Source organism: Helianthus annuus, chromosome 9 (assembly GCF_002127325.2).
Source record: "Helianthus annuus cultivar XRQ/B chromosome 9, HanXRQr2.0-SUNRISE, whole genome shotgun sequence".
Taxonomy (NCBI): domain Eukaryota; kingdom Viridiplantae; phylum Streptophyta; class Magnoliopsida; order Asterales; family Asteraceae; genus Helianthus; species Helianthus annuus.
In genome coordinates this window covers 158,754,863-158,826,951 of record NC_035441.2, presented here as the reverse complement: position 1 = coordinate 158,826,951, position 72,089 = coordinate 158,754,863, and the positions used below count along the sequence as shown (strand labels likewise).

Below are 72,089 nucleotides of genomic sequence, written 5' to 3'. Positions count from 1 at the left end.
TTAAACATGGTTATGATTAGTCTCATTTTGTCAGATAGTTTTTTTGTCATATAGTTTTTTAAAGGTCATTGTCATCCGTCGGCGATTACTAACAAATTACCGATGATGAAGGTGAAATACTGCTAGAAATGATACATTTTTTTTATATATTTTCATTAGTTACATCGCTAATTGTTGAGATATTACTAGCAAGTTATGATACGTTACAATACGTATGACACAAAATATGTCATATTAGGTCAAACATTGCCAAATTTAGTCAAAAATGGTTATCCATTATAGTGAAGCGATCACCATTAGCATAGTCAATGTAGGGCAATCTTAGTGTGAGTCTAGGAGAATTAGATAGATTGGTTGTCACTATGACCATCATTATCCTTTTATGTATTTATTGTTATTTTGAATGAAGAGCATAATAGTTCTTTTAGATTGAAATTTTTAACGTATGCTAGTTTAGAACAAACGTGTTATAATTTGAATTGTCACCGTGTTATAATTTGAATTGTCAAATGTTATGGAACAAATTAGCGTGCAATTTCTACAGAAAAGTTAAACCCAACGGGATGATATACGCTTATTTTTTTCATGGAAAGTTGAAGAAACACTGATCTAATTAGGGAGTTAATTAGATTTGGTTTATGTTCCTTTCATAATGGTTAATCTTCTTATGGATATTTGAGCTCCGACTTGGTAACCTGATCCTGCAAAACAGAACACCGTTACTCGTTAAGAGGGGAATGTGGGGGTTTCCCTCTTAACCAGGCTCCGGCGTGAGAATAAGCGACTGCTTTGAGAGTAATTAAGAGCTAAGAGTGAGAGTAGAGGGAATAGAATCTTTAACCTGTGGAATGAGGTCTCTATTTATAGCCGGAGAGGTGTAAGGGGTTATGGGCTGATGGGCCTTGGGCCGGAAGCGGACAACAAAACGGATATGCTCTTTGTCTCACTGGCGTCGACCGCTTAGTGGCTTCTAGACGTTCCTCGGTGCTGGCGCACCTTGATTGGAGCCACGTGTTACTGCTGTCGGCCTTGTTGTCCTTCTGTCATCAGCAGACAAGTGGAGATCGTGGGACAGTTGTCTCCGTCCTCTGATTGGTGCCACGTAGGCGTCCTTGTGTACTTCTCGTCAGACGATCGTGGCGCACGATTGACCAGAGCCTGCTGGACGCTCATTGGCTCCTTTTACTGCCACTTGTACCTTGTGTACCACTGTAGGTAGCCGTGCGCTTCCTTACTGTGTGGTTCTTGTTGGACAGCAAACTAACCCACGCGGGGTTAGTATGCTCATTTGTTCCAACGTTTCATGCTAAGTGCTGATATACGAGCCTCTTGAGGGCCGAGCCTCGCGCGGGGTAGATCAGAACGCGGATTGTGGCGCGCGAGGACCTTATTAATAAGTTTACTGAAATAAGGAGTATGGTCTCACGCGCAACCTGAGAGGAGGTTTGCGCGGCTTTTTGGGACCATACCCCTTCAAGTCCCCCCAGTCCAGTGCTGCACCATGCGCAACGCAAGTGGTTGGAGCTCTGGACTTAATGAAAACAAGAGTAAGGAGAAAATGTGCTTTTGATCTTGGTTAGTGTGGCGCATGTGGAAATTGTTGTTTCCAATTGCGCAGCTACCAAGGCAGGTTTTGAGGGATTTATTGTTTGTCCGATCAGGCGCGCAAGGTAATTGAAGGTGGCGTTTAGCTTGCGCGGCTCATGTAGCTTTTGCCTAAAGTTACTTGTAATTTTTATGGCGGGAAAATTCGAAATTTGAACTCTGACAAGTTGGTGGGATAAGTCGCTGAGTGCGACGTTTGAGTTGACCTCTGGCACGGGTGTCATCATGCCGTCTGCGGCGGTTGCACTTCGTGTCAGGAGAGTGAGGCCCACGCGCGCGTGGTAACCGTCACCCCTGGTTTTCCGCTTGACGTGGCAGCCTCTCGTTGGTTAGCCTAGCGACGAAAGCGGCACGGTTACCCATCGCATTAAATGCGATGGGTATATATAATCGAAGAGAGGTGAGAGGTTCTCACTTCTCTTCGTTGTTGTCTCTCAAACCTCTTTGCATCTTCAAGGTAGTTCTTCAGTTCTTCAAAATATCTTCAAATCTTCAAGTTTTTCCAGAAGTTTTTCCCGATATGAGTGAAGAACATCAAGAAATTGCTGCTGCTGAGTGTCACACCCCGATTTCCACGTGTCTCACCGGTGGGCCCGGTGGGGGATTACCGTGACGATGTTGGCAACAATATAGTCAAACCACACAATTATATAATGCACAGCGGAAGCATAAGATAAATATATAAATTTCAACCTCTGATTGTAATATCAAAATGTATTACAGGGTTGAATATATCCACAGGGGATCGTAAATAAATATAAAGTATTGTTCCATCAGATACTGCAATCAAGCTTGCGAGACTTATCCCGACGCTAGGGAGCTAATACCAGCCAATTACGTTTAGGTACCTGCACTTAATCTTTTTGGGGAAAATACGTCAGTTTACACTGGTAAATACATTCAACTGACACATTTGAAAATGTTTATTAAAATTGATTTGAATGCACAAGGCACAAACTCTTTTATAACTTGGGAAAATTCATAATGATCTTGTGAACGTTTTACATGTTCTTTTATGCGTTCAGTAGCCCGGGTCGTGCCGGGTTAAAGATTTATAGACACACCACGTTTGCGTAAAACCGTAGTATGAAAACCAACGGCTACGTCTTTTAATTTTAATGTCGACACTTTATACCGGGTGTACGCCTACACCGGGATGTCGATGGTCGTGGCCATTTCGTAAAATGATGCCGAGGATATCCGGGACAACGGTCATTAAACCCCCCAAAGGCTTATAAGCAACATAACTGTTTAAATGAGCCGATCATATTTAATCAATTAACCACCTAAGCGATGGAATTATATAATGCTCAATCAAGCGGTATTAATATACCGTAACCCAAGCCCATATAGGGGAAATAAGTTAAAGTATTTACCTTTGCAAGTATATTCCTTAATTTAGATCAAGTCACCGATAGCTTTTACTGGGGCTCCTAATCTAGAACGAAGGTTTTAATTAACCTCTTAGAATCCTAACGGTCCTTATATTAGCCGTAGCTTAAACCGGTTGATTTCGATACATAGATATGGTTAATTCGCACGAAAAGGCGAAAACCGAGAATGGAGTATGATTTGGACCCAACAAGTTCAGTGACTTGTTTTATATGGGTTTATAGTTCATACTCTGGATTTTGGGGTTCAAATAATATAATTTGACCCATATCGGCTATTGCACGAAAACTAGTTCCATGGGCCGTACCGTGTGCGCAAATAGGCGAAACGGTTAACCATAAGTGTCCTACGCTTATTTCCTAAGTCAATATGCCTTAAAAGGGTTGTGGTATCAGTAGGATACCTTCCGTGACGCCCGTAACGAGTTTAAGTTAGTATTATGCCCCGTAGGGGCTTTTCGGTCATTTTAAAGACTTTAAAATGGCTTTTCGAGTTCTACAGGAAATCTGAGTTTCCCGAACAGCTTATATAGCTAAAAATACTTTATTTATTATTTAAAATCAGTAGCAACTGGAATCGGGTCAAAAGACCTTGTAGAACTCCCGTTTTGGCCAAAAAGGGTATATTCGGTATTTACCGAACCGTAGCCATAACCGCAGGTTATGAGCAAGGTAAAAATTATTAAAAATCTTTAAAATTCCCAAAATATTATTTTACCACAGTGGGTAAAAGTTTTGGTGACGAAAACTTGGGTTAGATGGGCGTTATGCTAATTGCGCCGTTAATTACAAAACTTTCTTAAAAGTGCGCCTTTTAGCATAACTCTCATTCTAGGCCTCGGATTGACGTGAAACTTTAAGGACATGCTTATAATTTAACAAGCAAGGTTTTGGTCCGTTCACGTGTCCGAAATACTCGTTTTAATTTTAAAAGGCCGTTACGGTCAACTTTTAGGCGAATGACGGAAATACGTAAAAGACTCGGATAACTCATGAACCGACCACAGAGGCGTATACCAACATGTGACCTGGTCCTAAGAGAGTCCTAAGGTATATTTATACCTCACTAAAACGGGTCAGAACTGAAGTCAAAGCAAAAGTCAAACTTATGCGACTTTCGGCTCCGAACCGGTTCAATATAGTAAATGATCGATTCAAACGAGCGCAAACAGGTTTATTTACTTATTATCATGTTTTATGATTGTCAAAACAGGTTCCATAACATATACATTACAGGTTATGCATAAATCGCTAAAATAGCTTTCTGTTGACTTTTTAACCGCACGTTTGACTCGACATTTGACATAGTTAGAGTGGTGATCAGGGGGAACCATTTTAGAGGTTTATTACCCACGTAAATACCAACTCATAACCACTTTTGATTCGTCATAAGACTGAACCATTACTGATTTATTGTAAAGTCAAACCGTAGTTACGACGGTTTGGTTTTTAGCTAAATATTAAGCAAATGTGGAACCACAAAGGTTGAATTACGTACAGAAGCTTAAGAGAAGACTTAAGAACACAGAGGAATGCTTTAGAGCTCTTGGAATGATCAGATGGGTGAGTTTTGAGTGTGATGAACTTATGTTCACAACCTTGCTATTTATAGCCAATGTTAAGGTCCAAGATCATCACAACTCAGCCTATACTGATCATGGATGATGGGCATATGTCCCCTAAGGTGTATGGGTCAAATGTAGGGTGCCCATGCCTCATTTATTGGCTCATGATCGTTCAAAAGCTCCAAAAGCCAAGTAGTTACAACAATTCTGCATCTGGGCACTTTACGCGGCCCGCATGGGAGTTCCCATGCAATATAACGCGGGTCGCCTGAGTTTAATAAATCAGATGCGTAATTGAGGTGGCTCGCGGCCCGCCTCAACTTACCCCTAACCTTCACGCGGGTCGCGAGAGGTTATAATTTCAGAAACTTTAAATCTTTTGTTATGATTACAGAATCTGGCCATTAATAACGAAATCTTTCGTAATGATTTACCTGACCTTTCGGGTTTGAAGGGGTAACTTTGCGGTTTGGCCCTCGGTTATTTACCGATAGGGGCCTCGTGTTATTTACCCGCATTATTAAGTCCCCGGTTAGTTTATTAATTATTCAGAAAGCCTTAACTTTCATTATTGACGCTTTTAACCCTTCTCATACGAATTTGAGTATAACTCTTTCGTTTTAAAACGGAACTTCGCGGAAGTTATACAGTATATTCTAGTGAGCGTATAATACTGTTACGAAGTCTTGGGAACGTTAAAGGGTCACTCAGAGGTAATATTAAACATGTTGACACAGTTAACCCCTGTAGCTCGTAATCTCTCACTTTCTTCCGCGTTTCGCTTCCGTACGATCTATGATACATTCGTTTGAAGGTTCAAGCATTTATTTAGGGTTACTATACAGTATATTTACCCTTGTTGACATTTATAACCCTCGAATTTATATACTTTCAAGGTTTGTCACAATTAGTCCTTTATTTATTATGGATGCCACGTGTAATCAAATGACACGTGTTAACACATCATTGGACACAAAAATTCGAGGTGTTACATCCTCACCCCCTTAAAATAAATCTCGACCCGAGATTTACTCAAATAAATAGGGGTACTTTTCTTTCATTGTAGCTTCGACTTCCCACGTATATTCAGGACCTCTACGAGCATCCCATTTGACTTTTACAATTGGTACGTGCTTTCTGCGAAGCTTCTTCACCTGTCGATCTTCAATCGACAAAGGTTTTTCTATGAACTTTAAGCTCTCATCTATATGCACATCTGTGTGTGGAATCACCAACGATTCGTCGGCGAAGCACTTTTTGAGATTGCAGATGTGGAACACATTGTGAATTCCATTGAGCTCTTCAGGCAAGTTCAGTTTATAGGCAACTGATCCGACTCGTTCAATGACCTCAAAAGGTCCTATGTATCTCGGACTCAGTTTGCCTTTCTTGCCGAAACGCATCACCCCCTTCCAGGGTGACACCTTAAGTAATACCTTTTCACCCACTTCGAAGTGAAAGTCCTTACGCTTTGGATCAGCGTAGCTTTTCTGCCTATCGCGGGCAGCCTTGAGACGTTCCCGGATCTGGACAATCTTGTCCGTTGTCTGGAAAACAATCTCTGGTCCTGATAGTTGGACCTCCCCTACTTCCGCCCAACAAACTGGCGATCTGCATTTCCTACCATATAATGCCTCAAAAAGGCGCAGCCTTTATGCTGGTGTGGTAGCTATTATTGTAGGAGAATTCGATCAGGGGTAGGTTTTTATCCCAGTTACCACCTAAATCGATCGCACATGCACGAAGCATGTCTTCTAGCGTTTGGATAGTACGCTCACTTTGACCGTCCGTCTGTGGATGGTAAGCCGTACTAAAGTTTATACGCGTGCCCAAAGATTGCTGGAAACTCTTCCAGAAATGAGACGTGTACCTGGTATCCCTGTCCGAGATAATAGTCACAGGTATGTCGTGTAAGGCTACACTCTTATCAACATAAAGTTGGGCTAACATATCGGAGCTATACGTCTCCTTGATGGGTAGAAAATGAGCTGATTTAGTCAGTCTATCGACTATAACCCATATTTTGTCATTTCCTTTCCTCATCCTGGTTAGCATGGCAATAAAATCCATAGTTACCATCTCTTACTTCCACTTGGGAAGTTCAAGTTGTTGTAGCATGCCAGACGGCTTTTGATGCTCAGCTATGACTTGCGCACAAGTCAAGCATTTGGCTACATAAGCGGCTACAGACTTTTTCAAGCCTATCCACCAACAAATTGCCTTTAGATCCTGGGCATCTTATGGCAATTCTCAGTTGTTGCTTAATTAGGGTTGCGGTCACTAATATATAAGCAATATGAACCGTCTTTCTTATTTAATAACATAAAACTTTCGGAATATTGAGTCAGGCTATATGAGCCTATATCTTAACCCTACTTAATCAAGGTTTCGATTGTTCTATAAGCAATATGGAGTTTTCGTAATACTCCAGTCCACAGCGGGATGTTAAAATTAATTCTACCTGCCTTCCAGGAGGTAAGCAGGGAAAACTTATGAGAAGATAATCTAGATACAGGGAGACTACCGAGATTTTTCATATCTCAGGCTCCAGTTCATTCATTATTGTTTGTGCCAAACAAGTGACACATATAAGTCCACGAATTTCTAATTAGGGAACATTTACTTGGGCAATTCTATTCTGGATATCTTCTTTGAATACTACTAGTCGACTTTAGTACAATATGACCATTGGGATATCTCATGGGTTCCATGTATTAAACCTCCATACTGATCAGGCATGGAAATAATCTATGGGACACATTAGGATACGCCAATCCTCATATGGTACTTTTATCAAACATAGTTTGGCATTCGCAGGCGATAGAAAAACAATGAAAGAAGAAAATAATTAAAATAACATATGTTGTTGTACTCTATGCGAAGGGAGAGTACTTTTAGATTTTTCGGAAGGATTTCTTGCCGATACGAAAAAAAATCGGTTACTAATGTTCCCTTGGTAAATTATACTTTGCGGATAATATAAAAGTTTGCTAAGCTTATGGTTTATGAAGATTTATGATTGCCTGTATTAAATCAGTACACTTAGCAGAATTTATTAATGGTAAAAGATGATGAACATACTTGATGACATCGTAGACTGCCTTTTGGCGTTCATTAGGTGAGTTCAGGCATTTCTTCTTTTAGCCCTTTCCAGGCTTAGCTGCACCTTCTTGGCAGCTTTATGGTATCTATCTCTAATACGGTCTTACTCATCACAGTCATGATAGAATGTATTCTCCAGGTCCCTACATTCCGAGGAAATGATGACCTGTTCCTTAGCAGATGTCACACTGCCTGGGTTTTGGTTTTATTCGACACTGCCCCTAATGTCTTTGCTAGCAATTCTTACATACAGGCTCTTACCGAACCTTCGTTGCTTTTTATTAAGTCTGTATTCGCTCTCTTTCTTAGATTTATGGGAGTTATCTTCCTCCTTTGGTTCGTCCTTCATATACGAAGTGTGAACCAAACTCTTTTCATGAGCAATTGGACATGGTTTTGAATGAAATTCAGAGCGAGGAGCATTCGGCCCTTGGATTGTTTCATGAACTTTCCATGGTCCTTTCAACTGCTGCGTCAACCATATCCAGGAGATTAACTCCATTAATATTGAGGTTTATGTTTGTAGTTTTTATTAACTTTCGTCGCATTAATAGTATTGCAACTGTTGTCTACCTCATCCGAGTCTTCCATACTCGAAACTTGGTACTAATCACTAAGATTTAACAATTATTAGTCATCATTCTGATGACCTGACTTAGATTAGCCACGGCATTCATAAGCCGTATGGGTCATTTTGTTCTGAACATTCTTAGTGAATGTTGTTTGAATGCATACCTATTATATTTAACTTAGGTCATAAAGGACTTATTAATAGCACTCCAGGTTTGGAGCGTGTCCAATACCTGCTTAACAGGGGACCCTAACATCACAACTGTCTTTGCCACAAGGACGATCATAAATAGCTCAAAGGCTATCCTTACATGGCCTTGGCTATATATAGGTATATACATAAATGGCACAGAAAACTGTCGTGAGGGACGTAGAAGGATATGGCAATAAGCCCAGTCTTGAAGAATATAGGTAATCATATGGCACGAAGGCCTTGTCGTAATGACATTTAGGTGTGGCACAAATGGCCTTGTCTCTAGGATGTCTATAGGATATGGCACTAACACCTGTCACCAGTGATGTTAACATTTAATATGTTAACTTGTCACGAACGACGTATTAAAGCACGGGGGCTAGTTATAGGTGACTTGTAGTATAAATTGTGGGTTTGTCACAAGGACATCAATTCGTAGGTTGCAACTTCATTAGATCAAGAGTCTTAAGGCTTGAACACAGTTCTTCACCTTTTGGACAGGGAGTCATAGACTACCACCGTCATCGTCTAGACAGGCGATTTTCTTGACAGGAAGGCAATACCAATTAACATCACTCGTGGATGTCTATCTATATTACCGTATCTACCGATATTAATCATGATCATTTAGATCGCATGGACTATTAGTTTAGGTATCATTCTACCATTTTGAATAGGGGATCATAAGGATCACCCCTATTTTGTCTTATCGAAATAGAGTAAAGTATAGCCCGTAGGGATTTCATCACTAGGGATGTCAATATCATGAGTTTATGATCATCATATTGATGCTACTAGTCAGGATTGCAATGATAGTATAGAGTATAGGATTTGAGTCTAGCTCACTCCCTTGGGCAAAGAATCACAAAAGATTACGATTGCCTTGTCTCAATTGGATAATATAATATGGCCCTTTAGGCAAAACATCACTAATGGCTGTTTATAATTGGTTTATCCTATTAGATGATTTAAGGCATGATTGCGTTAATCATATTGACTATTTCTGGCTTGAGCATAGCTCACCACCTTAGACAAGGAATCATAAAGATAACAATGTCTATGTCCTAAATGGATAATATATTATAGCCCGTAGGCAAAACATTTCTAAGGATGTTAAATAATATTATCATCGTATTAGATGATATTAGTCATGATCGCATTGATCATATAGACTATTATGTTTGGACATAGTCCAATATCTTAGACAGGCGGTCAAAAACCATCACTGTCATTGTCTTATCGGGCAACAAGCTTAGCTCGCAGGCATTTCATCACTAACGATATGATCATCCCATATAAGCCATGATTTCTAAATCATTAGCCTAGATAAGGGAATTGGAAGAATCCAATATAAGGATGACTTTTGTGCTTTTCCCGAATCACATTTGTCAATAGTGTTAACACGTGCTTAGGTGTTAACAAGGATCTGAATCCCTTGAGTAGGTTTCACCATCTTGGCCGTGTAGGCTAGGTCTCACCTTCAAGATTCTTTTTAAACTGCATACTGGCAGGGAAAAGAGGGATGTTTATTTTATTCAGGATTTTTATCATAAATCCTAATTTAATAAAATATAATTATGGCACAAGAGACCAAGTCACAGGGACAACTTTATATTATCAACCTTGATTTTGTAGAATTAAGGTATTTAGGCCTGAACGTGTTCTTGCCTTTTCTTGACAGGGAGTTGTAAGTTACGACTGTCTTTATTAAAATTTCTGGCCTGGGGCCTATCAATTAACATCTCGTAAGATGTTAAGACATATAGTCATTGCACTGATGATACGTTCAGCGGTCACAGTAATGACATGACGACATGATCAGTGCCATTAATTTAATCAACTGTCGTTCAGTGGTCATAATAATGACATGACGGCAGGATTAGCACTTAATTTAATCAACTGACGTTCAGTGGTCATAATAATGACATGACGACAGGATTAGCACTTAATTTGATCAACTGTCGTTCAGTGGTCATAATAATGACATGACGACAGGATTAGCACTTAATTTGATCAACTGTCGTTCAGTGATCATAATAATGACATGACGACAGGATTAGTACTTTAATTTAAATCAATTGTCATTCAGTGGTCATAATAATGACATGACGACAGGATTATCGTCTAGAGGGCTTTGAGCATAGCTCATCCCCTTAGGATGGGGAATCTCAAAAGATCACAATTGTCGATGTCGCAATCGGACAGTGTATTATAGCCCGTGGCACTTCCTCCTTAAGGGATGATTATTTTAATAAGGAAGGTTTGGAATAACCCAATCTAGGGATGACTTACGTGATTTTATCGAACCACGTTTGCCAGGAGTGTTAACATTTTACGGATGTTAACAAGGATTTGAATCTCTTGAATAGGTCCTACTATCTTGGCCTCGTCATATAGGCTAGGTTTACCCTTGAGATTTCTTTTTTTAAAAATGCCTACTGGCAGGGAAGGAAGGATATTTATTTTATTTAGGATCTTATCATAAATCCTAATTTATAAGTTAATAATAGCACAATTGGCCTAGTCGCGTAGACAAGTTTAATTTATAAGCCATGATCGTCTGGGATCGAGGCATTTAGTAATAGCACAAAAGGCTTAGTCACGTGGACAAGTTTAATTTATAAGCTATGATTTCAGAGAATCACAGCATGAAGGTATTCTGGCACAATAGGCCTAGTCACTAGGACATTTATAATTTATAAGCTAGGATTTCAGAGAATCAAAGCCTTGAGGTTTGAACTTAGTTCATTACCTTTTTCTGACAGGGAGTCATCGACTACCACTGCCCTTTTTGTTTTATATGACAACTTGTATGGCCTGTAGGCTCTACACCACTAATGGATGTTTTAATAAGTTTGGCCCGTAGGCACCACATCACTAATGGATGTTTTAATAAGTTTGGCCCGTAGGCACTACATCACTAATGGATGTTTAATAAGTTTGGCCCGTAGGCACTACATCACTAATGGATGTTTTAATAATTCTGGCCCGTAGGCACTGCATCACTAATGGATGTTTAATAAGTTTGGCCCGTAGGCACTACATCACTAATGGATGTTTTAATAATTCTGGCCCGTAGGCACTGCATCACTAATGGATGTTTTAATAATTCTGGCCCGTAGGCACTGCATCACTAATGGATGTTTTAATAATACTGGCCCGTAGGCATTGCATCACTAATGGATGTCTTTATAATACTGGCCCGTAGGCATTGCATCACTAATGGATGTCTTTATAATATTGATCACCTTCATTGGTGATTTAACCCACGATTTATATATCATTTAGTTGGGTTTTGAAATCCTTAAAGGATTATTGTATAAGAATGACGTGCGTGATTTTAACGAATCACATCTGCCATGAATGTTAACATGCGTACAGAGGTTAACAGGGAATCAGAATCTTTTCAGTTAGGTCGTACCATCTTGACTAGATCTTAACAGACCCCAAGCTAGGTTTCACCCCCCTTAAGATTCTTTATTTAGGCAGATCAATAAAAAGGAATGGTTTTGATTTATTTAATATTTCTTATTCAGAATGAAAGTCTAACTTAATCATTCCATTATATAAAAGTGAAAGTATAAAGTTGCCCTAAGCGGGACTTGAAAGGAATAATGTTGTCCTCGTAAGGACTGAAAGATAATTATGTCCTTATAAGGACTAATAAGGAAACGATCTTCAGAAAAAAGGAGTTTCTTCTTTATTTTATTTCTGACTGCCTTCTCCTCGGATGTTCGTTTCATTCTAGCCGCGGTACGAAGCTCAGCATCTCAGACTCCGGTGTGGAGAACTCCTATTATGGCTTCTTCGCTTGGCGACGTATCCAATATAAAAATAATTGGAAGCAGTACTTTTCCAGATTGGGATTGAGATTATTCCTATGTTAAGTCTAGACTTGAATATGTGCAATTGTGTCATTGAGATTAAACACATAAGGATAGTGTTTAATTCACTCAATGTTGGCTCTGATACCAACCTGTCACACCCCGATTTCAACGTGTCTCACCGGTGGGCCCGGTGGGGGATTACCGTGACGATGTTGGCAACAATATAGTCAAACCACACAATTATATAATGCACAGCGGAAGCATAAGATAAATATATAAATTTCAACCTCTGATTGTAATATCAAAATGTATTACAGGGTTGAATATATCCACAGGGGATCGTAAATAAATATAAAGTATTGTTCCATCAGATACTGCAATCAAGCTTGTGAGACTTATCCCGACGCTAGGGAGCTAATACCAGCCAATTATGTTTAGGTACCTGCACTTAATCTTTTTGGGGAAAATACGTCAGTTTACACTGGTAAATACATTCAACTGACACATTTGAAAATGTTTATTAAAATTGATTTGAATGCACAAGGCACAAACTCTTTTATAACTTGGGAAAATTCATAATGATCTTGTGAACGTTTTACATGTTCTTTTATGCGTTCAGTAGCCCGGGTCGTGCCGGGTTAAAGATTTATAGACACACCACGTTTGCGTAAAACCGTAGTATGAAAACCAACGGCTACGTCTTTTAATTTTAATGTCGACACTTTATACCGGGTGTACGCCTACACCGGGATGTCGATGGTCGTGGCCATTTCGTAAAATGATGCCGAGGATATCCGGGACAACGGTCATTAAACCCCCCAAAGGCTTATAAGCAACATAACTGTTTAAATGAGCCGATCATATTTAATCAATTAACCACCTAAGCGATGGAATTATATAATGCTCAATCAAGCGGTATTAATATACCGTAACCCAAGCCCATATAGGGGAAATAAGTTAAAGTATTTACCTTTGCAAGTATATTCCTTAATTTAGATCAAGTCACCGATAGCTTTTACTGGGGCTCCTAATCTGGAACGAAGGTTTTAATTAACCTCTTAGAATCCTAACGGTCCTTATATTAGCCGTAGCTTAAACCGGTTGATTCCGATACATAGATATGGTTAATTCGCACGAAAAGGCAAAAACCGAGAATGGAGTATGATTTGGACCCAACAAGTTCAGTGACTTGTTTTATATGGGTTTATAGTTCATACTCTGGATTTTGGGGTTCAAATAATATAATTTGACCCATATCGGCTATTGCACGAAAACTAGTTCCATGGGCCGTACCGTGTGCGCAAATAGGCGAAACGGTTAACCATAAGTGTCCTACGCTTATTTCCTAAGTCAATATGCCTTAAAAGGGTTGTGGTATCAGTAGGATACCTTCCGTGACGCCCGTAACGAGTTTAAGTTAGTATTATGCCCCGTAGGGGCTTTTCGGTCATTTTAAAGACTTTAAAATGGCTTTTCGAGTTCTACAGGAAATCTGAGTTTCCCGAACAGCTTATATAGCTAAAAATACTTTATTTATTATTTAAAATCAGTAGCAACTGGAATCGGGTCAAAAGACCTTGTAGAACTCCCGTTTTGGCCAAAAAGGGCATATTCGGTATTTACCGAACCGTAGCCATAACCGCAGGTTATGAGCAAGGTAAAAATTATTAAAAATCTTTAAAATTCCCAAAATATTATTTTACCACAGTGGGTAAAAGTTTTGGTGACGAAAACTTGGGTTAGATGGGCGTTATGCTAATTGCGCCGTTAATTACAAAACTTTCTTAAAAGTGCGCCTTTTAGCATAACTCTCATTCTAGGCCTCGGATTGACGTGAAACTTTAAGGACATGCTTATAATTTAACAAGCAAGGTTTTGGTCCGTTCACGTGTCCGAAATACTCGTTTTAATTTTAAAAGGCCGTTACGATCAACTTTTAGGCGAATGACGGAAATACGTAAAAGACTCGGATAAGTCATGAACCGACCACAGAGGCGTATACCAACATGTGACCTGGTCCTAAGAGAGTCCTAAGGTATATTTATACCTCACTAAAACGGGTCAGAACTGAAGTCAAAGCAAAAGTCAAACTTATGCGACTTTCGGCTCCGAACCGGTTCAATATAGTAAATGATCGATTCAAACGAGCGCAAACAGGTTTATTTACTTATTATCATGTTTTATGATTGTCAAAACAGGTTCCATAACATATACATTACAGATTATGCATAAATCGCTAAAATAGCTTTCTGTTGACTTTTTAACCGCACGTTTGACTCGACATTTGCATAGTTAGAGTGGTGATCAGGGGGAACCATTTTAGAGGTTTATTACCCACGTAAATACCAACTCATAACCACTTTTGATTCGTCATAAGACTGAACCATTACTGATTTATTGTAAAGTCAAACCGTAGTTACGACGGTTTGGTTTTTAGCTAAATATTAAGCAAATGTGGAACCACAAAGGTTGAATTACGTACAGAAGCTTAAGAGAAGACTTAAGAACACAGAGGAATGCTTTAGAGCTCTTGGAATGATCAGATGGGTGAGTTTTGAGTGTGATGAACTTATGTTCACAACCTTGCTATTTATAGCCAATGTTAAGGTCCAAGATCATCACAACTCAGCCTATACTGATCATGGATGATGGGCATATGTCCCCTAAGGTGTATGGGTCAAATGTAGGGTGCCCATGCCTCATTTATTGGCTCATGATCGTTCAAAAGCTCCAAAAGCCAAGTAGTTACAACAATTCTGCATCTGGGCACTTTACGCGGCCCGCATGGGAGTTCCCATGCAATATAACGCGGGTCGCCTGAGTTTAATAAATCAGATGCGTAATTGAGGTGGCTCGCGGCCCGCCTCAACTTACCCCTAACCTTCACGCGGGTCGCGAGAGGTTATAATTTCAGAAACTTTAAATCTTTTGTTATGATTACAGAATCTGGCCATTAATAACGAAATCTTTCGTAATGATTTACCTGACCTTTCGGGTTTGAAGGGGTAACTTTGCGGTTTGGCCCTCGGTTATTTACCGATAGGGGCCTCGTGTTATTTACCCGCATTATTAAGTCCCCGGTTAGTTTATTAATTATTCAGAAAGCCTTAACTTTCATTATTGACGCTTTTAACCCTTCTCATACGAATTTGAGTATAACTCTTTCGTTTTAAAACGGAACTTCGCGGAAGTTATACAGTATATTCTAGTGAGCGTATAATACTGTTACGAAGTCTTGGGAACGTTAAAGGGTCACTCAGAGGTAATATTAAACATGTTGACACAGTTAACCCCTGTAGCTCGTAATCTCTCACTTTCTTCCGCGTTTCGCTTCCGTACGATCTATGATACATTCGTTTGAAGGTTCAAGCATTTATTTAGGGTTACTATACAGTATATTTACCCTTGTTGACATTTATAACCCTCGAATTTATATACTTTCAAGGTTTGTCACAATTAGTCCTTTATTTATTATGGATGCCACGTGTAATCAAATGACACGTGTTAACACATCATTGGACACAAAAATTCGAGGTGTTACACTGAGGAAGGTCCAGTGCCTGTCCTCAAATGGGATCTAGGTCTCTTCGAACAGATTGTTCGGAGTTTCCGATTCCCACCGGAGTGGGATGCCCGGTATCCGGCTCAGGGCCAGACCGCGGCTGATGCACCACCGGGTTATATTACCCTATATGAAGACTTTTTCCTTCAGGGTAACTTTAGGTTACCAGCTACAAACTTCCTGGGGCATATTCTTCATTACTACAACTTCCATCTGTCACAGATGAGCCCACCTGGGATGGTTAGGGTTCGTCATTTCGAATTCCTATGCCGATCTCATGGCATCGAACCATCGGTAGAGAAGTTTCGGGCCTTCTACCAGTAGTTGCAGAGGACGATGGGTTTTTTCTCGTTTGCGAGCCGTGGTGCGGCGAAGAAGATTCTGCTAAATCCCCCCAAGAGTTTCCATGACTGGAAACCCAAGCTTTTCTTCATCCGTGAAGAGGTGTTGCCGATTGCCATGCCCTTCCGGGATTGGACTGAGGCGATACCGAAGGAAGACCTTCCGATTCCTAAGAAGGCCCAGTGGTATCAACAGCTGACCCCAACCCCAAATCGGGTGTTTGGGGAAAACGTTTTGGTAGCGGCTAAGATGAGTGACCAGTGGTCACCCAACAGAAGGGAGGTTCCGGTGTTGAAGATCGGCGATCAAGGTCAGTTATCTCTTTTTTTCCTTTTTTCAAGTACTTTGCTTTAATTGTTACTTACTTACATTCATGTTTAGAGGCGCAACTGTATCAAGCTGCCTTCTCCACATTTGGTGGTTCCATGGGCGTGCGCCCATTGCGCGATGATGAAGAAAGCTGGTATGACCAGATTAAGGGCAACTTCATGTTTCCGGTTGAAGGTGCCTTTGCTTCGCCGCCAACCGCTACTGAAGGTGCGCAATATCCTAAACCTCGTCCTTTGCGCTCTGTGACTTCTGCTGGGAAAGAGATTCTCTATCTTTCCAGCGAGGAGTCAGTAGGGTCTTCCAACGGCGAGCTAAGTTCGTGGTCTAAAATCTTTGCAGGTGTGTTGCGTGACCTGGGGATTGACCCAGAGGAGAAGAAAAAGAAACCCCTAAAGAAGAAGAAGACCAAGGTCGATCCGGAAGTGACCAGCAAGGGTACTGGCCCGAGTCGCGCAACTACTGCTGCTGTCAAAGGTACTCTTCGCCTTCGTCAAAGTGACTTAGATGATTATGTGATAATCAGAGATTCATTTGAAGGCTTGTCGCGTACAGCTAAGGCAAAAACTGGTGCAGGTGGCTCGAAAAGCTCTGGGAGCGCGGGTTCTCGTAACCCTGATGCTGGCGCGACCCCTGAAGATGATGAGGCGGAAGAAGAAGATGCGGCTGCCCAACTGATTGGCAGGAAGAGAGGTAGGAGCGAAACCACGGCTGGTGTGACTTCCGCGCCTACTGCTGTTGTGCTTCCCGTGGTTGGGAAAACGAGCAACTTGCGCTCGTTGTATAAATTTTCTCCGGGTATGCTCTTTGCTTCTCTTCTTTATACTTCTCTTTGCTTAAATGTACTTGCATTATTTTTGCAGAGATCAAGAAGAAGACCCCTGAGAAGGGTGTCACGTTCAGTGAGGCTGGGTCGAAGAGGCCGAAGATTACCATCAAGTCCACTGGCACTGCTGCTCAGGATGCCGCGAAGGCTGCTGAGGCGCAGCGAAAGGCGGAGGAGGATCAGAAGAGAGAAGAAGAAAAGAAGAAGAAAATTGCAGAGGAGAAGAGGAGGAAGGATGAAGAAGAGAGAAAAAGGAAAGAGGAGGAGGAGAGAAAAAGGAAGGCGGAGGAGGAGAGGGTGGCCGAAGCGGCGAAGAAGAGGGCCTTGGAGAAGGAGTTAGAAAAGAAGGCTATGGATCAGCCTGTTAATGTTCAAGGGCCTGAGGTCACAAAACCTACCCACTCCGCGCATGTCGTTACTTCTAAGGGGTCAGGTCGTTTCACCTCTAGCGGCGCGAGCTCTGGTGGAGCTGGGGGTTATAATCCACATGTGATTGGGGCGAAGGACACCGTTGGTGATATCTATTATAAAACTTATAATGAAGAAGAACGCGGTGATGCTCCTCATCAAGCCCCCTGGAGCTTAAAACAGAAAGATACCTTCCATGAGTTCGGCCCTTGCCGCGAGTGGTTCTTGAACTCGTTTACTCCTGCAGAGGTCAATCGGCAAAGGGCGAAGTCCCATGAATTGTTATATCGCACCTTTATACTTGGAGAGGCCAACGCTCGTGCTGCCAATCACCAGATAGTTCGCGAATGGCGAACAATGGTTAGAGAGCGCGCCGACTGGGAGGGTTATCGTGAGCGCACGTTAAAACGCATTGCTGAGTTTGAAAAGTCCAAGGCTGCTTTTGGTGAGGAGAGAGCCAAATTTGAAGCTGATAAGAAGGCCGAAGAATGGGGCCGCGAGGGCCTGCAAAAGAAACTTCACAATGTTGAGGAGCAACTGGCCAAGGAGAAGGCCGAGTTCAAACGTATCTGCGCCCAGGACAACGAGCGCGCCTACGCGGCTCGACAGAAGATTGTTGATCTTGAGGCTAAAGTTGCTGATTTGACATCGAAGGTAGAGGAGGCGCATGGAGAGAAAGCTGCCAAGCAGCAGATGGAGGTTAGTTTATTTGTTTTTCATTTATTCTTGCTATGTTTTTAACAAACTGGCCTAAGTTGTTTTGTCGATTTCCAGGTTGAGTTAGCTGAGGCCAAGGTGCAGCTGTCCAGCAAGGACAGAGATCTCCATGCCAAGGACGCTGAGATTGCGGAGCTCAAACGTCGCTTGAACGAGCAAATCGACAGATGTGAGTCGTTGGAGATCGACCTGGAGGCCGAGGGGGTTAAGGCTGCTACAGCTGAGGAGGCGCGTGCTGTTAGCACTGCCGCGCTTAACGTGGCTCAGACCAACTACTCCGAGGCCCAAGGCATCGTTGATACGCTTGTCTCGGAGGCTGAGTGGATGCGCACTCGTGGAGTAGTGCTGGTAAGTTTGTACTTCTGTTTTTTATGTTTCCATCTTGCTAAGGGTTGTCCTTAATGCTTTTCTTTTGTTGAAGGTTGCCAACTCCATCTTAAATGCTGGCGAGCTAGATCGCGCCGTTGCTGCTCTCACGGATGCGGCGCGTGCGGTGGGTCATCGAGGAGGTTATTTGGAATGTGCCAGTCATGTTGAGCAGATGCTAGGGCAAGAATTTGATGTAAGCCATTGCTCGGTGACTGAACATGCTGATGCTGCGCTTTCACATGCTGAAAACTCGTATGACAACCTTACCTTGCCTATCATGGATCTGGTTGTGGAATCTTTGAAGAAAGACGACTGGTGTCAGCGTCTTAAAGCAGTCCTCGATCCACCAGTTACCGTCGAATTATCCGATGAAGAACCAGCTGGTGATGACGGTGGAGATGGTGATGATGATGGCAACGATGACGATGGTGAAGATGACGGAGATGATGATGGTGATCGACGCGATGAATAGAATAGGTTGTTGAATAGGTTGTTGATAGGCGTTTGAGCCTTGTAATTGTCTTTTGCAACTTGACTGTAAATGCTGCGCTGTTGCGCATGTATGACTGAATATGCTTTGTACTGATTGCGCTTTTGCGCTTTTGAAATATGATCTTTTTCATTTTGCCTTTCATTTTTCTAGTTACAATAGTTGCATTGTGGCTAGAAACTTTGGTTAAGTTAGCGCGAATGAACGGAAGTGTGATTCCTCTTGTTGGGTGTAAATGCCCGGTTTTGCGTTATATTTGCAAAGAACCTTGAAGGCATGCGTTATAGCTCACAATTTACTGAAGTGTTTTCGTGCTAATCAAAAGTTTGACATGCATTTGTAACTAGTTAACTCTAGAGAGTAAAAGGATTTAACATGTAAAGAATGCTTGTATTAGCAGTTTTTTAGGCCTGTGGCCCCTGTTTACAGCGGTAGTTGAATACATGTTTCTCTTGCGCACACCACCTGGTAACACTGACTGCTGTCTAGTGTGGTGGAATTTTAATTCTTCGCGGTGTTAAGCCACCTGCACGCTGACTGCCGTCAAGCGTGATGGTGTTCCGGTGTTTATTCTGGATAGGTGATGTGGCGAGACCAGCGATCACCCGTTTCTCTGGATCTTCTTGATGTCCTTGCGTACACTCTTCAGTAAGTGCTCCAGCTTACCACTCTTCAGGGCTTTCTCGATTTCTATGCGCAATTGGATGCAGTCGTTAGTCAGGTGGCCTGTATCCTTGTGAAACTCACAAAACAGGTTGGTGTCTTGGCCTTTCTTGCTACGCATTGGTAGTGGATCTTTGAGATCCAATTTCTCCGTGTTGAGAACTTCGAGGGGTGTCTTTGTTAGCTGAGTCCACTTTCTTTCTTGGTGGTCTTCTTTGTCTGACCTTGTGTATCGTGCTTTGTCGCTTGCTGTGCGTGTATCTTCCCAATGCCTGCTCCTGTCCTCACTTGATCTTGAACTCCAGTCGGAGTATCTCTTCCTTTTCTCGTGTCTGCTATAGTCGCGCGAGTAATCCCTTGAGTAATGATGAGATGAGTGGTGCTCTTTAGCATCATAACCAGATTTGTACCCACTTAGGGATTCTTCTGTTTGTGCGACGATTTTTGCAGCCTCCATTAGTTTGTCCCACTCCTTTGGCATTCCATCTTTGCCTGTGATAGTTCTGATGAGACTATCACATCGGATGGCTTTTTTGAAATGACAGCGCATGAGTTGCTCACTGACGCCGCCTATCTCCAAACATTCCTTGTTAAACCGGGTGATGAAGTCCTCCAATCCTTCACCATCTCTTCGCCAGATATCCTCGACTTCAGCTGTGTCGCGCTGGTAGCGACGTTGCTGGCTGAAGTAGCTCAAAAACTGCGTCTTGAAATCTACCCATGATTTAATCTTCCCAGGCGGGAGGCTATCGAACCAGGCGCGAGCCGCCCCGGTAAGAGTTTGAATAAACAAGTGACACCACATGGGCATGTTCCAACCTCCCATGCAACCTACACTTGTGAATGTTCTGACGTGATCGTCTGGATCAGTCAAGCCGTTGAACTTCCCGACAGTCGGAGGTAACTTTTCTCGTGAAAGCGGCGCGAGTGCGATTTTCGGGATGAACTTGGAGTGTTCCGCAGCTTCCGCTGGCCGGTATGCCAGGCGGAAATCTCTTTCAGCTTCTTCTGTGTAACCGATGTGGTGTCTCGGTTTGTAGTACTCATGGTTTTTTGGCAAGCGATTAAAGACTGACGATCCTTCGTCGTCTTCCCAGGTTGGATCATTCGGGTCTGTTTCTTCCCATTCGTTGTTCATGTTGCGCGGCGTGAGCCGGCTATGAACAGGGCCTCGTTGAAGGTTCGACGGATAGTCGTAGTAACTATCCGTTTCCCCTCTTGTATCGCGCGTGTCTTGTACGCTTAAACGTCTTGTAGGGGGAGGCCTGTTGATTCTTCCTTGTAGACTGACTGGCAGGGGCATTTGGAGCACCCCCTGACTCTGAGGGGTGACCAAGGACGGTTCTGCCGTCAAAACTGCTTGCTGCGCGATCAGCGATTGGTATGCTGCATTGATGGTGGCGATGTTCTTGGCATACCACGAGGCTGGGGTTTCGTCTTCTGGTAAGCCTAGTAATGCAGATACATTTTGAGGTGGCGCTGTGTTCGAAGGTCCTTCTCCGTTGTTCCCTGGGGTGACCACTTGGGTGATGCGGGTGAAGCTCCCGCGCGGACCCCCAGTATTGGTGATTTCAACTTCGCCGATTTCTTCGATTTGTTGGGCTTGGAGGTTTTGGATTCCTTCACCCAACGCCGTGTTAGAGTTGGTTCCGAAACCGAACTCTGGAATGATTCCTTGACCAGTCATAGTCGAAGGATGAAAAAGATGTCAAAGGCTCAAATAAAAGAAGATGAGGGTGGTTATATAGAAAAAATCGGTGGGCGCCAATGAAGAAACACTGATCTAATTAGGGAGTTAATTAGATTTGGTTTATGTTCCTTTCATAATGGTTAATCTTCTTATGGATATTTGAGCTCCGACTTGGTAACCTGATCCTGCAAAACAGAACACCGTTACTCGTTAAGAGGGGAATGTGGGGGTTTCCCTCTTAACCAGGCTCCGGCGTGAGAATAAGCGACTGCTTTGAGAGTAATTAAGAGCTAAGAGTGAGAGTAGAGGGAATAGAATCTTTAACCTGTGGAATGAGGTCTCTATTTATAGCCGGAGAGGTGTAAGGGGTTATGGGCTGATGGGCCTTGGGCCGGAAGCGGACAACAAAACGGATATGCTCTTTGTCTCACTGGCGTCGACCGCTTAGTGGCTTCTAGACGTTCCTCGGTGCTGGCGCACCTTGATTGGAGCCACGTGTCACTGCTGTCGGCCTTGTTGTCCTTCTGTCATCAGCAGACAAGTGGAGATCGTGGGACAGTTGTCTCCGTCCTCTGATTGGTGCCACGTAGGCGTCCTTGTGTACTTCTCGTCAGACGATCGTGGCGCACGATTGACCAGAGCCTGCTGGACGCTCATTGGCTCCTTTTACTGCCACTTGTACCTTGTGTACCACTGTAGGTAGCCGTGCGCTTCCTTACTGTGTGGTTCTTGTTGGACAGCAAACTAACCCGCGCGGGGTTAGTATGCTCATTTGTTCCAACGTTTCATGCTAAGTGCTGATATACGAGCCTCTTGAGGGCTGAGCCTCGCGTGGGGTAGATCAGAACGCGGATTGTGGCGCGCGAGGACCTTATTAATAAGTTTACTGAAATAAGGAGTATGGTATCACGCGCAACCTGAGAGGAGGTTTGCGCGGCTTTTTGGGACCATACCCCTTCAAAAGTTAAATTATATATTAAGTAATATCTATCATAACTTTTTAATAATGATGATACATATATAGAAAAGAAAAGCCACTTTAGCTACCAACTTCTTTATCAACGACCAACCATACCTAAAAGAACACATATCTTTTTATGTATGTTTATTACAAATTCACAACATTTCCATTTTAGCTACTTCCAAAAAACGACTTAAATTTAAATACTTGACAACCCAGACAAACAAAGAAACATACTCTAGACTACTTCTAGAACATGTAAAAACGTGTTATATTAGGGTTAATAGAAAGTCGTAAAAAAGTCAAAAAAGTATTTATTAGGGTTTTAATTGCAGAGTTCCAAAAAAACAAACCCACATTGAATGCAGAACGCGGTTTTAGAGACATGGTGATGATGACCATAATAGCACAACAAGTGAATAAAGGGTGGTGGGCTGACTTTATAAGTTTTAAGCTTCTGTTGCCCCCTGCGTATACTGCCCTAGCTGTACCAGCATGCATGAGCTTTGAGTAAATGCACTCTTTGGGTCTTCGCTGTCACCCCTACCCCACCCCCACCCCACTACCCCTTTTGACTCTTTTAAGTCATCTTCTCACTCAGCCATTGTTTCTTGCTTTCTTTGTATCCATAACCTTACCCCCTTGCTACTTGATTCTCACCCCTTTTCAGTTCCCAACAAAACACAGCACTTATACTTCAAAATTTTTATATATATAGGAAAAAGAGAGGTTTAAGATCATCAAGAAGTAATCCTTTTCAAGATTAGGTACACTAAAATGGGAAGGCCACCATGTTGTGATAAACTTGGTGTCAAGAAAGGTCCATGGACCCCTGAGGAAGATATCATGCTTGTTTCTTATGTTCAGCAACATGGCCCTGGTAACTGGCGTCAAGTCCCTACTAACACCGGTAAGTGTGTTGTATATTGTGTATAAATAGTTTAGACTTTCAATGTTTGGGTACCAAAAGTTCTTTAATATATGATTTATACTAAATTTTTTAAATCTCTTGTACTAATTTAATTAATTTGTGTATGTGTTGATTAAAGGACTGAGAAGATGTAGCAAGAGTTGTAGGTTAAGATGGACCAATTATTTGAGGCCTGGAATCAGAAGGGGAGATTTCACTGATGAGGAGGAGAAAATGATCATTCAGCTTCAAGCCCTTTTGGGTAACAAGTAAGTTTTAGAGAAACAATATATGTATTTAGTTGAAGCCTCAAAAGTTTGTTTAGCTAGGAGTCTTAGTGAGAGCAGTCTATCTATATATTGCGTTAGAGATAAGGTTTGCCTTAATCTCATCCTCCCTGGACGGTAAGACCATACTATATGGGTGTGATATTATTGAGTACGTATTTGTTTTGTTTAAAGCCGTAAAACCTATGTAAGTTGTGACAAAAATTACAAAAGGTTTTTGCCATGGGGAGGAGTTGTTTTAATTAGGGTTTGAATTAAAAAAATCAAGAATCATAGGGAGAATAAGTTTTGACTTATTATGTTTTTCTGTGATTGCAGATGGGCGGCTATTGCTTCATATCTTCCTGAAAGAACGGACAATGACATCAAGAATTACTGGAATACACATTTGAAAAAGAAGCTCAGAAAGCTCCAAATGGGATCTGATGAACACGATCTAATTCACAAGAAGAAAGATCGATTCGCGTCTTCAACAACTTCATCGTCTTCTTCACACTGTATCTCTAGAGGCCAGTGGGAGAAGAGGCTTCAAACAGATATTCATCTGGCGAAACAGGCTCTAAATGATGCTTTATCTGTTGATAAAAAGCCCATTATCACACCTCAACCTATAAAATCTCCCACACAAACACCTATTTACCCCTCTAGCACTGATAACATTGCCAAATTGCTTAAAGGGTTTATGAAAAACACATCCAACAATACCAAAACATGTTCAAATGCAAGTACTCGTGAGTTAAGTGATGAAGGGAATGCTCTGAGCAGCGAAAGCAAGACTTCTTCTGGAATCGATTTGTATGAAATGTTTCAATCCCTTTTCGGGTTTGATCGATCTTTTGGATCGTCAAATAGTTCTGAATTTTCACAATCAAACACATCACCGGAGGGAAGTGTATTCCAAGGGGATAGCAAGGATGATCTGCTGCGATTTACAATGTTTGAGAATTGGTTGCTTGATGAAACAGCTGTGGGTGTGGTTAATCAAGGAAAAGAAGATTTATCTAACTTTTCTTTTGATGAAAACACTGATTTTTTTGATAATTGATTTGTGTTTTGAAGGTTTTAGTTTGAAACTTCATCATAGGTTAAATTAATGCATCTTGTGTTCCTTTGTATTTTTTGGGGACTTAAATTTATTATTTGACCTGAGAGATGTAGAACTCAATATGTTTGATGTATTTGACTTGAGGGTGGTGACTTACTAACTTTTACATCGATGTAGAACTCAAAATGTTATATACTTTTCAAATGTTTACTCCAATTGTCAAAGAATCAATCAATTGTAGCTGAATACTTTTCTTAAAGAAACGTACACTTAATAAATACGCATCGCTTTCTGTGATCTTTAGTTAAGATTTTGTATTTGTTATTTGACCTTTCGGTACACGAAGTTTTGCTAATTGATCTTTGCCTCGTTTGAGATTAATGTATTTCCAATATACTTAGAATATGAGTTTTAATATTTTTTTTTCTATTACAATGTTATATATAAGTGTTTTAAGATTATTTAAAGGGAAAATAGTACACAATGTCGTAAAATTTTCGTAAGTCCCTGTGACAAGACTAGGTCAAGTATAATGGTCCTTTAGTAGTTTGGTCCTGATAGTGGTCGATTCTATAATTAGTCATTTTAAATTTTAGAGTATGATACACACCATATAATTCAAGACTTATATATGTATCAACCGGATAAAAGCAAATGCCTGCATGTTGATTCGTTTGACATTGTAAAGTCATAAGATATGGCTAAAAAACATCTTGCCGACCCAGGCATTTTGGTTGTATACATAGCATAACGTTAGTAGCACTAATCGTAAAAAAATGTGATACGGAGGTGGTCGACACTTTACAAGTGGTTCGTCTATTCTTAGGATAAAAACCAAAAACATGGGATAGAATGTTCGCCCAACTTAGCTAAGTGGCTTCAATAGTGCGTTCCACATCTCAATATGCGGCTCTCCTTATATATTTCAATTGTCTACAAGCACGCATGCACCGAGTCGTATTGTATATTTAGTTGACCTACTGTGAAAGATAGAATGCATATTTGCCAATGAATAGGTATAAGATAGGGTTGTTCACAAGCCAAGCTGATTAAATCTTTGCTCGTACTCGGTTTACTTATAAACCGAACCGAGTGTTTTTCAACCGAGCCAAATTCGAATGTGCGTCTTTTGATTCTAGCATTTTTAAGCAAACGTCGAGCGAGTATCGAGTGTCGCAGAATAAAAAAGAAACGTGACAATGGGGATTCGAGTATTGTACAATGTACTATTGGTATTGGATTTCATTTCTAATTACTTAAATAACCTCTATTTGGATCTTTAACCAAACATCACTAATGTGTGCCCGTAGTCTTTTATATATATAGGAGAAGGATCCGTCAGCAACCACCCTTTATTGCGAGAACCGCGAAAACCAATGTGATCACAAACAAAAATAGCTAAAAAAACACAATTTTTAAAAAAAAAAAAATCGCTACTTTTAGTAGCCAGAAAAAAAAATTTTTGCCTACTAAATGTAGCGATTTTAATGTAAAAAATATAAAAAAATTTTGTGTGTTTTTTTTATTTTGTTTAGATTATTTTTTTTATTTTTTTAGATTTTTTGGGAGTTTAGTTTTTAGCATTTTAGCTTCGGGGGGGGGGGGGTGGGGTTAGGTTTTTTTAGGTATTTTTGGTTGTATTCGCATTGGTTTTCGCGGTTCTCGCAATAAAGGTGGTTCTCGCATGAACCTTACCATATATATATATATATATATATATATACAGAAAAGTGTAAAATACATTACGGTTTAACTTGATGACGTACGACAACGTGCATGATTATGTGTATAACATGAGTGATTAATGTTTTCATCATGCGTGATTAATGTTTTCCAACATGCGTGATTTGGGTTTTTGAGTTTATAACGTGTGTGATTTTAAAATGAACGTGCGTAATTATCTGTCGTACCTGATGTACGTTAAGCCGTAATGTACGTTAACTGGCCTCTATATATATATAGGGTGGGGTTCTAGAGTGAACACTAGTGTATTTGTGAACGAGTGAACAAATCCTGGCCATTGATTTACATTAGTGTATACACTTATGTATTGATAATCAAGGGATAGGATTAGTTCACAACTGTTCACTATCAAGGGGGTTGTTCACTAATGAGCCTGAACCTATATATATATATATATATATAGGACAAAGATCCGTTAGGAACCACCCTTTATTGCGAGAACCGCGAGAACCAATGTGAACACAACCAAAAATGCCTAAAAATAGCTAAAAAAATCACTCAAAAATTTTTTTTTTAATATTTTTTATAAAAAAATCGCTACTTTTAGTAGCAAAAAAAAAATTTAACTTTTTTTTGCTACTAAAAGTAGCGATTTTAACACAAAAAATATTTTAAAAAAAATTAGATTTTTTTATATTTTTTAGATTTTTTAGGTTTTTTTGGGGTTTAGTTTTTAGCATTTTAGCTTCGGTGGGGGGGGGTTAGGTTTTTGGGGGGTGGGGGAGGGGGGTTTAGGTTTTTGTGGGGTGGGTGGGGTGGGGTGGGGGGTAGGTTTTTTTTAGGTTTTTTGAGGGTTTTAGTTTTACATAGTGTTATATGGTATTATATGGTGTTACATATTGTTATAGTGTTATATTTGTTATATAATGTTATATAGTTTTACATAGTGTTATATGGTATTATATGGTGTTACATATTGTTATAGGGCGTTTATATGGTGTTATATAGTATTATATATAGTGTTATAATACACTTCTCACACTTTAGGCCCTTTTTACACTATCCTTACCCTATATATATATATATATATATATATATATATATATATATATATATATATATATATATATATATATATATAGGTACGGGATCAGGAGAAAACACCCTAAAGTGTGATAACGGATTCTGGCCTAACACGTGGCACGCGACATAGTGAAGGGTGGAGAGGGTTTGTTGTCCTTTTATATACTTTTTTTAAACGTGTCTCACAACACCTCTCTATTTTTTCGCGTTTAACAAATACATGGCGTTTTTATTGTTTTTTTAGATCAGGAGCATAGTAAATATTTTTTGCGTTATATGTGCGCCCCCCAAATTGAATAAAATAATTTAGTAATTATAAATTATCGTCCTCCCTGGCGTTTCCCAAATTCATTAGACATTTTTGTAGATTTCAACAGTTTATATAGGTTATCAAGGTAAATTTCTTGGCGTTCATCCATACTAACTATGGCTATGATTGTTTTGACTTTCACCCTTCTCCTGTCAGAGAACTTAATGACGAAACGTCCTCAGTCCTCTAAATCTCCATGCGACATCATGTACCGTTTTTTTAAATTATATGACGTTTTAGACAAGATGTGGCGTTTTAGCGAATGTGTGGAGTGTGAAGCTTTTGTTTAGCTTTTGTACTTATATAATGAGCTTTTTTTTGGGCCAGGTAGATATTTGTTTTTGGCGGTAAAAAACATTAGTAATTTTCTTGATATATATTTTTTTATCAATTGTTGTGCCATGTAGGATGTAGGCCTACAATGTGACAGACAATTATAACGTTTTGAAAATATAAATAAATTCAATTTCCCATGTAGTGGCTTTTAATATAATAAATGTTTAGCAATAATGTTCCCGTGTCTTCATTTTAATGTTTGCAGTTACTGTTTCGTTCAGTTTCATCTGTCAATTGGTGTTGTTTTCTAATAATACATTGTTTGGCGTTTTATATAGCAACAACGTGCTTTGCTAGCATCCGTTCTCACAGTTTTCATACTATCAGACGTTTTGGTGTTTGTAGTTGTTGACGTTTATACTCAATTTTTTATTAATAGAGAATTAGATAATAAACAACAAAGAATTAGATAACAAACAATAGAAAATGAAAAAAAAAATTAAAAATGCTAATCTAATTTCTCATCCAAATCTTCACTGTCATCAGCCTCTTCTTCTTGAACATTTTTAGCGTTTTGAACCTTTTTGAATACCTTACCTAGATGCCAATTTTCCTACATAACGCTCGTCTTTAGAAGAAGCTTATTTTTAGTGGCATCCTGTATTTTGGTTTGATATATTCTTGTTTGGTGACATGTTGAAGATCAACGCCTGCTCGAATGCTATTATAATAATGTAGTCCAAAATAGCATTTTTTACACTGGTATTGATCCCTTCATGCCATCAATATATCCATCAAGGACAAAGTGACATGATGACATATCAGTGTAATCAGTCTCTTTTTCTTGAATATTTGTCCATCTCATTCAGCAAAAGCTTATAGAGATACACACCTCAGAGAAGAATCTATTTAGTGAAACTTCATTGAGAACAATACTCAATATAAAAGAAACGATGTTTCCCATATGTGGTTTTTTTAACTATTTTTTTGGCGTTTTTAAACTGAGTGGTTTCCAAGGAACATGGCGTTGTTTTTGTAGTGTGATCAATTGACAATGTAGAGACTTCTCTCTTATAGGATGTTTTTGGCGCGTAGTTTAGGCGGGATTTTTATTATAATAAATGATAGTAATAAAGTAACTGTCTTTTCAGTTACTATGTGTATTTTACTATTTTTGTTCAGCTTTTTATGAGTTTAGGGTGATAGACGTGCCATCTTCCAAGTTTGGCGTTTTTTTAATGGCGTTACGTAGTTTTTGGCGGGTTTTTTTTTTTTTTTTTGAGTTTTTAATGATACTTGTCGAAAGTAATTTTCTTATAGTTTGGGAGTTTTTGGCGTTTTATGGCATGATGGCGTTTCACAAGCATTTTGTTTGTGTGGCATTTTTATTAAAATCATATATTTGTTCTTAGCTGAAAAATACATAACAAACAACTGAAAAAGAAAACTAAAAAAATAAAAATAGAAACAATTCATCTTCCAAATCTTCACTATCATCAGTCTCTTTCTTCTTTGAAACATGTTCACTGGCGGTTTGATTTTGGTATGCTTCATTTTGTTTTTTTTTTGTTGTTGAAGTAGCCTTTATGTCCCCGTTTGGAAGCACAAATGACGTGAGTTTTTTGTTTGAAGATTATCTTTATCTTTATCTTCATTTTTATCTTCAACCCACTCATCAGCGTCATCCTTCTCTACATGCCATTCAAATATTCATCAAGAACAAAGCACAGAAAATGACATAAGTCTGACATCAGCATCTTTTTTTTGAAGATTTATCCATCTCATGCAGCAAAATGTTATTGTGTTATACCCCCTCAGCTAAGAATACATTCTGCGAAATTTCGCGTAGAACAAAATTGAATATACAAGAAACGATGTTTGCCATTTTTGGTGTTTTACTGAGAAAATAGTGTATCTAAAAGAAACCTCGATTGGAATCTTTGATTCTTGAGTGTTTCGTGTTTTCTAAGATGATTGATATATAGTAAAATATAACGTTTTGAGTTTGGTGTGTTTGTTGTTTTGGGTTTTTTGGCGTTTCTAAGATGAATGGTATATAGTAGTAAATATGGCGTTTACAGTTCGGGGTGTGTTTAATGAATGTCTGAGATGTTTGTTTATATAGGATGTGTTTTGGCCCGTAATGGCGTTTTATTCATGAGTTTGGTGTTTTGGGTAGAGAAGTCTAAAAACCCTTTTACCCTTAATGAAGCACGTCCACTTAATAGAATTGGTGTTATTTACGGAAACGCCACCACGCCAATCTAGGCCATGGATTGTTTTGATCTGACGATCTATAACTGTTCTCACTGTTCTCACACTTTTCACCGTTTTCTCTAGATCCTGCCCATATATATACATATATAGGAGAATGATCCGTTAGGAACCACCCTTTATTGCGATAACCAATGTGAACATAACCAAAAATACCTAAAAATAGCTAAAAGTAGCGATTTTAATGTAAAAAATATTAAAAAAAAATTTGGATACTAAAAGTAGCGATTTTAATGTAAAAATATTAAAAAAAAATTGTGTGTTTTTTTTAGATTTTTTAATTCTTTTAGGTTTTTTGAGGCTTTAGTTTTTAGCATTGGCCAGGGTCTAGAGAAAATGCCTAAAAGTGTGAAAACGGTAAGAACGATTTTGGTGTTGATGCTAACTTACCCTAAGGGTAATATTGTCAAAAGGCTCGTCCACATGCCACTCACATAACAAAGACCATGCACATACAAGTCACATGCATATTACACCATCTTTTTTAAACTCTCGTAATTTTTCTATACGTGATTATTTTTTTTTAAATTACACCATAAAATCAAGTGTTTTATTATCTTTACGAGTATACTATTCCTATACTTTAAATTAAAAAAATGACATGAACTGGGTGTTCAATAAAAACGCCATAAAAACACCAAGTTCAGAAAAATGCCATGAAAAATAACCCGTTGAAAACGCCATAAAACACCAAGTTCAGAAAAAGACCATGAAAAATACACAGTTGAAAGCGCCATAAAACACCCGGTTTAGAAAAACACTATGAAAAAATCAGTTGAAAACGCCATAAAAACACCCAGTTCAAAAAAGCACCATGAAAAACTTAGTTGAAAACGCCATAAAAACACCCGGTTTAGAAAAAGCCATAAAAAACCTAGTTTAAAACGCCATAAAAACACCTAGTTCAGAAAAATGGCATAAAACACCTAGTTCAGAAAAACCACATAAAACTAGGTGAAAACGCCATAAAAACACAAAGTTGAAAACGCCATAAATAAACTCAGTCATTTTTTTCGAAAAGTATATCAATAGTATACTCGTTAGAAAGATAAAAAAAACGCTGAGTTTTATGGTGTAATTTTTTTAGAAAAATAATCAAGTATAAAAATGTTATTGGCGTTTAAATATGATGGGGAAAATGGCATGTGATTAGCACGTGCACCCTTGTTTGAATCTTTCAATTTTACCCCTCCTGATGGTTCTAAGGTTCCCATTATTTACAAAAGTACCACTGCATCATCTTAAGCACAAATCACAAAGATCTTGTGGCTGAAAATCATTCTCACCGTTTTCACACTTTAAATCGTTTTCTCCTGATCTCACTTATATATATATACACACACAAACACACATATAATTAAGGCATTGGTTTCTCACACACGCTAGTTGGCTTTTTACACACGAATATACGCTGCGCTTTGTCCAAAGTGGGCGCTTAGATACAAGGTCAACATACAAGGTCTGTTTGTTTTTTGGTTGTAAAAGTGGGGTTTTGGGTGGAAAAGTGGGGTGTTGGTTTGTTGTTTGTTTGCATTTAGTTGTGTTTTTTTTTTTTTTTTTTGAAAAGTTGTAGATTTGAGTTATATTTTTATAAAACATATATAATTTAGAGTTGATTTATAGCAGTCGTTTAAATAATTCGGACTTGATTACAGCTTGATTCACACTAGGATTCACTTTAACTGTCTTGTATATTGATTTGAAAGCTTTACAGACCACTTGACACTTTGGCAGCACCTCTGCTCCGGAATCAACAACGTTACAAATGAAATGACCAAGACACATATATATAGGATTGCCACTTTGCATGAAACAGACATGTCCAGTTCGTACGAACTGGTCACTTCGCATGAACTTGCTGTTTCAGCTCAGTTTCCCGTTTCTTTCATACTACGTGTCCTGATCTATCAAACCTATTACAAAACTCGATACAAGATGAAGTCGACAGACATACGCACCAACAGACTCCCCCTTGGATGTTGACAAAGTCTTTGGTGTCGAGTATTCAGTATGACAAGTCTTCAGTCTTGATCAGTCTTCTCGCTCTCTCCAAAGTGTCTGACACTGTAAGTATCTTTCAATCTCTATCTTTCTCTCGCTCATCAGCCTCAGCAGCTTCTTATCTTGAACACAGTTCCAGGATCAGAAACTGGCTCTACTGTCTTCAAACACCCCTTTGCTAGCAGACTCCCCCTTAAGTTGTTCCGGGATCGCAATCTGACATAGCACTTGTTCTAGAATCAAAACCTGGCTCAAACTCTGCTCAGGCTTATACTCGGGGACCTGCACAAATCTCTACCCAAAACATAAGTTTTTCATATATAACAATTTTAATCTTTGCTTAACCACTTGTAATCGAAACATTCAAATTAGGTTTCAAATTAATGAACCATTTAATCTTTTCAAAATCAATTCTCATTTCAAACAAACTTTCCCAACCCTGTTGTTCATCATGTTTAGCACTCGGAATTTTGAAAATCAGCTCTCCAACATCAGTTGTCGAAAATAAGATGAAATAAAATCTTTTTGGATTTTACAAAATTATATGCTAAAACACACTAATGAAAATCTTTTGGGTTTTTGTTTTTTTTAATGACAAACAGTAAAGAAATATTTACAGACAATATTTTTTGTGAGTTTGTGTAAGAGGATCATATCAGTTTATGAGACAAATCACTAACACCGTTAAGCTTTAAACATTTTAAGTTCTAAATGATTCACTTAGATTGTCAGTATACTGATCCACTTAAATTTTCACACAAAGTTCAATTGTTTCGAGATACGAGATTAGTGTTTTAATTAACTTAAACTTATTCGTGTGTCCCACCTCAGAATATACTCCCGTATCCAGACTCCTATATTCAGTCTTACAGGTGAATGTACACTAATGATATCTGTAAACGGGTAATGCGAGACCATGAGAGCTCAGGCTAGAACTTCCGTTCAATCAGAGAGATGATGGCTCGTCTTTCGGTGTGTCCCGTTTGGGGATCTTATCTTTAACAGCACATTATTAGCATTTTTCAATGTTTCATCATTTTTTATGCTGAGGGTGGGCTTTATGATTAAAGCAGTGCAGAATATTATAAGAGGACTAGGCTATTGCTTCCGCAAAATCAGAAGTCCTGGTATAATACCCCAGATATCATCATGCACAAAGACCTAGTATGTCAGAAATAGAAAGCCCTTCAAACAAGATTTCAGGGGTTACCTATATATCCGAGAGATGTTCCCCACGAAATAAGTAAGCTTTGATATTTAGGTTTATATCTCGAAAACAATCTACTAAATGAGTAAAAACCTACTGACATATCATCAGTGAGACCGTTTATCACATTTGACTTTCCAATTATTTAGCATGCTGTGATAGTTTACTGATGTACTATTATTTCCTGTTTTTCACAACAAAACTCATTTTTGATTTTTCGATGTTTTTGGCTTTTAGATTTTATCATGTTTTTGGCTTTTTTCAAATTTTCAAAATTTCTAAATTTTTTACTCCCCCTAAAATCAAAAATATGTTCAATTTTTGATTTTCTGGGAAAATTTGAAAATAAATGCAGTAAACTGTACAAATAAAGTGACAAACTGATGTGAATTGCTTCAATTTGCCATCCACTTGGCTTAAACAATCAGAACTCCCCCTGACAACAAACTATTTTCTCAACTTCGACTATTTTCTCCACTTCAATTATTTTCTCCACCACCTTCTCAATCACATTCGGTGCTGTCTCAACTTCTATCATCACTTCACTTTCTACAACATCGACCTTTTGTGTCGATTTTTCTTCAACTTTTGCCTTATCAGCTTCCATCTGAACTTTATTACGTTCTTCAGCTACCCTTCTTGCTTCAAATTTTGCCTTTTCTTCAGCAATCCTTCTTGCTTCCAATTCTCTCTTCAGTCTAGCAGCCTTTTTTTCTTTCAAAATCTCGATTTTATCAGCAAAAAACAAATTAAAACTGTAAGAATCCAAATTTTTTCTAGCTTTATTAATATACTCTTCCTCATCATCAGTATCCTCATCACTTCCTGAAGACTTAAAGATCGATATTCTTCTAGGACGATTCTTAGATTTGACTGATTCTTCTCCTGAGGTTGAATCTTCAAGGATTCGAGCAACAAATGTTGTTTTTTCCCAAGTTCTGTTAGGATCATACTTATCCCAACTGAATCCTTCTGGAAGCCTTTCATCTTCTTGGTCTATCCAACCATGACAAGCTTTACCCTTTGATTCTTCAATAGTACGTGAATGTGAAGATTGTTGTTGATGTGGTAGTTGAGCAACCTGATGATAAATTGCCTTTCGATGATAATCGTTGTTTCCGAATGGATCTTGTCTTCCGGTTGCTTCTCTATTTGTACACTCCCGTTTAAAATGTCCTTTTTCTCGGCAATGAAAACAAGTAACCTTCGATTTGTCAAAACCTAGCTGAGATGTAGCAACATCATGAAGATCATCTCTACTAGTGATTTGTTTGAATTTTTCTGCTCTTCTCAAAACACTAGCTAAACACCACTTGATGTCCATCAACTCAAGTTCCTCAGAATCAATCTGATCATAATCCTCTATAGTGAGCATCGGATTTCCGATTCTTCCAGCAACTAAGCTTTCATACGACTCTAACACAGTAACAAGTGATGCCATGTGTTGCTTAGCAATACCTGGAGAGAAATTTTGACCATTTTGAATATTCAATGTAACATTACAGTGCAAATTTGTGGAACTCCGTTGTTGAGAACTTGGTTTTGAGAAATTTGGATCAAAACTTGAATACGACGAAGAATATCCACCACTCTGAGTTTTAGTGCTAACATTTGATCCAGAAGTACCATCGGCACTAAAAGCAGTCTGAATCTTCGGACTTGATGTAGTCGCAACACTGCTTCCTCTATATATACACTAACATCTTGTTGCGCACCCGAATTCTTCATGATAGCAGTTTTCTGAACATCCAATTAATGTTCTTCAAGCTTCTGAATGAACTTACACATATTCATATCTTCAGATTTTCGCATATGTTTTAAAATCAACAGATATGTTCCCCATTTATTCTGTGGTAATGCATCGGCTAACTTATCAACCCATTCATCATCTTCTTTCTTGATGTCCAATCTTTTCATCTCCTGGACAATATGACAATATCTCTCAATAGTCTTCCTAGTCGTCTCATCTTCAAAAGTTGTAAACATATCAAATGATTTCTTTAGTAATGCACGCTTATTTTTTATCATATCAGCACTTCCCTTAAACTTTTGAATCAATGCTAACCAAATTGATCTAGCAGTTCCCTCATGTTGAAGCAACACGAAAATATCTTCTTTTATAGCTTTTTGGAGAAGGCTAATCATCATCTTTTCACTGGTGTATCTTAATTTTTCATTCGGTGTAAATTTACTTAATGGTTTTTCATTTTCAAGATTATCTTTCGGTCTAACATGTTCTTTCTCTATCGAAACCAATGCATCAAACTTATTTCCATGCACCCAGTTTTCAAAACGATTTTGCCATCCTTTAAAATCCTTAATGTACATAAGCTTTGGAGGCTTTTGGAAAGTTCACGTTTCATTTTCGATTTCAACAGTTTCGGAAACTATAACTGGAGCAGTAGCAAAGGCGTTGTAAAACTCGTTATCCATGTTTAAGTATCGAAAGTTCAATAACTGATTGTTCAAAACTGTCTGGGTTCTCACACGATCTGGTTCAAACGAACTGGAGCAACGCACTCAAACAATCTGGTTAACTTTCAAACAAACAGATGACCTAAGTTCACTCCGTGCGAACTGATATAGTTTCAAACGACCTGGTTCAAGTTCAATCCGTTCGACTTTGACCTAACTCAAACCGTGTGAACTAGATAACTTCCAAACGATCTGAATGTTTTAAGCTCTCCTCGTACGAACTGATACAATTTACAAATGACCTGAGTCACTTCGTGTGACCTGAACCTCTAACGAATCAAACTTCAAATGAACTGCCCAAGTTTCAATCCGCACGACCTGAGTTCAAACCAAATGACCTGGACCACACATCGTACGAACTGAGATGGTAATTCAAACGAACTGGACCCTTTCAGGCACCTCGTGCGAACTGGTAACACTTTTCAAACAAACTGGAACCCACTTCATGTGAACTTATGAAACTTCAAGCGAACTGGGGTCACTTCAAACGAATTGATGAACCTTTTAAGCGAACTGGGGTCAATTTCATGCGAACTGATGAACAACTCGTGCGAGCTGATGCTGATGTCACACGATCGGGTATGTTTTTTACAAAATTGATCAAGATTTAGGTCGAATTAGGGTTTGATTCTTTCAAGGATTGTTTAAAACAGTGTTTTGCGTGTTATATCACACAATCAGTCCATTTTATCCGTAAAATCTTAGTTAATTTGATGAAAAAGTGTAAAAGAATGAGTAGAAGTCAGAATTTTCGGTGAAAACAAGCTGAAATGGTACGAACTCTTCCTCCTGAGCTTTGATACCACTTGTAGGATCATTGTTTGACCTAAACGAGTCGATCAGAAGAGTTCTAATCCAAACCAAAGGCGGAATTCAATGATTCGGACTTGATTACAGCTTGATTCACACTAGCATTCACTTTAACTGTCTTGTATATTGATTTGAAAGCTTTACAGACCACTTGACACTTCGGCAGCACCTCTGCTCCGGAATCAGCAACGTTACAAATGAAATGACCAAGACATATATATATAGGATTGCCACTTCGCATGAAACAGACATGTCCAGTTCGTACGAACTGGCCAGTTCGCATGAACTTGCTGTTTCAGCTCAGTTTCCTGTTTCTTTCATACCACATGTCCTGATCTATCAAACCTATTACAAGACTCGATACAAGACGAAGTCGACAGACATATGCACCAACAGAAATCTAACTGATGTTAGGGCAGGGGACCAAACGAGTTCATTTTTGACAAGTTTTGGTACCACGCGTGTAATTAGTAAACCACTGGGACCAAGTCTGCAATTTTTACAAACCACAGGGACCAACCAAGCATTTAACTCTAATTATAACATTAAGTGTATCCTTTATGGATGATACATTCATTCTTATCGTAAGATGTTTAACGCGTATTAAAATGCAAATAAATAGTGTTTGCCGCCCGCATTGCGGGAACGAGGTTTGTAAAACCGGACTAAGCAGTAAGCGAACGACAAGCAAAACCGGAAAAAAATCATAAAACAAAAACACGAATTTATAACGTCATGTGATGTAAAACTTAGGCGAAGACAAAGCGAATTTATTCCATGAGCTGGTATAAAATATAGACAAACTCAAAATATAGACTTAAGAAACGCAAAACTTTAAGGGCTAAGTGAACCATACAAACTTTTTTTTGAACGGCCAACGAATCCTCTAAATGGGCTACTGGCGAAATTCACCAAATCAGGATACACTCGCCTCCAAACTGGGGAAAACCCTCACCTAGGGTCGAAGCCCGTGAACACTCGCCCGAAGGCACGACAGTGCGTTGAGGTAAAACCCGCTCAGTTCAAGGATCGAACTAGCGATCTCCACCTATTCGCCTAGTCTCGCATCATCATCAGGTGCCGCAGAAAATAATGGGGAGGTCAGGAATCGAACTTGGGTCCCTTAGAAGACCAAGTCTCTTCCTTACCACTCCACCACCACCTCATTGGCTTAAACCATACAAACTTGAGGGGCTGAAAACGTAAACAACCTTTAAAACACTAAAAAAACAAAAATATAAAATATAAAATAAATAAAGAAAATCACTGTTCATAAAATCAACCAAAAACTTGTTATATACTAGATGTAAGCCTTACCGCGTTCGGCTAGGGGCTTACAAATTAAGCCAAAACGTATACAAAGTATAAACGCTATTTAATAACATTGATCCTATGAAAGGTAATGACAAAATCTATAATCAGTTTATGTAAAAGCTAGTATACATATTTTCACAACTTTACTTGCATAGTTTGTTAATACCCATACCCATGAATGTTTTTATCCTATTGAAATGGTTGTCCCCATATCTTCATTTCCGATTTATAACACTACCATAATGATTGTAGGTTGCATGAAACCATGTGCAACAGTCATAATAATGCAACATGTTAAGATACAGAACAATCTGAATGTCGTTTAAAATTATAAAAGCATTAACCATGATAAACCCAATACATGTTTATTAAACCTTATTAATGTTAAGGTGAGACGCCAATTAATATATCGAGCCCATTCAATGAGTTAACCACTACCAGCACCACCTGCAAGTACTCGATTTCTTGAAAATGCACGCACTCAAACACATACACGCCTTCATATAAACAACCATACTTGCATTAATATTTTTGCTTACCTGGTCAAACCTCTTAAAGATGGCTATGCACTTATGCACTTGACGATCAACAAACTTGCTTCTACCTAGAACCACAATTCATATCCATGGGGCATGGTGCTTCGCCTATTTGTGATAACTAGAAGAAAGTCCATTTCATATGAAAGAAGTGAATATTATATATATACCCACCTTTGCTCAATTGCGTGCAAAATTAATGACTTGTAAAGCTTGATTATAACAACAATCGAGCTCTTCTCCCCAAATTTATGTTATGCATGCACTAAACATTAGGGCACCACATCAATAGACACATTAAATCATATCATAAATTGGCACACAATAAAGAAATTGCAATATAGAGTTTCATACTGGAAAGTATGCGATTAGAAATCAATCACATAGTTTAAATTTAGGAGAAAACACCACAAATCAAATTGATTAATTGTAAAAGAAGCTCATTTGGATAAACCCTAACCTTGTATAGACACAGTTGCTTTACCTGAAAATAAGGTTGACTATGCAAACTGTTCTAATCATTTTTCAGACACGACTTCTGATTCAGACACACCTTATGATGGCAATTAAGTCCCGACATCTGAATTAAACGTGCCAATGCTAAAGCCAAACCATTTGCGAAAGTGAAACAAGCCGTGAAAGCCAATTGTGAAGGTGCGAAGCCAGCTGTAAAAGCTAAGTCGGCTGCGAAGATTGCGGCTAAAGTTCATCTTTCACCTGAAATTCAGCATGAAACTGGCCTATCATTGGTGATTCAACATATGAATCATTTAGACATATGAGATGAACTTACAAGTTGCCAAATCAAAGGCCTGAAAATTTGTACAATAATAGGCTGCATTAATCGCTGTAATGTTCGGATTAACATCATCTCCTCTGTCCCATATAGTTCTCAATCGAACCATCATAATTAACAAAGGTTCGTTAGATATCCGTATCCCTAAACCATGTCCCAATAAAAAACTCAACATTATATTAACTTCTACGTAAACAATATCAAACAAAAAACACAAAATACACTTAATCGGGCATCGTCACTGGTTATACAAATTAGAAGATAGACTGCTTCTATCTCTTTGGTACTTATTCCATAAACCAATCGATTATGATTATGCCTGAATACATAGATCAGAATACTTAAAATTAGCATAATTTTAGTACTTCTTCGATCGAAGTCGATGTTCTAAACGAATAAAAAAGTGGTAATCTGTATCATCCATACACATGATAACCACTTTAAATTCTCAACAAGTATTAACAAATTGAGTCATTTAACCCTAACTGGTGCATAATTTTATAAATCAACACAATTCAAACAAACCTTATTCAGAAAATTCTCCTAGATTATCAAAGTAATCCAATGAGAAAGGTCAAGGACTTAACCAATTTTATTTTTTCCTTAATAGAGTCTAGACCAAGAATTCATATCAGGAATTTATTTACATATGGAATCAACATTCTAAATTATTATAATTCACCATACGTTAAAAAACCCCAAATATGTCTCAAAAAACCCTAAAATTTCAATTACTCCTATTGTTACGGTTTGTGAGTAATTACATGTATCGACCATATCACCAGCAACTAATTCATATTAGTAACACAATACAATAAAATCTTAGTTTTTAAGATACATGCATACACCAAGATCATATAATCAGCATGTTGGACTTTTAAGGAATTATATTATAAGGTATTTTCACTTACCTTAGCATAAAATAAGCATCCAAACAAATATTAGAAACTCTCCTACCCCTCTTTTTTGTTGCGTCGATGGTACCCCAAGCCAACACACCACTGGATTTTCTTCTTGGCTTTTTTTTTCACTTACGCCGTTGCCGTTGGTAGCAGTTCTCCGTCCCCGCTATCGCCATTGTCGAAGTTCAGGCCTTGCTAAAAACCTATTCTCAGGTTGTCTACTCTTTTTTTCCAGCCGAATGGTTACACCGATTAAGACCGCCGGTGAAGCCGCTGGTTTCCTTCGGAAGCTTGAGTTTCTCTTTCTATCATTAGTGTTGGTGTAGGTAACGGGGAAAATGAAGCTAATTGAAGACAACTATTGAAGTGGGCAGTGCCACGTAAATTACACAGAAACGTGGCATAAATTGAGTGTCGCTTAGATGACATGTTTGGGTACTGTTCATAAGAACATACCCAAATTGTTTATATAGAGTAATGGTAAATGTGAGTTTTACTTTAGTTTATAAAATCAACCAAAATTATTATATATAGTAAATGAGAGTTTTACTTTTCTATAGGGCCTATTGAGAGGATTCCCTATGAGACATCTCTAACGGTAATTTTTTTTCTAATTATTGGTGTTCTTATAATTATATCTTGATAGTAGGAAATCAAATAACACATCATCATCCCACAATATTATTCTTAATTAGTTTGTACGACCAAGAAAACACATCACAAGTTTAATATTACAACTCAAGAAAATAGTCTCAATGCCATTCATTGAAATATAGAAGCGTTAAGTTCGTAAGTTAATATTACGACATGTACGTGTTATTTAATATAGTTTTTCTTAGTGAACTTAGAAACCAATATGGATCCACTTTCCTATCAAATCTTTTGTTCAGCTACCGAAAATTCGAATAACAATTCAACAGCGTTATCTACTAATGGTCGATATTCTATATTTCTATTAATTCAAGTATCTTCACTACTAATAAGCCGTCTATCGTGGGTAATACATCATCACTAACTAAGTTGTTATCGGGGAAGTGTAAACTCAAACACAAGCCACGTGAACTCCTATACGTATGGAAGAATTGAATTCTGGTGAAGAGGATGATTTTATACATAGTGTTCAAGATCCTTTTAAAGGAATTTCTATAAGTATCAAACTCAAATTATTATTTGTAAAATATTTTTAAAACTTTCATTAATCATTTGTTAGTGTAACACCTACCAATGGTTAAACCATTATGGTTTAATAGATTGTTTGGATCATGGTGACTAAAACTCTAACGTGTGGGATTTGTGATGCAAAGCTATGGACATTAGAAGGTGGTAAAGCTCGTATACAATGAATAAACTAAGTTATAGTTTATGTTGTGGATATGGGAAAGTTGAGCTTCCTTATTTTAAAATGTTCATCCGACCTATCAAAATACGTTTCGTTTCCTGGATCCTAAAAGCAAGTTTTGTTTTTCTTAAAGAACATCCAACATTATGATTCTATGTTCTCATTTACATCTATGGGTAGAAATCCTCATTCAAAAGTCAATAGGGGGAATGATCCATTCATATTTAGAATTAGTGGTCAAAATTTCCATTGTATGGGTAATCTTAGACCAGCTAATTGACAACAACGTAAGAATTTTCAGCTTTACATATACGATACTTAAAATGAAAAATCAAACAGACAAACTTTATTTGGTAAGTATATTCCTTGATTTACATATACATTAATTACCTTGTAATATCAGATTATTATGAAAGACCTCAATGATACTTTAGTTAGTATTTATTTTATTATAAATGATATAAGGAATCATTCAACATGCTCGGTGTTCAAATTATAAAATACCTGAGGGTTTTTTATATTCCCAAAATGAGTTGGTTAAGTCGTATATAATGGTCCGAGACCATTTTCATGAAAGTCCAGATGCTAACCTTAAGCTTCGACTTATTAACACAAGAGAGAAAGACGGTGGGACCTGTAATTTACCAACCACTTCTGAAGTTGTTGCTTTGTTAGTAGATGATATAAATGAAACTATTGACGATAGTGTTATTGTTGTAGAAACTCAGTCTAGGATGCTCAAGCATATTAGTGAATTACAACCTTTCTATCTTGCTCTTCAATATCCCATACTTTTCCCTTATGGTGATGGATATAGGATTGACATTCCACATATGAATTTAATATCCACCCAAAAGAAAATAAGACCAAAGTGCACAATTAGAGAATCTTTTGCTTACAGAATCCAACATATGAATTATGGTTGACCATCAACTTTAAATGCAAGGAGGTACTAACAACAGTTTTTTTGATGCTTATACAATGATTAAAAGTATAAGACTTTGCTACATACGTGGTAAACAAAAGAATCTTGGATCTGAATCATTTGAAAATCTACAAAAGTTTAAGCACACTAGAAAAAAGATTTATCTGACACCGGGAAATGTGGCATTTTACCTTCTTCATTCACTATAGGTGCTTGGTACATGCAACAAAACTACCTAGATGCTAAGGCGTTATGTAAGTGGTTCAGCTATGAGAATTTATTCATAAACATAACCAATCCGAAATGGCCAGAGGTAAAAAGAATTCTAAAAGATTTAACCATTCATCCATGTGACCGGTATATTGAGTCGTTTGTTTAAATTTAAGTGTGATTCGATAATCAAAGATCTAAATGATAATAAATTTTTCGGTGACATTAACGCTGGTATGATTTTTTTATTAGTTTTACCTGTTTTGCATATTTATTATTAGAACTACAAAATATTTTACGAATTTATATTTTCTATTTTTTTACTTGTTTATACCGTTGAATTTCAGAAGCGTGGTCTGCCTCATGCACATATATGCTTATTCTTGAAAATTGATAAAAACTTCCTAATGTAGATTATATAGATCCCTTTATTTCTGTTGTAATTCAAGAAAACGAAGATCCTCAGCTTTATTTACTCGTGACTGAATTTATGATTCGTGTGTCTTGTGGAAATGCTAATTTGAATTGTCCTTGCATGGTTGGTAAGAGGTGTTCCAAAAACTTTCCTAACAAATTTTCACCTTAGACAACTATTGATTCAAATGAGGAGAGATTTTTGTATATGGTTACGGTGGTAGAACATGAGGAGAGATTTTTGTATATGGTTATGGTGAAACATGTAAAACTTTTTTTATGGTACTTTTGCTTCGGCCATTCGATCTAATAGTAAGATAGTATTAAATGTGGCTTCCAGTGGTACTGCATGGTTATTACTATCTCGTGTACGATAACATACCCTAGATTTCATATTCTCATAAATCTTACAGAGGATTCCATGTGCCACACTAAACCAACAAGTGATGTTGCAAATCTACTCAAGGAGGCAAAGTTGATCATATGGGATGAAGCACCAATGGCTCACAAACATTTTTTCTTCTTAAAGAAGTATTTATTCTAAAATCCCATTTGGAGGAAAAGGTATTGTTTACGGTGGTGACTTTAGGCAAATTCTTCTTGTTACTCCTAATGGTAGTAGATACCAAATCATTAATGCTTTAATGCCTCTTTAAGCTCTTCATATATGGTCAAAATACAAACTATTAAAATTCACTAAAAACATGTGGTAGACCATTGGAGCTCAAATACACAAAGTTTAATTAACTTTTTTTTATTCTTCACTTATGAAACAGTTTAGAAACCCTAGATTCTTCTATGAAAATAGCACTTATAACACCAAAAAATGTAGTTCATGACATTAATGATCGTTTGCTATCATTATTTCATGGGAAGAGAAAGAGTATATGAGCTCTGATAGTATTTGTCAAATAGAGAGAAAGTTTTTGAACCTTAGTTTATACCACCTGGTTGTGTTTTAATCGTTGTCCCATTTTAATGGTCAATCAAAACGTGTACTTTGGGGGGAGTAGTGGGTGCCGATCTTCAAAACCATGAGCATATGATCAGAGAAGCGATAAGGGAAGAAGGATTACAAAAAGTTTTTAGATGAATTTTCTTTCCTTGAATATTAGAGGGGTTGGAAAGGGGGTAAAAACAAAGCGGGTTGGGTTAAAGAGTTAAGAAAAGAAAATGTGATTGATTTTATTGCTTTACAAGAAAGTCAGTTTTCTAATATTTTAGGTATTGAATTTGAGAAGTTCTGGGGAGCAGGCAAATTTGAGATGGACCATGTGCCAGCTGCTGGGAGATCTGGGGGAGTGGTGAGCTTATGAGATCCTAATATCTTCAAGGTAAATGATTCTATTAAACATCCTAATTTCCTTTTGTCTATGGGGGTTTTGAAAGGGAGCAATAAAGCTATTAATGTCATTAACGTGTACGCTCCCCAAAATGTGTCCCAAAAGAAATCTCTATGGGATGACATTGGGGGTCTGTTAGGTCACATCTCGGGATGGTGGGTGATTTTGGGGGATTTTAACGCTGTCTGCTGTGTGGAAGATAGGTTGAATTCTAAGTTTAACAAAACCTGTGGTTACAATTTTAATAATTTTATTAATGATAATGGATTGAGAGAATTTGAGATGAAAGGAAAGAAATTCACTTTTCATAATAATAATAATGGCAACAAACATAGCAACACCGATAGGGTTTTAGTGTGTCAGGAATTTTTTTTCTGAATGGCCTGTGGCCTGTCTGAGGACGTTACTTAGGGGGCCTAAGCCGTTTAGATTTTTTAATTCTTGGTTGGACCGAAAAGACTTTGATGAGGTTATAAAGAAGGCGAAGGATAACTTTATTGGTGTCAGAGAAGCGAATGTTCGGTTAACGGAAAATTTTAAAAGGATTAGGGAGGGTATTAAAATATGGAAAGAGGAGGTTTTATATAAGGAAGAGGGGAAGGAGAGGGCACTTAAGGAGGATCTAGAAAAAATGGTTGAGTGGTCGGAAGCTAGGGATCTGTCTGAACAGGAGGAGTGGATCAAAGAGGAATGTATAAAAGATTTAAAGGAGTTAGAAGATTTCAAAAATAAAGATCTCAAACAAAGAGCTAGAATTAAATGGGATGTTGATGGAGATGAGAATTCGGGTTTTTTTCATGGGTTCATAAACAGTAGACGAGCTTCTAACAATATTCCCGGCCTCATGATTGACGGAGACTGGACGAATAAACCTTCCTTAGTCAAAAAAAAAGATTATGGGTTTCTTCAAATCGGCTTTCAAGGAAAACAACAACAGGCCAAAACTCATTTGCCATGATATCAAGAGGCTATCAGAGGAGAACGCGACGTTTCTAACAGCTCCTTTTAAAAACAAGGAGATTAAGAAAGCTGTGTTCGAGTGTGGGGGCAACAAAGCTCCTGGGCCAGACGGTTTTAACTTCAATTTCATAAAAAGGTACTGGAATTTATTTGAGTTTGATTTTTATGACTTGTTGATTGAATTTTACAGCAAAGGTTCTATCACAAAAGGATGCAGCTCTTCATTCATAACTCTTATTCCGAACAACAAGGATCCTGTTGGGATGAGAGATTATTGTCCAATAAACCTTATTGGGGTGATTAGTAAAACTATTTCTATGGTTCTTGCTAACCGTCTCAAAAGGGTCATTGGTACTATCATCTCGGACAATCAAAAGGCGTTTCTTAAAGGCAGGTATATCCTTGATAGCCCATTAATGGTAAATAAACTTATATCTTGGATTAAAAAAGATTAAAGAAAGGCTTTCTTATTAAAAATTGTTTTTGAAAAGGCTTATAACAACGTTTGTTGGGATTTTTTTGTTGGATATTATGAGTCAGATGGGTTTTCCTTTACAGTGGTGTAAATGGGTGGAAGGGGTGTTAGCTTCGGCTAGTTCTGCTGTGCTAGTGAATGGGTCTCCTACTTTTGAATTTGGTTGTTCAAAAGGGATAAGACAGGGAGACTCTCCGTTTTTGTTCATTTTGGTTATGGAATCCTTGTCTAGCATTTTGTGCAAAGCAGGGCTCGAAGGGTTTTTCAAAGGTATTCAAACGCCTAATATGGGTCCGGTAATTTCTCATCTTTTTTACGCTGACGAAGGTCTTATATTGGGAAATTGGGATAGGGGTAACATGATAAATGTGGCTAGATGTCTCAGAATTTTTTATTTCTGTTCGGGCCTTAAAATTAACCTTACAAGTCAAACTTATATGGGTTGGGGATGGATAATTGTGACATCAAGGATATGGCAGAAGTGATTGGGTGTAAAACTGATAACATCCCGCTTTCTTACTTGGGTATTAAGCTGGGGGCCAATATGAATAGAATCAACAATTGGGATCCTGTTGTTGAGATTTTTGTTAAAATACTAACGGTTTGGAAAGCTAAAACCATGTCTATAGGCGGGAGACTAACTTTGATAAATTCTGTTCTGGAAAGCCTCCCTATATATTATTTTTCTCTATATAAAGCCCTGGTCGGTTTAGTTAAGACTCTTGAAGCCAAAATGAGAAAGTTTCTTTGGGCGGGATCTAGTGAAAATAACAAAATGAACTGGGTGGCTTGGATTGGGTTAGGTGGCCTAAGAAAAAAACGGGTTTGGGAATTAACAGGTTAAAAGAAGTTAATGAGGCGCTCCTGTTTAAATGGGGTTGGAGATACAGGGTACAAAACCAAAATTTATGGAGGAAAGTGGTGGAAGCTTGTTATAGTAAAAACAATAAAAAAAAGCTTCCTGCCGATAAATGGTAATTATGCGGATTGCTGGAATAATATTGTGAAAATGATCTCCAAAATGAAAATAGATGGGAAAAGTATAAATCGGGTGACTCTGGGTAAAGTGGGGAATGGGATGGATATTCGTTTTTGGATTGACACATGGGTGGGGGGATAGTCCTTTCATGGAAAGATGACCACATCTGTTTGTTCTAGATTCTTATAAATCTTGTAGGGTTTCAGAAAGAATAGGTTCGGGACAAGGAAATGGTGGATTGTCTTGGAATTAGGTAAGACAGCGCGAATCTGATACAGAGATTAAGGAATGGCATGAATGTCAAGACGTTATCAACATGGTGAGATTGTCAAATGATAAAGATTCATGGAAATGGAACACTAACAAACAGGACGGCTTTTCGGAGAGATCGGTAAAAAAGGCGATTATTTCTGATAGGGGAAGTAGCCAACTCCCTAAATTCGAATGGAGTAAATAGGTGCCAATAAAATGTAATATTATGGTTTGGAGAGGTAACTTGACTAGACTTGCTACTAAAGTCAATTTGAGAAGAAGGAACGTGGATATTTCTTCAGTTATGTGTCCTTTCTGCAACGAGTATGAGGAAACAGTGGATCATTTGTTTACGGCATGTTCGGTGGCTATTTGGGTGTGGGCGGCCATTAGTGCTTGGTGTAACTGATGTAGGCGACCCGGATACTACATCACCCGGATTGATCTGGAACCGAGATCAAAGCCAGCTGACATATTTGGATTTTATTATTTAAATAAACCTTTGTTTTATCCTTTGTTTTGAATTTTGTTTGGTTGTTTTTATCTTTTAAGTTGTTACCTAGTTTGTAGGAGTTGAACTATTTGATCGTTCTTGTTAGTTTCTGGAAAGGCAGTTAAGTATTCCTGAATAAAAACCGCAGCTTTAATCTTCCAAAATATTGAATTCTAGATCCAACTTGATTGCTAAGAAAAACTGCATCAGTTGGTATCAGAGCTTAGAGGAGATTTAATGGCAGAACGTGGAGGAGTTCTTTGACGCCAACCCCGTAGAGACGCCGGCCGAGGCAACGAGGATGACAGAAGAGACCCACGTGATATCGCAGAAATTGCGAGGTTGCGACAAAGGGTCCGGGACTTGGAGTTGCAACATGAGGAACGAGAAGAGGTGACTGAAACAGAAACCGTCATCTAGGGTGATGGGGAAGGCGAAGGTCGCCGTTAATGGTTTTGGTCGATGGGGTCGACACCAGAATCGTTATGAGTCTGATCCACTTCGACACATGGGAATGAAGGTCGAAGTTCCAGAGTTTGATGGTAAAGCGCAACCAAACGAGTTTATTAATTGGCTCAGCACGGTGGAACGCATCTTCGATCTTAAAGACATCTCTGACAACATCAAGGTAAAACTTGTTGTCATTAAACTCCGTAAATATGCTTCCTTATGGTGGGATCACGTAAAAAAGAAAAGGGTTCAAGAGGGCAAATCCAAAATTGAAACCTGGGAAAAAATGAAGAAATTGTTACGGGAAAATTTTTTCCGGCTAATTATCGTCAAGAGGCCTTTTAAGAATATCATAAATTCTCCCAACGAACCTCCACCATTGAGGAAGCAATTGCTGAATCTGACAGAGAGATGTGGGGCTGAAGAGGAGGAAGAGCAAGTGATTGCTTGGTTTCTGGGAGTATTACAACCCGACATCTCAAATATGGTTCAACTCCAACTATATTAACTATATTGGAGTTTCAATGATGTTTGTAAGTTAGCCCTCAAAGTGGAAAAACAACTTAAAGCTAAAACGAGGAGCACCCCTCCTAAATTTGGCCCAATCAAAGCCGAAAACTCTCGTGCTCCCTCGACGTTAACACCTGGGAACCGGCTCGGCCCAATCAAAGCTGAAGCCTCGGGTGGATCATCTAGTTCTACCGCTAGTTTACGCATAACTAAGTGCTTCAAGTGTGGCGGGTTAGGCCATTTCGCTCGGGACTGCGCAAACACACATCTAGTCACCCTCGTAGACGAGACTGAACCAGTTTATGACACCGAAAATGAAGAAGGACTAGAAGCAAATCAAGAAGTTGTTTACCTAGATAAAGGAGAATTATTGATTACCCAACGAGCACTTAACACACACCCAATCCCACTCGTAGACGATACGTTGTGGCTTTGGAACAATATTTTTCGAGCGAAGTGCATGTCGAAAGGGAAGGTTTGCACCATTATTATCGATGGGGGAAGCTGCGAAAACATGGTCGCAACATGCATGGTGGAAAAACAAGGTCTCAAGGTAGAACCCCACCTTGATCCGTATCAGTTAACATGGCGAAAAAAGGGAATTTTGTTAAAGTTAATCAAAGATGTTTGGTGCAATTCTCAATTGGAAACCGGTATTCGGATGAAATTTGGTGCAAGATAATTCCAATGGACGCTTGTCATGTGCTATTAGGAAGACCTTGGCAGTTTGATAGGCGAACGAAACATGATGCTTTTAAAAATACTTACATTTTCCGGAAAGATGGTGTTAACATAATACTTGCTCCGTTAGACACTCGGGAAATAGGAACGGAAGCAGTTATCCTTACCAAGTCAGCCTTCATCGATTTTACCAAACACACCAATCCTCCGCTTTTATATACTCTTTTCGTGGCTGAACAAAATGCACCCTCAGGAGATTCCCCACCCGAAGTACAGCCACTTCTTGACGAATTCAACGATGTGTTTCCAGATGAAATTCCTCCAGGTCTACCATTCATGCGTGAGGTACAACATTGTATTGACTTTGTTCTAGGTTCGGTCATTCCCAAGAAACCAGCTTATCGTATGAACCCAAAAGAGTTTAACGAGCTGCACCGATAAGTTACCGAACTACTAGATAAGGGATTTATTCGAGAAAGCATGAGTCCATGAGTCGTGACTGCTTTACTAGTACCAAAACCTGGCGGAGCTTATAGGATGTGTATTGACAGTCGGGTCGTCAATAAAATCACCATCAAATATCGATTCCCTATACCTCCTTTTGAAGATTTGCTTGATCAACTACGTGGGTCGTCGGTTTTCTCGAAGAGCGATTTACGTAGTGGGTACCATCAGATACATATGATACATATGAGGCCCAGGGATGAATAGAAAACGGCCTTTAAAACACGGGATGGATTTTAAGAATGGATAGTTATGCATTTTGGCCTCTCGAATGCACCGAGTACGTTTATGAGACTAATGAATCAGGTATTCAAAAACCTTAATGGTCCGTGTGTGGTTGTTTATTTTGATGACATTTTGGTGTTTAGTAAGGATGTCAATCAACATCTTCGTCACCTTCGGCAAGTTTTTTCGATTCTCCGAGAACAAAAGCTTTATGCCAATAGAGCTAAGTATCAATTTTTATCACAGGAAGTCCTTTTCTTGGGATATAAAATCTCCAAACAAGGAATTAGCATGGATAAAGCGAAAATTGAAGCAATCATAACATGGCCCACACCTACCTCAATTCACGAAGTCTGTAGCTTTCACGGTTTGGCGTCATTATATCGTCGTTTTATTCGGAATTTCAGCTCTATTGTTGCTCCTATTACTGATTGTCTCAAAAGTGGTGTTTTCGTGTGGACACCAGCAGCTTCAGTTGCATTTGAAGAACTTAATAAACGGGTCACCCAAGCTCCCGTGCTAGCACTCCCTAATTTTCATCTTGTTTTCCAGGTGAAATACGACGCTTCTAGGCTGGGTATCGGCGGGGTTCTCAGTCAAGAAAACCGGCCTATTGCTTTTTTAGTGAAAAATTAAGCGAAGTAAAACAGAAATTCAGCACCTATGATAAAGAGTTCTGTGCCATTATTAGAAGTTTGGAGTATTGGTGTCATTATTTATTACCAGGTGAGTTTGTATTGTATTCGGATCATCAGGCGTTACAGTTCATTAACGGACAAAACAAACTTAACCCTTGCCATGCTAAGTAGGTTTAATACCTACAAGACTTTTCATTTGTTATCAAACACAAAGCTGGGGTAACAACACTGTTGCTGACGCCCTAAGCCGGCGTTACACTCTTCTTACTTCCCTACAGGTACAGTTGAGGGTTTCGATGTGTTTCGGGGGATTTATCCGGATGATCCGGATTTTTCAGCGACATGGATTGACTGCCAAACAGCTCCGACAAAGGGGTATTCAGTACATGATGGGTTTCTATTCAAGGGTAGTCGATTATGTGTTCCTAAATGCTCCTTACGGGATGCGATTGTCTTAGAAAGTCATCAAGGAGGTTTAGCGGGTCACTTTGGCCGTGATAAGACCCTAAAATTAGTACATGAGAGGTTTTTTTTGGCCCAAGATGGGACAGGATGTAACACGTATTATTGAGCGATGTCGTGTATGCCATATCGCCAAGACCCACAATTCCAATGCCGCACCGTGGGAAGATGTTAGTCTTGACTTTGTCGTGGGTGTTCCCCGAACCCAGCGACAAAAGGACTCGATCATGGTAGTAGTTGACCGTTTCTCGAAAATGGCACACATTGTCCCGTGTGCTAAAACATACGATGCTAGACAGGTGGCTCGTCTTTACTTTGCTAAAATTGTTAAACTACATGGCGTTCCTAAGTCGTTAACCTCCGTCCGGGATGTCAAATTTGTCGGTCACTTTTGGAGAACATTGTGGAAGAAATTAGGTTCCCGACTACATTATAGCAGTGCACACCACCCTAAAAGCGACGGTCAGACGGAAGTGACTAACCGAAGCCTTAAGAATCTTCTTCATATTCTTGTTGGTAGCAACCCCCGATAGTGGGATACGGTCCTTCCCCAAGCAGAATTTGCATACAACCGCTGGACACATCGGTCGACGAGTATGAGTCCTTTTCTAGTTGTGTATGGTAGGAACCTGTTTACTCCCCTGGATCTTACACCATTACCACCATTACCAGCTATGGAACATTTTAGTGCTCAAGGAGATGAAAGGGCAACCCAAATCAAGGAGATTCACAAACAAGTACGTGAGCAAATTATGAATAACAACATTGTTTACAAGCAACGAGCTAATGTGCATCGGAAGCGAGTCATTTTCCAGGACGGCGATCTAGTGTGGATTCATTTGAGCAAGGATCGTTTCCCGGGAGGGTGCTTTGGTAAACTACAACCTCGTGCTGATGGCCCATTTAAAGTACTCAAACGCATTAATGACAACGCTTATAAAATCGACTTACCGGGCGACTACAATGTTTGTGCTACTTTTAATGTTGCAGATCTTTCCCCATTCGTTCCTGAAGATGATGACCCGTTTGACTCGAGGACGAGTCCTTTCGAAGAGGGGGAGAATGATGCAGGCGACCCGGATACTACATGACCCGGATTGACCCGGAACCGAGATCAAAGCTAGCTGACATATTTGGATTTTATTATTTAAAAAAACTATGTTTTGAATTTTGTTTGGTTGTTTTTATCTTTTAAGTTGTTGCCTAGTTTGTAGGAGTTGAACTATTTAATCGTTCTTGTTAGTTTCTGGAAAAGGCAGTTGAGTATTTCTGAATAAAAATCGCAGCTTTGATCTTCCAAAATATTGAATTCTAGATTCAACTTGATTGCTAAGAAAAACTGCATCAGTAACATTCCCCCGATTTTCGCTTTTGAATTCAAAGACTTATTGGATATTCACAATTCTAATCAGGGTGGGAATAAAATGAAGAAGATTATACGTGGATTGGTTATTATTTCGTGTTGGTGTATTTGGAAAGGTAAAAACGATTTGGTCTTCAATCAGACCAGGAGAAGTTTTCAAGAGATTTTGTTAGTGATTAAGTCGAGAGGTTATGGGTGGCTTAAAAATAGATCTTCATGTAAAAATATTAGTTGAGGGAGTGGTGTAAATATCCTTTGTATATATTGTAGTTTCCCCCTTTGCCTGTTTGGGTCGGGGTGTCGTTTTGTATTGGACTTTTGCCCGTTTGGGTCGGAGGTTTGTTTTAATAAAATTTAGTTTTCAAAAAAAAAAAAAAAAATCGAAACGTGTAGAACTTCCTTTAGAGTGCGTTGAAATTGGGAATTTGAAGAAATAAACTACGAAATATTACATAAAAGGGAAACTTTGATATCAGTGTAAAATAAAACATTATATGGTGTAAGTTAATCGAAATGGAAAAAAAAACACATGAAGCTGTTTAATATGCACGAGAAAGATAACAGGCATAAATGTAATAGTTAACTTTTGGGTTCCCACTTTTTTTCCTTTGTTTTTTATGTGGATTGAATATATTGGAACCAAATTTATGTAAATGGAAATGGAAATGGAAAATACATCGAGGGGCATGAAGAAATATGTGGGCATAAAAGAATGGAATTTAATGGCCTTCAAAATACTGCAACATCACTCTTTATTGCATACATGTGAAAATGTTTTCATACTTATAGCTATTTCAATAGAAATATGAGGTTTTATTGTAATTATTTAATTGCATACATGTGAATGTTTTCATACTTATAGCTATTTCAATATAAATATTAAGTTTTATTGTAATTATGTAAATAATTATTTCCTACCAAGTAAAATTTACTATATAGTATTTATATAGAGTTACACCCTCCTGACAAAAGTTCACTTGTGACTAATTTGGAAACACTTATAGCCATTTTATAAAAGAAAAACATACCGATATTTAACACAAGTATTTATATGAATGAATATATGACAATAGCATCGATACTATATCATACAATACTATTGGTTGCGTGTTTCATATATAATCAAACAATATTATACAGATTTCGCCTAAAACATATCTGATATGCATGAAATATGATAATTGTTTTGAAAATCTTTCCGGTTAGACTTAATTTAAGACTATCGTAGGGTTATGGAACCACATCACAAGCATAAAAAACTTTGTATTGACTACTGGTGTTTAATGCAAAGTCTTTCTTCAAATGGCATTTAGATCATATTCCACTTCAATTATATATTTATTTATAAGAATTAAGCTATAAAGTGACACATCTTATTCTAGTTCAGTAAAATATTTAATTTTAAGAATTAAGCTATAAAGTAACGGGTATTTTATAAAATGTATTAAAGTTTTTTCGAGTCAATTATTTATACAAATGTTTCAAGTTTTTTAAATGGGTATATAATGAGGTGAAAGGGTGCACTTTATTGAGTAACTGGGTCGGGTAAACGGGTTAGATCATCAAATACCAAATCCGTCCCAAACCAAAAGAAAAAAAAAACTAATCCCAAACTCGGTCCCATATCCGATTACCCGACCCCATACCTGTCCCAAATTTTTCGGGTTTACACATCGGGTTCGGGTTTGATTGTCATCCTTAGGTTTATTGAGTTATGGACAATGTTATATACACTTTTTTATAAATACATACTTTGAAACGCTTAAACATCCTATTTTCATCTTCTTTAGAGACATCTTTCCAATTTTTCCAAGGAAACGCTTAAACATCCTATTTTCCTATACATACTTTGGGACCACATAGCCGCCAAAGTTTCTCCCATAGTCCGGGTAGCTTTAACTTGATTACTAAACCTATAAAATGAAAACAATGCAACCCAATCAACATTCCTTGTATTACATAATTCAACTAATGCCATTGATATGAGTTATGTACTTACTCTCCATAGATAACACAAATTTGCTCACGATTTCTTGGTTCAGGTAAAGGCGTAGGGGCAACTGGTCCCCGTCGGCCAACAGTTGGCTCCTCAACATCACTACTCTCATGTTGAGACAATGTCTCATATGCATCCGAATGTAATCGTCCAATGGTACCACTACCTTGACCCGTGCCCCTACCACCTCATGCGGAACTACATGCCATGATGATATCTACACCAAAAGAATATAAAGATTTAAAATAATCATAATAAATAGAAACTAATAACAACGAAGAGTTATATACAAAAACCAATCACTAAAAGAACAACAAACTAACCATATATGTGTGTTTGTTTGTATATAAACAAATTAACTAATCCGAATCTTCGTCTTCAAATTCCATTTCGCTATCATCTGAATGAATGTCTTCAAACTCATCTTCTTCGTTACCATCATCATTTACATCGTCAACTTCATCTATTACATTTGTTTCTTCATGAATAATGGGGAACAAATCCTTATTAGCTACACATATTATCCTTTCATTCTCTTGTGGGAAATGTTCCACGTCTTCATTATCATTATCACCAACTATAGTGTCATCTTCAGCTAGTTCATAAACTCCCCTTGGTGTCATCTTGACAACAGCCCACCAGTCTTATAATCCTTTTTTCTTTTGAAGGATATGGTGTATAGTACACTTGGTGTGCTTGGGATGCCAGAATAAATGGGTCGTCAACACATCCTATTGCCTTGGAATTAACATCAACCATATTAGTCTTTGGGTTCACCCGTACATCGTTCACGGGATCAAACCATGTACATCTAAATAAATCGACTACACAACTTCCTAAGCTACTATGATATTCCAACTCTAGGATCTCATCTAGTAATCCATAGAAGTAACTTTCATGTTCATTACAAACAGCCCCGTTCATGCACACACCACTATTTTCTGTGACCCGCCCATGGTAGCCAGTTCGTGTATGGAACTTATAACCATTTATTAGATAGCCTTTGTGTGATCTAACATAAGTGAGAGGCCCATGTGCTATATCTCTCAAGTGTGCATTCTCTTGTCCATTTAAAACCTACATTCACAAAAGTGTGTTAGCAAGTTTGAAACGAAACCACATTAAATATGTTCTTCTAAGAATTATTCTTACTTAAACCCACAACCACTTAGCAAATTATCTTTCTTTTTATCAAGTGTTGGTTGGTCATAATTAGGAAATGAAGCTCTCATTTCTTCATTAAATAACCGAACAGAATAATGAAGCTCTTGACAGTTAAGCAATATATAAGTATGAGCCTTATGCTTATGTTTATATGTCAGAACTATAGTCTTTCCACCCTTATCATATAATCTTCGAGATGGATGTTTGAATATACTTAACCGAGAATCCGTACTCGAAGAACAAGGAATGTTAGGGGCAAAATTTCGAGGCTCGTGGTATAGGCATGTCTTTATTGTCGAGCCCAAATGCAAGGAGCAATAGTGAGAAAGTTCATCTACGAGATATGACTCTACTATGGATCCTTCAACCCTTGCTTTGTTTTTAATTGTTCTTTTCAATTGACCCAACTTCCTAAAATTTATGTTCGGCTCTTGACTCCAATTCCTACTCATTCAAATCCCGTTCCTCTGCTAACAGCTCCAAAGCTTCTAATTCAGCCAGTTTTGCAACGTACTCAACATCCCTCGACGCCTTAAAATTATTTACCCAGGTTTCCATTTTATGTTTCACCCACTTCACTTGTATTGCTAAGCATAGATCCGTCAGCCTATTAAAACAAAAAGGGAGCATAGTTGCTCCACATTTCCATACAATCCGGAATTTCAATCCATGAGTTAAAGATTCTACATGGTATAGGACAAAATTCGTCTATGTAGTTTTAAGGACAATTGGACAGTGGTCGAACACATAATTAGATAACGCAACCACACTTGCGAACGGCGCAACCACACTTGCGAACGGCCACCTGATCATGAAATTCCGACAAACCAAATACCTATCCAATTTGCTCATAGACAATCTGCTATCCCCATTGTACGTATATTTCCACCCAATGTTATACTCAACCAAAACACGTTTAGTGCAACGAAATCACAATTAAACCTTATGATCTCTAACATCGTTAAAATCCCCAAGAAAAACCCACAACCCTAATAACAACCATCTGAAAAAAAAATCCAGCCATGGTGTTCATCTTTCAATTACGGTCGTTTTGGGCATAGATATTAACTATATTAACAAGCTCCTCCGAATGTCTAGTGATCCCCGATATTACTAAGAACCGTTGTCGTTTAATGAAACTAACTCTAAATTAACCCCTTCACTAAATTTCGTTTCTTGAATCGCTAAAAAGTGTACGCCATGAGAAGTTTTTAAACCCCTAACCCAATCCACCTTTCTTTGGTCCTTGACCCCCTCAAATTAGGTGACAAAAATTTTATTGCAAGACATTGTCTACGCCTTCACTAGAAACAATTTCACTAACCTCGTTGTGGAAACCATTCAATTTGAAGCCCAGTTTCGTTCCTTCTTTTATTGTCGCATCCGCTTCCTTCAGAATCTGCACATCCGGATTTTTTAAACCCCGTGGATTCGTAAAACCCTCATTCACCTTTGGCACTGGATTTAGAGACATGTCTTCTGGCCAAGTCTCCAGGATTATCGATTCTTCTGAACTTTTAGTGGCTTGTTCATCAGCCCTAGTCATCTCGACATCTCTAACTCTAATACCAGTGTTGTGCGCCAAAGGTTTTTTAAGGTCAATGTTATATGGTTCACCCATTTCATAGTTATCCACCTCATCAAAAAGCCTATAAATTAGGCTAAATTTATTTGGGCCCCTGATACATCTGGCCTTTTCCTAGATGATAAACAAAATTTCCCAGGAGCCTATCTTGAAAGTCAATTGCATTAACCCTACATGGAGTTTCCACACGTTCACAAGTTATATAGCACGGGAACGGGTACGATACTGGGGTACGGGGACGATACGGCTACGGGGAACGATAAAACTCAAAAATCTAAAATACGGGTATGGCAAAAAAGATATAAAAAAATAAAAATATATTAAATAAAGCCCAAAATAGATATATATTAAATATAGTCCCAAATAGACATCGACCGACAACATTCTTTTTTTTTTCTTTTTCACTTTCACCATCCCTTTCAAATAAACTCATTTAAGAAATATAAGATTGATACTGGGCTCATATTTTAAAAGGTCCATTGTTAATTTAGTGAAAAAAAATCCCACGATTAATTTATGAAAAGGCCCAAATCTCCACTTAAATTAGGTTATCTTTTAGTTTCTTCTTATTCTTGTCTGATTCTGAAGAGCCACTCAACTTCCAGAGCCATTGTCGATAAAAGAAATCCGGCCATTTCATCTTCCTTGTTTTATCTCAACTATTCTCCTCCTCCATCGAACTATGTACCTATGGTTAAAACCCTAAATATAATAAGAAACGTCCCCGAAACATCAAAAGCCCGTCCCCACTTTCCCGAAATCGTTTCAATGATGTCCCCATTTTCTGGAAGCGTTTGGGGCACGTCCCCATGGCATCCCCGTCCCCAAACCGTCCACAAGACGGGAACTCAATGATCCAAGCCGTCCCTGTGCTTCATAGTTCATAAGCATCATCATTACTGCACCTCAAGCCCACATCCTTTTCAACTCCAACCGTCGCCTCACAGTGGATAGTAAACCCTTCCCCCATGCACTTTGCGTGCTTATCCACCATTTCGTCTATCATTACCGACTCTTCACTTTTCTGATCCCCATCTTCGTCGGCAACCGGATTATGATCACGATTTTGACCTTCCTCTTCTTCGTCCATATTACCAGCGTCTGACCCGACCGACCTTGCGGCGAAGAAAATTTGCACATCGACAACTCCTCCAAAATCGGCTTAAGCCGATCGTTCTGGTCCTTCTGTCAAGAACACGATATCTAAAATAAACAATCTCTTACAATTCCTTAAGAAAGCATAGAGGTCTTGAACAAGAACAAATAACAAAAAAAGGGCAAGAAACACCGTTACACTCTTAATCTCAAACAATCGCAGATCATCAATAAGATGATCTACATCAATCGATGTCCAGAACTCTTATGAATGAGATGCCGATGATCAGGGATAGCGATGAACAAGATCAGCGACAATCAACACAGCTGCGACAATCTAACACAGCGACGATCAGACAATCTCGAACAAAACACAGGAACCAACCGGTCTGAATGTTCTAGAGAGAGGATAGGATGCATGTGCAGAAAGATGAGATTAATATGAAGGCTGTTTATTCCCCTTTTTATAAAAGCAGAACCCTAAACAAAAACTTAAGCCCCACGCCTTTTCAACAGCCCAAATAAATAGAAGCCCAAACTTGCAAAAAAGAAAGAACAAGCCCATAAGACAAAAAAACAAATATTGAATTGATACTAAGAGATTATATATATTTTAACAACCCCCCACCCTCAATTCAATATTGAAAAAGAGTCAAACATATATGAAGAAGATGACAAACCTTTTCATGAAGACCAATAGGCAACCTTTTTGTAAATATATCAGCAGCATGATCCTCGGAATTAATACCCACAGTTTGAATAATGCCATTAGAAATCTTCTCTTGTAAGAAGAAAAGGTCTACTTCAAAATGTTTCGTATGTTCGTGAAACACAGGATTGGTTGCAATAGAAATAGCAGCCGTGCTATCACAAAAAAGTTGAACTGGAAGAGCAACATCAACCTTCAACTCCTTTAACAAGTTTGAAATCCAAATAACTTCACATGTTGCAGCACACATTGACCGGTATTCTGCCTCAGCAAAAGACCTTGAAATAGTTGACTGTTTTTACTTTTCCATGGCACAAGACTATTACTTAAAAAAACACAAAAACCAGTAATAGATTTTCGAGACCCTAAACATTTAGCCCAGTCCGAATCAAAAAAAAAAAAAACTTTTATGTCCAAAGAGTCTCCTTTTAAAAAAAAATCCCCTTTCCAGGAGCACCTTTTAAATACCTTAAAAGTCTTAATGCAATTTTAAAATGAGCTTGAGTAGGCGAATGCATAAACCGAATAAGATAATGCACAGCATATGCAATATCTGGCCGAGTGTGAGAAAGATAAATCAACTTACCGACAAGTTTTTGATAAATAATTACATTGATTAAAGGTTGATTATCTTTTTCACAAAGATGAGACAAAACATGATTTGCCTTAATAGGACAACTGACTGGTTTACAACCAGTTATACCAAATTCAGCAAGTAAATCTAAACAATATTTCCTTTGTGTTAAACACAAACTAGTAGAATTCCTTATAACCTCAATACCCAAAAAATATTACAACTTTCCCAAATCCTTTATTAAAAACTTAGACTTGAGTAAAAGTTTAATTTCATCAACTCTTTTTGAACAACTACCAGTTATAATAATATCATCAACATAGACAAGAAGAACAATAAAAGTAGAATCTTTTGTCAAAAGAAACATGGAATGATCACACTTACTTTGTTCAAAACCAAGATCAACAAGAACTGACACAAGTTTCTTATTCCACACCCTAGGAGCTTGTTTCAATCCATACAAAGATTTTTAATTTGCAAACTTTAGACCCATAAGAAGAATTATAACCATCAGGCAAGCACATATAAACTTCTTCATTAGGGTCACCATATAGAAAAGCATTGTTAATGTCAAGTTGATATATTTCCCAGTCAAAGTGAACAGCCATAGATAACACACATCTAACTGTAACCATTTTAACCACCTGAGAAAACGTTTCAAAGAAATCAATGCCTTCCTTTTGACTAAACCCCTTAGCAACAAGCCTAGCCTTATACCTTTCTATTTCACCAGTTGATTTATATTTAATTTTATAAACCCACTTACACCCAATTGCTTTCCTATTAGGTGGTAAGTCAACAATCTCCCAAGTTTTATTCCTATGTAAAGCTTCAAGTTTCAAATTCATAGCATCAACCCAATTAATATCATTCTTAGCTTCAAAATAATTCTTAGTTTCACAACTTTTATTTAATACAGAAGCAAAACAAAAACTTTCAGGAGACAAATTAGCATAGTTTAATACTTTTTCTAGGCCATATTTAAGTTTCCCATCAACCACATAATCATCAAGTTTAGAAGGAAATTTAATTTTCTAGAAGATCTCCTTAAAACTCTGCTAGTTTGTTCCCTAATATCTCCCTCAAAATTATTATTGTCTTCATGTTCAATGTCATGCTCAGCCCTGTCCGAATCTGATTCTACATTGCTAGGTTGCGGACTACCAGCCATACCTAAAGCAATTTCTGAATCAGTTCCAGACTGCTCAGACGCATGACCTGTTGAAGTACTAGTTTGTGCATTCTCATCATTGGGAGTTGGGTCAACTTGATGGCCTTGAGTAAAGTTTAAATCAGATAAATCAAAAAAATTAAGGGTGTTAACTTCAGATGGAGTATCAAGATCAAAATATGCTTTCTTTTCTTTAAAAGGGAACACAGTTTCGTAAAACCTAACATCCCTAGAAAAAAACATCATTCTTTGATCTAAACTCCAAAGTTTGTACCTCTTTTTTTTATTTGAATATCCAACAAAAACACATTTTCAGCATGTGTGGTAAACTTATCAGAGTTGTTTAACACAGTGCTGAAAAAAAGACACCCATAACCTTAAGTTGACCCAAAACAGGAGGAAAACAAAACACAAGTTCATACGGAGACTTCCCACGCAAAACAGATGAAAGCGTGATGTTAATTAAATAAGCAGCAGTTAGAATACACTCAGACCAAAACTTAAGTGGAAAACCACCTTGAAAGAGTAAAGCCCTAGCTACATTTAATAAATGCCTATGTTCTCTCTCAACTACTCCATTTTGTTGTGGTGTATGAACTCATGAAGTCTAATGTATAATCCCATTTTCATAACAAAAACCACTCATTTGTTTATTTATAAATTTAGTACCATTGTCACTCCTAAAATCTTAACTGATTTACTAAACTGAGTTTTAAGCAGATTATAAAACCCTTTAATATTGTAAAACACTTCATCCTTTGACTTCTTGAGGTATACCCACACAGCTCTAGTGTAATCATCAACGACAGTAAGAAAATATCTAAAACCATCCCTACTTTGAACTCTATAAGGACCCTAAACATCAAGATGAATAAGATCTCCTAATCTCTTAGTTTTCTAATCATTTAAGGGAAAAGGTTCTCTGTGCTGCTTAGCTCTATGACATGTTTCACAAGGATCTAGTTCAATACCAGTTTTAATATTTAAATCATTTTTAAGAACATGTAATACAGGTTCAGCAGGGTGACCTAACCTAGCATGGGAAGATTAATATCACAACTAGAATTACAAACCTTATTAGAAACAGAAGAACTATCACAGAAGTATAGACCATCAAACTGACTACCAGTCACCTGGACTTTCTTTGTTTGAGAATCCTGAGTATAACATTTATGTTCATCAAAAGAAACAATCAGTTTACAATCTCTAGCAAGTTTATGAACAGAAACCAAATTTACACAATAATCTGGCACGACAAACACATCATATAGAATAACCTTGTCACTTAATTTAATATCACCAATTTTAGTTACCAAGGAACTAGTGCCATTAGGATGTTTAACCTTAATATTAAATTCTGTTAATCCTTTTGGTTAATCAGACACTCATCAGTCATTACCATGTGTTGATTAGCACCAGAATCAACTATCCACCCTACATTTTTCCCATTATTAATAAAATTTGAAAAATAGTAAACAGGTTTAAAATCACAAGTAGGTTTGGATGACAAGTCCGCAAAACTATTTAGATAAACAAAATTAGCACACATACCAGCAAAACCACTACTCTGAGGATCACCCTTAGATTTATCATTCAAGAGACTAAGCAATTGGGCTATCTGGTCATTGGTTAGAGAACTCACAACATAAGAAGTATCAGTAGTATCAGCACTAACATTATTACTAACCCTGTTACCCTTGTTCCCACCAGGTTTTGACTTCATCCAAGAAGGATAGCCAACAAGTTCAAAACACTTTTCAATAGTATGACCAGTCTTATTACAATGAGAACATTTGAGATTAGGATTAGGAATTCTAACACCCTTTTTCTTTGATTCATTAATTTGATTAGTTTTAGTAGCAAAACCAACAACATTGTTTAGAGTTTTATCAGAGATATTTTTTGAATGAAGATGTAACTCTTCTCTAGAGATGACTGAAAAAGCATCATTCACAGAAGGAAGGGTTTCTCTGGATAACAAATTAGTTCTCACAGACTGGTACAAACTATCAAGACCCATTAAGAACTGCATAAGCTTAATAAGATGATTAAAGTCATTAAACTGTTTAGATGCATCACAAGAACAAGCAGGTAAAGCAAGTAACTGGTCTAATTGTTTCCACATACAATTCAACTTATGATAATACTCAGAAACAGGCATGCCATTTTGACTAAAGGAGTTAATCTTTTGATATAAATTTAACACAACAGACCCATCTATCTTATCATAAGTTTCCTTTAAATCTTTCCACACATCTAAGGCAATTTTAGAATAAACAAGACCAAGATATAGTTCCTCATACACAGAGTTAAGAATGCAAGTAAGCACAATAGAGTTGCACCTATCCCATTGTCTACCCAAAACTTCATCAGATGTAGACCTAAGACAAGTACCATCAACAAACCCTATTTTATTTTTAACCTGCAGTGCAAGATACATAGCATTGGACCAAATTCTATAATTCTCTGACCCTTTAAGTTTAACACTGACAATTATCAAATTTGCAGAATCACTAGGATGAAGAAACGATGGATCACCAGCATCAATCTTGCTAACCAAAGTAGCACTAGTATATGTCGTATTATCAGTAGTAATCACAGAATCTTCACCAGGCATAACAAACAGTCAAGAGTAGCACCAAATATTGTAAACAAACGTGCAGACTAGGTAACTAAGAATTTGCAAACAACACAAAATTAGTCAAGCAACAGATAAGACAGGTAGCACAAAACAGCTAAAAACAAAACCAAATAATCAGAACAAAATAGAAGACACACCGAATGCAACAGAGTGAACCCTATCTATGTCCCAATAATCAAACAGGTCTTACTAAACCCGGTATCAATATGCCTAGACTCACAGACACAGTAATGCAATAAAAATAAAAAAGCAAAGAGAGAAAGAACAATCTCACAATGAGTGCGTATAACTCCAGTAACCAGACTCGTAACCTTCACTTAGGGATACAAGCCTAATTGAAAGCTAAGAATGTCCAAAAAAAATTATGTTGGTTTGCCCTGTAACAGAGACCAACGAGAACTCCTTCAATAGTTACACGATTTTGAGGAAAAAATACCCCAAATACAGCTTCACGAACACCGAAGATACCACCACGAAAGCAGCAGCGGAAAACGAATCACCAAAGAGCCACTTATGGCTCTGATACCATGTCAAGAACACGATATCTAAAATAAACAATCTCTTATAAAATTCCTTAAGAAAGTATAGAGGTCTTGAACAAGAACAAATAACAAAAAAGACGGCAAGAAACACCATTACACTCTTAATCTCACAATCGCAGATCATCAATAAAAGTAGAATCCTAAAAAAAACTTAAGCTCCACGCCTTTTCAGCAGCCCAAATAAATAGAAGCCCAAACTCGCAAAAAAGAAAGAACAAGCCCATTAGACAAAAAACAGATATTGAACAAATATTGAATTGATACTAAGAGATTGTATATATTTTAACACCTTCGCTACCCAGATTTTTTAATGCTTCCCACCCCAGGCCACCATCGCATGCTTGTCAATACGCTTCCCAATCTCTATGAGTACCCAACAACTACTGCAAGAATTATCCGAATTCGTCCACGAAGAGTCCGAATTCCCTACCAGCTTCCCAAAGAGAGCCCCGATTCTTTTAAACAATTTGTTTTCATGGAGATGATCATACGACAGGTCTTGCCCCTTCTACAGTTCTACCGACGAGATTACTCTACTCCACGCCACGGCCTCCTTCTCCATACTGTAATGCCATTCATTTTTCCTTGAATATGATCATACATTTCAGACCACCCAAATAACAAACTGGGTTCTCCGTGTACCCACCCAGGTCCAGTGTGGTTCTCATCTCTTGGAGTGCACCCACATCCATAACTTTGACGATAACCGGGCTGATACAATGGTCCAGGTAAACCGCTATTCTTTAATCCACAGTAACCGTCTTATTGTTCTCTCTCCCACCTGCTACCAACCATATCAATGAACGTAACACCTTTTGAAACCCCCCATCAGGACATACTTTTGTGGAGCATGGTTTTGAAAATTACAAGTTATGAACTTTAGATTGAATATTTGAATGCTTGATTTAAAAGCACAAAACTGGTAGAGTAAAACTTTAGATACTTTAGATTTTCATTATGGTTTTGTAATGAGGTTTGATATATGTTTATTGATTATGTGAAATTTAATCTAATGTTATTATTTATATGACCCGACCCAAACTAGACCAAAAAAAGTTATTATATATGGATAGACAACGAACAACCTCTAAACGTTTCCACCCCACGAAAAAAAAATATGGGTCCGTTTGGTCATTTCAACATCCATGCTGAGTGAAGTCAATGTCCAAGTTAAAACTAGCCCAAACAATTATAATGCATACATATACATACAAAAGAAACATTAATTCAACAGTTCAACGATCTTATACATTAAGGTAGCGTTCGTTTCATGGAATGGAATGGAATGGAATTAGGAATTTTTTCTTTGTAAAATTGATCTTGGTTGGGGGAGGGAGGAATTTGAAATCCCATGAATTTCTTTAATCAATGAAATTTGTGACTATTTCAACATTCCTTAGAAATCCTTCACTCTAATGAAGGAATCGAATGGAATGTTGAAATAGTCACAAATTTCATTGATTAAAGAAATTCATGGGATTTCAAATTCCTCCCTCCCCCAACCAAGATCAATTTTACAAAGAAAAACTTCCTAATTCCATTCCATTCCATTCCATGAAACGAACGCTACCTAAAAGAAAAATCCCGAATTTCATATTGTTATTTAATTTCTCACATATTACACTAAATGAGAAAATATTTATTTGAGTTACTAATCAAGTCTTACGGTATTATAAATATTTGTCGAAGCTCCTTCAAGAAAAAATTAGAACATATTATTTTCACTTTTACTGGGCTATTCTCGACCCAACTGTGACCAGTCGCATAGCCCAGTTGCTAGCCTTTTCTCCACCAACACAAGGAACATTAGAAACCCTCCTTTTGAATATTTTCAAGCTACTACATGGGTAATAGCAACTTACTCCATTACACGTATTTAACATATTGCAAAAAAAAAAAAAAAAAAAAAAAAAAAAAAAAAAAAAAAAAAAACAATATGGGTTTAATCTAAATATAAATGTATGGTCACAGATGGAATTCATTGATTTCTTTTTTATAAGTGTTAACTGTTATGTCCAAGTAATTACAGAGGGGATATGATTTCTTTTGAGATGTAACATTTTACTAAGACATGAATGTACGTAGAGGGTCATCTAAATATTAAACTTTTTTTCATTACAACACCTCTTTTAATGTAACTATTACATTATTCAAGTATATTTTTGGAATATTTATACCAACTCTGTAGAAAGTATATGATTAAAGTATTTTTATCATTTGACAAGTATTAAGTAAAAGTGATGCAAAGAAGAAAAGAAGATAATGTATATAACTAGTAAGATTACCTGCGCTACGTTGCGGGGTTTCGGTCAATATCTATTTTGGTTCAGTATATCAACCGAAAGAATTATGCTCAAAATAATATCGACACATGTTTTACATCCACCGAAAACCATAAAAATAAATTTAAATTGGACAACGGGATTTTAAATTAATTGTAAATGGAAACGTAAATGTTATCTTAAAATATAGCTTTAATAAAAAGGAACCTAAAACTAAAACACCAAACATAAAGAAAACTAAAAAATAAAATAATAAAGTTCAGAAAAAAATCAAGAAAGAAATACAAAAGCCAATAGGATAAAAGCACTATCCACATAACTTGCTAATTGTAATTTGCATTAAAGCGTAGACCAACTGAAAAAATACATAAATATAAGCATGAAAACGAATTATATTTGACACATATTTCCGAAGAAAATTTACGTGATTCGTAAACCAACTTAAATTTATACCGATGCGTGCATAAAAATAAGCACGTAAGAAAACAGTTACGATGTGTTGTGGCGGTGTCAGAACGTAAAGTGACTCGAAATTATAGCGTTTAATGAAAATGTATTATATTTTACTCGACGTGCTTCCGAACAAAATTTACATCAAAACGTAGATCATTTGAACACGCGCATAAAAATAAGCATGAAAACGTATTCTATTTTACCCGAGTCATTTATAGAAAAAAACTACATCAAAACATAGAACAACAGAAAATGTACATAATAATAAGCATAAAGAATATGTTATATTTGACCCAACTTATTACAGGGAAAAATTTACGTCTAAACGTAAACCAATTTAAATTTATACAAGCACGTACATAAAAATAACCACGCAAAACTTGATTACAAAATTTTTAAAAAGTTAAGAGGTTGGAATTGTTAACACTGAAAGTTAAAAGGGTAAAAACTTAATGAAAAATAATTAAAACAAAAGAAGTAAAGGTAAAAAAACTAGTGTACATGTCCTTTGAAAGAATATGTTATATTTGACCCAACTTATTACAGGGATAAATAAATATATTAATTACTGCATAAACCGGTTAATTTTCATAACTGGTTCGGTTAATCAGCTATGGTGGTTAATTCAACTTTTTACTTTAACGCGTCTGGTTATTGCTTTAACTGATCCAGTTAATCACTTTAAGCGGTTCGGTTAATAACGATTTATTCTTGGTTAGTTAACCGGATTTTTTTGCCTTTTTTTTTACTTTTTCGGTTAACTGATCTACCAGTTAATAACCGGTTCCTATACTAAATCTCTATAACCAGTTACTAATCGACGGTTAAGATTAACCACTAACCGCTTGATGTTTTACTAGTTAATAACCAATTCCTGTTTCAGTTAGTAACCGGTTCCAGACTATGAAGAAAGTAAAATGCAAGAAAGCTGGTGATGAAGGTAACTGGGATAAGCCCGTAGTCAAAGCCCAACAAGCCCAGAATCAGTGTCCAATAAATTGATTTATAGTATTATTATTATACAACCTACAAAATGATATGCATCAAAAATAAGGGGTTGTTTGTTTAAATCTTAATGAGGCTTTTAATGGTTCAGACCTCTTACTACTTCAACATTTAATGGTTCAAACTGTTTGTTTCGCCATCAGATATCTGAATTGTTCAGATATTTACATCCAAATGGTTAAGTATTATATAGAGTCTGGATTGTTAAGACCACTAATCTGAATTGGTCAGACATTTGCCTCTGAATGGTTAAGCATTATACAGGCTCTTAATGGTTCAGACATCATCTTACTAGTTCAGCACTAAATGGTTTAGATTTCTTATTGCTTAAGCACTTCACCATTCAAAACTTGTCAAACAGGCCCCTAACATTCCAAGTAATATCATGCCACGTGGCTTTTGGTATATCATTTACTTTTGATTTATGTTTTTAACTCATTGAATTCTTTTACTCTTTTTTTTAAATTAACTTACTTACGCTAACTTTTCAAAAAAGAGCTAAAAGTATTTAATTTTTTTCCTTGACTTCCTGATATAAATTTTGTTGAAAATGAAGTTGTATATACCATAGAGTAATTTTTGTAATCATAACCAATATTGAGTATCGTAGTCGTAACGAAACAAATCGATGTCGACCAAACAACATCGATACTGCTATCGGTATTATTGGGACCGACATTCATTTCTATGATTTTTAATCAATACAAAACGTGTGTCTATATATTGTAGAAAGTTCATATTCTTCAGTCATTGATAAGCAATTTGTTGGACAATACTCAACGCAATTACCACAAAATATACATATTCCGAAATCAATACTGTAATTAAGCAATCGTTTCTTTCTAATATCAGTTTCCAATTTCCAATCAACAACGGGTAGATCTATAGGACATACACGAACACATACTTCACAAGCAATGCATTTATCAAATTCGTGGTATATCTCAACATTATTTTCTAGGTTACACAAAACAATTTTTTTGTGAATTGACCATTGTAAATAAATATTTATATATTGTAAGACACATAGTTTTTACAAAACCGAACCGATATCGTCTAAACAAAATTAGTACCGGTACTAGTATTAACTTTATGGTCTTATTGGTTTTCTTCTTATAGTTTACTGTATAACTTCATATTGTTATGTTTTTGCACTATTCCTTCACAAAATCTCGAGCACAACACGTGCGATGACACCCCTATTATATAACAAATCTTCCTATACTAATAAGTGAAAATCTTTTTTGGACACATGTTAGTTTCTCGTGTTTTCTCACCTTATTTTCCTATTTATCTCTCATATTAAATAATAATAATAAATTTAAACAAAATTTCGTTAAGAATAAATATTTGTTTTTCTATAAATAATTTAAAAAAAGTTGGATAAGGATAAACGTTTGTTTTTTATATAATCATAAAGTTCTATCCTGTAACACCTCGTAAAATCACGTCCAATGATGTATTGACACGTGTAATAAACCCTATTAAAGTCAAACATTGAACTTAAGGGACTAATTTTTCGAAAAAACGAAAACTTTGATTATGAAAGGACTGGAAGTGTCAACATACCTAAAATAAGTTTCTGAATGACCTCGTACGGTATTTATATTCACAAATGAGCCACTTGTTGATCGAGTGTAGCCGTTTGCATAATTAATTGAAAGTTTGCGCAATAAAGGGTTAAAAGCGTCAACATGTTAATTCTTACCTCTGAGTGACCTTTTAACAAACCGGGAGCTTCAAGATATTTGATTATACTCTCGGGAATGCCAATTAATGGCCGTTTAAGGTTTTTATGCCTTTAAGTGAAGTTACGCGCAACTTCGCAAGTTTAAAGGGTTAAAAGTGTCAATATGTTTAATTATACCTCTGAATGACCTTTTAGCGAACCCGAAGCATCGTGATGTTTAATAATACTCTCCTGAATGCCTAATATGGATTAGATAAGTCTTCGATGCTATTAAATGATGATATGCGCAAATTTGCGCATTAAAGGGACTAATTGCGTCAAACTGCAAAAGCCTGTCGATTCGTATGGTATCGAACCTTCTGGAATATGATCATAAGTTAAACATGCCCTAAATATCCTTTACATAGCTTAGAAATAGGCTTAGAGGTGTTTGGTGCGCAAAAAAATAAACTTATTTGATCAATAGGGACTAAAAGCGTCAAAAAGTGCATAAGTTTGCATTTTCGCGCATATCTTACGTTCTGAATATTTCCGGACATCCAAAAATTTACGTAACCACTAAAATATTTTATTTTAGTGTTTGGCTTGATAAAATTCCATTCGTCGCGTAATTTGGATCGTTTTTCGCGTTCGTTCATGTTTCGTCGTAATTAGCCGAACAACGTGACCGTACGACCAAACGAACCAACATCCGACATGTTTTCAAGCATGTTTTATGTTCCCTATGTTTAGGCTTCATTGTAGAGCCTTGTAAATGGCTTATCGGGCCTTTAACGTGCCAAAAATGACCTTATATGATGAGAGGGACCATTTCTGCAAGTTTAACAAACTTTCAGCTGGGCCAGAACCTTAGGCGGGCCACGTAAGGCCACACAGACCCCTACGCGGGCCGCGAGACATGACCAGATGTAGAAAACTGGTTTTAGTTGCTGGTTTTTGCTGAAAATGGTTTCCATACTCTCATATTCGACACTAGGGGCTGCCCACATATTGTAAAGGTGGTTTTACACTTGTTGCCATCTGATTATAACTCCCCGACACTTGTCACGATCCTACGAGGTCCCGAAAAGTATATATAGGAGATGGGTTTCACTTGTTTTTCACACCATTCCTTCAATCTGCTTGTTCTCTAAATTTTGAGAGGATCTTGAGCTTCTTGAGAACCTCCTTCAGTCCATTGGACCTTTGTAAGTGTCCTTTCGTGCTTAGTTTAAATTGTTTAGCGTTTATAGCCGAAAAGTCAAGCGTTTTCGATAAACGCTTTGACTTTTAAACAGTTGAGCCATTGTTCGCAACGAACATGGCTACGTGACCGTAATTAGGTAGGTGTTAAACCCTCAAAAGGGCACCTCCTAATTACTACGTTTACTCAGTCAATTGTCGGGTCAAACTTCTTAATAAAAAGTCAAACGAGTCAGTTTTTACAAATAAATTCATAACTAATAATACTAAAGTTATGGAACATGTTTTAACACTTAAATAACTTGGTAATTAATATAAGAACATGTTTAAGCATGTTCAACCCGACGATTTTGAGTATAGGCTCGGTTCGGAATCGAAAGTCGCAAAAGTAGGCTTTTGCTTTAACTTTCAGTTCTGACCCGATTTAGCTTAGTTTAGATATGCCTTAGGATTCCTTTAGGACCATGTTATAGATTAGTATAACCCTCTGAGGTTATACAACTTGGATCCTTAGTTATCTTATTCATTTGCATGTTTCCGTTATATGCCTAATTGTTGACCGTTATGCCCTTTTGACCTTAAAACGAGAATTTTGAAAATGTGAAAAGATAATAACCTTGGTTACTGAATTATAAACATGTCCTTAAATTTTCACATCAGTTTGAGGTCTAGATTAGGAGTTATGCTCAATAGCGTAATTAGAAAGATTTTTATTAATTAAACGGCGTAATTAGCATAAAGCCTATCTAAACCCAATTTTTGATACCAAACTTTTTACCTACTGATTTAAAATAATATTTTGGGATTTTTGAAGATTTTTAATTACTTTTAGGCTGAGCATAACATAGGGTTCTAGCTTTGATTCGGTAATTGTCGGTTTTGCCCTTTTGGCCTATAAAATGAGTTTTACAAATCATTTTGATACCAAACCTTTTTCTACTGATCCTGTATGATAAATAAAATATTTTAAGCCTTCTAGAATGATAAAAATATCAGCTTTTCTTATAAAACCCGGAAATCGCTTAAAACCGTCTTTTTACGCGTTTTAAACGCATAGTATGTATTAAAACTATTTTTATCATATAAGACTTATACCTACTGATATTTTTAGTAATTTTTTTATACTTTAACAGTAAGCAAAAGTTTTAAACTCAGATTTCCAGATTTGACCTTTAAACCTTATGTGAAATTACCAAAATGCCCCTTAGGTGCATAGTTTGGTTATAAACAATAAATTTCACATATATATAATACCCTACT

The 72,089-nt window shown here is 37.5% G+C and overlaps 5 protein-coding genes and 1 long non-coding RNA gene across 11 annotated transcripts; 4 read left to right on the top strand and 2 right to left on the bottom strand.

Moving 5' to 3' along the window:
* Nucleotides 1-16,151: 16,151 nt before the first annotated feature.
* On the top strand, nucleotides 16,152-19,276 carry LOC110876608 (eukaryotic translation initiation factor 5B-like). Its single transcript, XM_022124774.1, has 6 exons — nucleotides 16,152-16,467; nucleotides 16,539-16,694; nucleotides 16,857-17,282; nucleotides 17,348-18,417; nucleotides 18,493-18,783; nucleotides 18,857-19,276. Exons 1-6 carry the CDS (start codon nucleotides 16,152-16,154, stop codon nucleotides 19,274-19,276), a joined length of 2,679 nt encoding a protein of 892 aa, XP_021980466.1.
* Nucleotides 19,277-23,143: 3,867 nt separating this feature from the next.
* LOC110879218 (myb-related protein 306) lies at nucleotides 23,144-25,016 on the top strand. Its single transcript, XM_022127637.2, has 3 exons — nucleotides 23,144-23,518; nucleotides 23,658-23,787; nucleotides 24,124-25,016. Exons 1-3 carry the CDS (start codon nucleotides 23,386-23,388, stop codon nucleotides 24,848-24,850), a joined length of 990 nt encoding a protein of 329 aa, XP_021983329.1. The 5' UTR covers nucleotides 23,144-23,385; the 3' UTR covers nucleotides 24,851-25,016.
* A 12,785-nt stretch (nucleotides 25,017-37,801) lies between these two features.
* Nucleotides 37,802-40,956, bottom strand: LOC110879219. 2 transcript variants are annotated; one of them, XR_004867660.1, is made up of 3 exons: nucleotides 39,613-40,939; nucleotides 38,823-39,536; nucleotides 37,802-38,730 (listed from the first exon to the last, which is right to left on the bottom strand). It is a non-coding gene; the product is annotated as an uncharacterized LOC110879219 (long non-coding RNA). The 2 variants fall into 2 exon arrangements; XR_004867659.1 differs by lacking the exon at nucleotides 37,802-38,730 and having other exon boundaries at nucleotides 39,222-39,536; nucleotides 39,613-40,956.
* Nucleotides 40,957-44,778: 3,822 nt separating this feature from the next.
* On the top strand, nucleotides 44,779-47,619 carry LOC110876609. The gene is made up of 6 exons (XM_022124775.1): nucleotides 44,779-45,106; nucleotides 45,207-45,628; nucleotides 45,672-45,844; nucleotides 45,899-46,102; nucleotides 46,200-46,479; nucleotides 47,416-47,619. The coding sequence occupies exons 1-6, from the start codon at nucleotides 44,779-44,781 to the stop codon at nucleotides 47,617-47,619; spliced, it is 1,611 nt and encodes a 536-aa protein (XP_021980467.1).
* Nucleotides 47,620-50,349: 2,730 nt separating this feature from the next.
* Nucleotides 50,350-50,913, top strand: LOC118481814 (uncharacterized mitochondrial protein AtMg00860-like). The gene has a single exon (XM_035977099.1). The coding sequence runs from the start codon at nucleotides 50,350-50,352 to the stop codon at nucleotides 50,911-50,913; it is 564 nt and encodes a 187-aa protein (XP_035832992.1).
* Nucleotides 50,914-54,372: 3,459 nt separating this feature from the next.
* Nucleotides 54,373-58,995, bottom strand: LOC110879220. Of its 5 annotated transcripts, none has more exons than XR_004867656.1 (4): nucleotides 55,889-57,753; nucleotides 55,060-55,813; nucleotides 54,740-54,953; nucleotides 54,387-54,653 (listed from the first exon to the last, which is right to left on the bottom strand). XR_004867656.1 is itself a non-coding variant. In XM_035977768.1 (3 exons), exons 1-3 carry the CDS (start codon nucleotides 57,519-57,521, stop codon nucleotides 54,571-54,573), a joined length of 594 nt encoding a protein of 197 aa, XP_035833661.1. In that variant the 5' UTR covers nucleotides 57,522-58,995; the 3' UTR covers nucleotides 54,373-54,570. The 5 variants fall into 5 exon arrangements, 1 of the variants encoding a protein (XP_035833661.1); XR_004867658.1 differs by having other exon boundaries at nucleotides 56,120-57,753; XR_004867657.1 differs by having other exon boundaries at nucleotides 56,133-57,752.
* Between the last annotated feature and the right edge of the window lie 13,094 nt (nucleotides 58,996-72,089).

Bases quoted from the DNA above. Each gene is read 5' to 3' on its own strand.
- LOC110876608 (XM_022124774.1), top strand. From the start codon at position 16,152: ATGGGTTTTTTCTCGTTTGCGAGCCGTGGTGCGGCGAAGAAGATTCTG. The intron at 18,418-18,492 runs GTTAGTTTATTT...GTCGATTTCCAG, and splicing joins CTGCCAAGCAGCAGATGGAG to GTTGAGTTAGCTGAGGCCAA. The intron at 18,784-18,856 runs GTAAGTTTGTAC...CTTTTGTTGAAG, and splicing joins GCACTCGTGGAGTAGTGCTG to GTTGCCAACTCCATCTTAAA.
- LOC110879218 (XM_022127637.2), top strand. From the start codon at position 23,386: ATGGGAAGGCCACCATGTTGTGATAAACTTGGTGTCAAGAAAGGTCCA. The intron at 23,519-23,657 runs GTAAGTGTGTTG...TGTTGATTAAAG, and splicing joins TCAAGTCCCTACTAACACCG to GACTGAGAAGATGTAGCAAG. The intron at 23,788-24,123 runs GTAAGTTTTAGA...CTGTGATTGCAG, and splicing joins CAAGCCCTTTTGGGTAACAA to ATGGGCGGCTATTGCTTCAT.
- LOC110876609 (XM_022124775.1), top strand. From the start codon at position 44,779: ATGGGGGTTTTGAAAGGGAGCAATAAAGCTATTAATGTCATTAACGTG. The intron at 45,629-45,671 runs GTCAAAAAAAAA...TCGGCTTTCAAG, and splicing joins GGACGAATAAACCTTCCTTA to GAAAACAACAACAGGCCAAA. The intron at 45,845-45,898 runs GTACTGGAATTT...TGAATTTTACAG, and splicing joins AACTTCAATTTCATAAAAAG to CAAAGGTTCTATCACAAAAG.
- LOC118481814 (XM_035977099.1), top strand. From the start codon at position 50,350: ATGAATCAGGTATTCAAAAACCTTAATGGTCCGTGTGTGGTTGTTTAT.
- LOC110879220 (XM_035977768.1), bottom strand. From the start codon at position 57,521: ATGGGTGAACCATATAACATTGACCTTAAAAAACCTTTGGCGCACAAC. The intron at 54,954-57,224 runs GTTAGTGAAATT...CTTTTGGTGTAG, and splicing joins TGAATGGTTTCCACAACGAG to ATATCATCATGGCATGTAGT. The intron at 54,654-54,739 runs GTAAGTACATAA...TTCATTTTATAG, and splicing joins ATTTGTGTTATCTATGGAGA to GTTTAGTAATCAAGTTAAAG.